The sequence below is a fragment of the Jaculus jaculus genome, chromosome 1 (assembly GCF_020740685.1).
Source record: "Jaculus jaculus isolate mJacJac1 chromosome 1, mJacJac1.mat.Y.cur, whole genome shotgun sequence".
NCBI classification, from domain to species: domain Eukaryota; kingdom Metazoa; phylum Chordata; class Mammalia; order Rodentia; family Dipodidae; genus Jaculus; species Jaculus jaculus.
Genome location: NC_059102.1, coordinates 275,427,187 through 275,499,275, shown reverse-complemented (window position 1 = coordinate 275,499,275; position 72,089 = coordinate 275,427,187). Strand labels below are relative to the sequence as shown.

General features: G+C 37.8%; 1 protein-coding gene and 1 non-coding gene across 2 annotated transcripts; both read right to left on the bottom strand.

The window, feature by feature from the left end:
• Positions 1 to 40,152: 40,152 nt before the first annotated feature.
• LOC101602117 (plasminogen activator inhibitor 1 RNA-binding protein-like) lies at positions 40,153 to 63,693 on the bottom strand. Its single transcript, XM_045143403.1, has 4 exons — positions 63,502 to 63,693; positions 51,495 to 51,559; positions 41,018 to 41,104; positions 40,153 to 40,972 (listed from the first exon to the last, which is right to left on the bottom strand). The coding sequence occupies exons 1-4, from the start codon at positions 63,691 to 63,693 to the stop codon at positions 40,489 to 40,491; spliced, it is 828 nt and encodes a 275-aa protein (XP_044999338.1). The 3' UTR covers positions 40,153 to 40,488.
• LOC123458099 lies at positions 41,109 to 41,215 on the bottom strand. Its single transcript, XR_006635398.1, has one exon. It is a non-coding gene; the product is annotated as a U6 spliceosomal RNA (small nuclear RNA).
• Positions 63,694 to 72,089: the final 8,396 nt, after the last annotated feature.

Below are 72,089 nucleotides of genomic sequence, written 5' to 3'. Positions count from 1 at the left end.
GCTGTTAATCATATGCTGGTGCTCACTTTACACATAGGCTGTTTCAGCTGCTGTACTCACCCCATGGAACCTGTTGTTCATTGTTTGCAAATATTGCCTGAGGATCAAATCTTTTTCTGAAGATTTAGTCTACGAAACACAGCTTGTCCCTTCTTACTGTGTGTACATGGGAATTATCTGCCTTAAAGCTACAGCTTTCTTTTAGATCCTATAGGGAATGACACAGTTCCCTGTTTCAGTTTATAGAGAAAAACCTGACATCTCTGGTCATTCTTCAAAAACAATGACTTTGTCCTGATAACTAGTTTTTCCTAGGGACAAACAAGAAAGTACAGACTTTTAAAGTGCCAAATGGAAAAAACAAAAAAAGAAAATAATCTACAGTGTTCAGTTATGTATGGACTTTGGTTTACCCAGTTGTTAACAATTGGTTTTGAGAGCTCATAATAATAGCTCCTAGAATTACAGTTTAGTCTGTGCCTTTTATTTATACAGAAGCAAATTCATCTTTGTTATGTTGCATTGAAAACACTGAAGACACAAGAAATGGGTTTTCAAACCTACTAATTTACTGTCTTCCTTAGCACATCTCCTTTGGGAAAGATGGCAGAAGAGCTGGCTTTCAATCATGTTACTGATTTTGGGTTTATTTGGGGAAATTCACACACATGGATATTAGTGGCATTTTTGGTTTAGAAGTGTGAAAATTCAGAAACCAAGTCTTAGTAAATTCCCTTACTACATTGCAACAACTTCTAGCTATTTTATACAATAGATTTTTATCACATAAGACTATTGATAGAGATCTTTAGCATTAGAGTTTTGCTGTTTGAATCATAAAATAATTCCCCCTAAATCTCAGTCTTAGATTTTTAATTATGCTACAGTTTTTGCTGTTGTCAAATTTTTGCATTGATTAAATGGGCTTGATCATGTTTATCCATTAAAAATTGAATAAGACTACATAATAACATGCATAACAATATGTGATTGCCATGCAGAAGGTAGCCTAGTACTCAAAAGTGCTACTAGTGTGCCTTGTGCTCTCTGCTGTCAACTGAAAGACACTCTTTTGTTCCTATAATATATGATGAATACATTATCCATTTATTTATTTTATGGCTTTTCAAGGTAGGGTCTCACTCTAGCCCAAGCTGACCTGGAGTTCAATATGTCGTAGTCTCAGGGTGACCTCAAACTCACAGTGATCTTCCTACCTCTGCCTCCCAAGTGCTGGGATTAAGAGCATGTGCCACCACGTCTAGCCATTTATTTGTTTTGATACTTCCAATACATTACTGTTTTTTACTCTTGAAGTAACAATTTCTGAAACTTTGTTAAATGAAGTGATCCTATTTCATTTTAATTCCTTATATTTCACCTATGTTTACTACTTTCATCGTTTAAGAGATGCCCTAATACTATGGCTTGGTAAATCAGTTTTACCTGTGTAGTGCCTCCATTAGTCTTGGCTTCCCAAAGTGAGGAGTCCTAATTATTTCAAGTTTAGCACCCTATACACTGCTACCCTTGATTTCAGAGGCCTTTAATATAGCATTTTAAGGTTCCAGATCTGCACACAAATATCAGCCCTCACAGTTTCATCTAAACAGTTCTTTGTAAGCACCTTCTTTTATAGTATGTTCTTCATTGGTGCCAGTATTTTGCTTTTAATTATGATTTTGGCTGCCATACTTTTCAGGAAATAGCAACTGCAAGAGAAACATTCATCAATATAGATAATTTTACCTATATTTTTAAATTTATTTTTATTTTTTATTTTTGAGAGAGGGAGGGGGGGAAAGGCAGAAACAGAGAGAGAATGGGCACACCAAGATCTTTCAAACACTGTGTATGAACTCCAAATGTGTGCACCCTCTTGGGCACATGTGTAATATTGTGTCTCTTGCATCTGGCTATACATGGGACCTGGAGATTCGAACAAGTGTTCTTAGGTTTCGTAGGCAAGTGCCTTAGCCATTAAGCCATCTCATCAGCCCTTACATCTATTGTTAATCACCTTAATTAGTTAATGTCTTAGTTTTGTTTTGGGCATTCACTTTTTGTCTCTAGCTTATAGATTCATTTCTGACTTAAGTTAGCTTTGAATTTTTGCCTCTACTTTTTATTATTTCTTATTTTATTATTTCTTATTTATTAGTTTATTTATTTATTTGGGAAAAAGAAGGAGAGAGAGAGGGGATGGGTGTACCAGGGCCTCCAGCCACTACAAACAAACTCCAGATATGTGTGGGTCCTGGGGAATTGAACCTGGGTCCTTTGGCTTTGCAGGCCAAGTGCCTTAACCACTAAGCCATTTCTCTAGTCCTTTTTAAAATTTTTATTCTTCTGCGTGAGAAGGAAAATACTTAGTAGCAGAGGCCAGTAATTTAAAAAGGAGATATAAAATAAATAAAAATAAATTCTTATTTATTTATGAGGGAGAATGGGCACACCAGAGCCTCTAGCCACTGCAAACAAACTCCAGACACATGCACCACCTTGTGATCTGGCTTATGTGGGACCCAGAAAATTGAACCTGGGTCCTCAGGTTTTGCAGGCAAGTGCCTTAACCACTAAGCCATCTCTCCAGCCATTGCCTCTATTTTATCCAACCATTTCAACTAACTTGGTAGATAAGACATTTAAAACAATTTTAAAAACATTTACTCATCCATACTTAATACACACAAAGTAATGTCTATCTTAGGGAAATTTCAAACAGGAAAATTTTAGGAAATAGCAAGTTTTATTATTTTATGTAGTCATATGAATATTATTTGAAAATAAAGTTATTTGCATTGTTAATGAAACTGTTAATCAAATATTCAAGTAAAATACCAACTTTGTATCCACTCTATTCTTTATCTTATTCATTTTTGTTATATTGGCAGTGTTCAGTTTGAAGTGAACATATCTATCTTTCAGCATTGATGAGAATTAGGGTATGAGAAACCGTACACACCACAAAGTAGTTTGGTTATTGTTTCCCATGAAGATGCCTCTGAATCTTGCTCTATGGAAAGTGTGTAGGGATTGTGATTTCAGCAAGGTACAGAGGGAAGTTTCAGCTCTTCATTGTGGAAACTGACTTTCAAAACTACCCATGGAAAAGAATAACTGTGGAAACCATAGAGTGTAGCTGCAAAGTTCTAACACACTGATGAGGCAAACAGAAACTTGATGCACGGATGAGAGTAAGAAGACTTAATTACCCTCAACAGAGATACCAGTTTCTTCTATGGGGGAAACAAAACTTGCAAAATTCTGACCAAAGAGTGCCACTTCCATCTGACCCACTCAGAACAACAGCTTTTTCATGTCTGAATTAGCTGTTGGCAGCTAAGAGTAGAGAGAAGGGCAGGAACTCACAGCAGTAGTCAGGTACAAATCCAGGTAATCAGTTTGTGGACTTCACATAAAGTGTACTCATGATTGTTCCAAGGTTACTTGCCAAATAGCCTTTATGTGCTAGAGAACCCCATTAACATCTCCATGTAAATGACCTCTTGTGTATATCTAGTACACAGCCAGCGTAAACTCCCAGGGACAGCACATTGAAGTCAGTAAAGATCCATACTTAAGTAACCACAGCCAATGCAAGCTCCCATGAACAGCACACTGATATCAGTAGCAGGTACACATTTCAGTAACCAGCTTAAGTTTGCAAGAAAACACACAACCTCGAACACCAGGGTATTCCCATACAGGAAACCAATGGGAAGCTGTCAGCATTGGGTCTGTTTGTAAATTGGGAGAAGGCACACAACTCTTTTTCTTCAGCCCCAAAGTTAACAATAGGAGTGAGGCACGTCTATCCATAAAGATGGGAAACTTTTGCAGTCTCTGGTCAAGATCAGTGATTCAAGTTTCTTTCCCAACCCAAAGCAGTCAGTAGACAGGAGATGACTCCTTTCTCAGATGTGAAGACAACAGCACAAGTCCACAAGGAGTATGAAAATTCAAGAAAATGTGCTGCCACCAAAGGAATAAGCTAATGAGATCTAGAGAGCAGGCACTACCAAAGAATTCAAAATAACATTTATGAAAAACCTCAGTGAGTTACAAGAAAATATGTATAACTAATAAAAGCAGTCAAATGCATGAACACAAGAAGTTCAAGTTCAAAGAGAGAAACCATTTAAAAGCAGGAAATCTGAAGAATACAAGTTAGAGCTGACAAATTCAATATAAAGCTTCTACAAAAGATTCAATGAAGCAGAAGAATCAATGAACACAAAGACACATCTTTTGAAATTACCCAGCTAGGGGGAAAAAAATGAAAAATGTAAAGAAAGCCTAAAGTCTTACAGAACAATAAGTGAAATGATATGTATTATGGGGTTCTAAGAAGTAGAGGAAAAGAAAAGGGAAGAACATTATTAAAAGATATCATAGGCCGGGTGTGGTGGCACATGCCTTTAATCCCAGCACTTGGGAGGCAGAGGTAATAGGATTGCCATGAGTTCGAGGCCAGCCTGAGACTACATAGTGAATTCCAGGTCAGCCTGGACTAGAGAGAAACCCTACCTCAAAAAAAAAAAAAAAAAAAAGGTATCACAAGAAACGTATCATATCTACAGAGGAGAATAGACATTTAGATCCATGAAACCCAAAGAACTCCTACTCTGTTGAATATAAATAACTCTTGACTAAGATACATTTTAAAAACCATCAAAAGTTAAAGACAACAATAAATCATCGCATACAAAGAATTTTCGATAAGATTACCAATGGAATTTTCAGAATAAATCTTACAAACTTAAGAGAGAATGGGATTCATCATGCTAAAATAAAAATAATAAGGACTTTCAGACAAAAAGTATGGGGACGTGGCTGTGGCTGGAGAGATGGCTTAGTGGTTAAGGCACTTGCATGAAAAGCCAAAGGACCTAAGTTTGATTCCCCAGGACCCACATAAGCCAGATGCATAAGGGGGCACATGCCTTTGGAGTTCATTTGCAGTGGCTGGAGGCCCTGGCATGCTCTCTCTCTGTGTCTCTCCCCCTCTCCCTTTCCCTCTCCTTCTCCCTCCCTCCCCTCTCCCTATTTCTATATCTCTCTATCAAATAAATAAATAAATTATTGTTTTTAAGTATGGGAGTTCATTATCATGAGGCTTGCCTGACTAGAAATGCCAAAGTACTTTCCAAATTAAAATGAAAAGATATTTAGAGAAATGAAAATACTAAGATACAAAGCTCACTGATGAGGGAAAAAATATAGTCAAATTAAAATGTTATGTAATGGTAGTGTGTAAACAACTTCTATTCTCAGTATAAGATTAAAACACATATGTATATAAAAAACACTTCCTACAGGCATGATGTCTCAACCTGTGGCTCTTACAGTCCCCTCCTCTACAAAATTCCCTGAGCCTTGGTGGGGGAGTTTTAAGTCTACTTCAGTGATGAGCTCTTAGGAGCCTGTGGATCTCTACTTTGGTAGGTGTTGAGTATCTTCAGGGACTGTCAGATGTATTCTTAAACTCATTGATATATGAACATTAAATTCATCAACTTTGTACTAGTTAGTCGTACCTCTGTATTATATTTTTTAAGAAAAAGAAATCAGATTACATAGATTTTATGTGTTGTATACAAATTCAAACACTGCCAAGAACAGTGAGGTTACGGGCAAGGGCAACAGTGGTTTGACTTTAGCAATTTGGCACTTTCAGCAGCTGTATAGGTACAAAGAATTTATTTCATGATTTAATTTGGCTTTCAACATATGTCCAGTTTCCTAGAACAACTTCTGGCTCAGTTATAGAGAAGCCAAATGAGTGTTTTAAGTTTGACAACATGGAATTCTATTCCTTTCTAAGGGACAGAATTCCAAATTAGTGTATCCAGAACACAGAAAAGCTTATGACTTTCACAAGATCAAGGAAGGTGACATTCTCTTGCATCTCAGACTATGAACACCTTCACATCTTGATGAGTCACTTTCATAAAGGATGCAACTCATTTTCTTAAAGGATGCAGCTCATTTTCTCAGCTAGTTGGTGGGTGAAGAAAGCCTTCAGTTTCTTCCAAAAAGAGCCAGCATTTCATTAACAGCATCCTGTTATCACCAACTTTGAAGAGTTAGATTATACCGTGTTTCTCCTAGAAAGTATGTAAAGTTATATCTATTTAAAGCTATTTTCCTCATGAAACTATCATCTAAATATGTCTGAAATACAATTTTGTTGGTAAAGAAGCCCACAACTTCTAAAATACAGTATTATGATTTTAAAAAAAAGCACATAATTCTAGTTTTAAAAGGGAATGAGAAAAGGTGGTGCTAGGGAAAAGAAGATAGACCTAGTAGATAGGGGCTAGGTTTTCTCATCTTGATCATTAGCTAGCTATGTGAACTTGGATGAGTCACTTTATACCTGTAAATCTCAGTTGATTCTTTTCTGAACTCGGAGAATTAGTTCAGATATTCTGATCTTTCCCTTGATTGTGTAAAGAAGGGAAATATTTCTTTGTCCTCTATAGACTTATATAACAAAAAGAAGAAGTGAAATGAGTTATGTTATCTAGATTAATATGTATTCACTTGGAAAGAAGCAAGTAGAAAGCCCTTGTAGCCCTTTCCCAAAAGCACACTTTTGTTCACTGAAATCTTTCCACATGCACATCAGCCAGAGTCAGTGTGTCAGGGCTGGATGCTGTGTCCTTTTCAGCTAACCTGGACACTCACAGCTAACCTAGGAATCTTATAAAGCATTTGTACTCTCCATTCTTTAGCAGTCACTGACAGACTCATTGTTTTATAATGCACTTCTCAGCAAGCTGTTTGCTACTCGTCGCCTGCCTTACTTTATAGTCCATAAATATTTAATTCTTTAATAAACTGCTTATATGTAATATAAAATGACGGATGCTCTTCTCCCACCTCTCTCTTGATAGGGCTACTCTTTGCAAACAAGTCTTATTTTTTCTAAGTAGCAATATGTTTCATAAATGTTTGACTTTCCTTTTTCTAAGCAGCAATTTCTTCTGGGAGGTTCAGAGAATGAGAAGCAGGAAAACAGACCCTTGCTCTAGGGAGTACAATTTAACTCTTTCTTTGTCCTCACCCCTTCCAAACTGCAAATTTGTGGGGTAAAAAAGATGGACTGCAGACTAATGGCACTTCTTTTTCTACACACCTAAGATGTAAAACAGCCTTCAAATCTCTAGACTAAATGTATGTTTACCAAGAGCATATGTGATTCTCTTTTTGCTATGACATCCTTTGTCTAGAAGAATCATAAAAGATAGTCAGGGATAATATGCCAACACCTCAGTATTCTTTTTTTTTTTTTTATGGAGGAAGGGATTTATTGAAGCTTACAGATCCAGGGGAAGTTCCATAATGGCAGAAGAAGCTGGCCTGTCTTCATAGGTCCAAGCAGAGAGAAGCACAAGCCAAAAGTTAAAAGCTAAAAACCACACAGCATAGCACATTTCAACCTCAGTATTCTTGTCTTAACTTTGTATCTTAATATTGAATGTTGGCTGATTTGTTTTCTGTGACATGAAATGATTTTTCAATATTTAAAGATTCAGTTTTATACTTAGGTATGTTGGATGTTTACTAAGTGCTTATTGTATGCCCTGCTCAGTTGTTAGGATGTTTTCAAAGAAATTGCTATTACTTTTTTGTGTGATGATATAATTTGTGAAGCCCTACAAATAATGAACTCAGGAATGGGCAGGGAGATAAAGTGGAAATGCCAGAACAACCCTGCGCTACTTTTCTTTTGTTCAACATTCACAGCACAAATATCCTTCCACTTTATTCTTGCTAAGGCAAAATTGCCTTATCATAACTTTCTACACTGTTCAAGCATCTTGAATTTAAACTGATTTAAGTATAATCACAGGTTTTTCTGATGCTTCAATTTCCCTTGGTTGCACTGTCTAATTTGCTTCTAAAGCAAAGATCTGCCTCTCCCAGTTTCTCTTCTTGACTTGATCTGTGCCTTTGTACCAGTCATTGACTCATGTTTTTACTTTGTATATTAAGTTTTACTGAAATGTTAGAGTAAATTAAAAATAATTTTACTGATAATAATGTTATTAGTAATGTTATTGTTATTGAGTTTTTACTATATGCAAGATATTACTGTAATATAATAATTTTTTTATTTAATCTACTCCTGGGAGGCCAGAATTCCTATTTCTCAGAGAAGAAAAATGGAATATATCTAAGCTATGTAGCTTGCTCAAACTCCTATAGCTACCAAGTAAATAAAATTGAGATTCAGTATAGGTCATGCTCATTCCAAAGCCAGTGCTTTACCATATTGCCTTTTAAGAAGATTAGAAAAAAAAAGTAAATTGTTTTAAAATTATGAAATTATAGGCATGGTTTCTTTCTTTATTTAAGAAATACCATTATTGATAAGGAAAACAATTTAGTATCAGTTCGTAGTCTTGTGATGCCTTTCTTTGAAAAGAATAAGTGTTTGTGAAAGTACTTTGTATATCGTAAGTCCCAGACAGATGTAAATTATAATTATAATAACAGTAAGGAGTTTAAAGCACTTTTATTATAACCCTTAATAGTTGTGGTATGTTTATCCCAAATAAGGCACATCATGCTCTGCATAGTAAAAGGATTTATAAAAAAATTATTTTTTAGGGCTGAAGAGATGGCTCAGAGGTTGAGACACTTACCTGGAAAGCCTAACAATCTGGGCACAATTTCCTAGTACTCATGTATAATTAGATACACAAAGTGACACATGCATCTGGAATTCCTTTGCAGTGTCTGGAGGCCCTGGCATGCCTAGTATTTTTCCTTTACTCTTTATTTCTCTCTCTCCCTCTCTCTCTCTCTCCCTCCCTCCTTCTCTCTCTCTCCCTCCTTCCCTCCTTCCCTCCCTCCCTCCCTCTCCAAATAAAATTTTTAAAACTTCTTTAAAAATTATATTTTTAATTTGATAATACTATTTTAAATGTGCAAATGAATTACTAATTCTAAGTGAAGCCTATAACTAAGAAAAGTTTGTAATATGACTAATTCCCTAGTTACATGTTTTGACTCTATAGTTCTTTAGCATTTGAGTTTTCTTAAATGAGGATGTCCTTAAATGATGTTCACTGATACCTTTAATGTCTTAAAATATCACAAAAAGAAAAAAGAAAAGGTGCTAACTTATTTTTGAGGTCAGGAACCATCCTAATTAGACTTATACACTACAAAGTGCCTCAGTGTTAATTCAAAACCGAAAGCATTTTCCCTGTGTACTGATGTCCAATTCATATGGGCAACTAAATATGTCATTAGAAAAAAATGTCTATCTATAATTCTTTTCATCTATTCATTAAACACACCTATTGTACAGTACTCAAATTTGAAAGCAATCAGAAAAGATCACATAAAACCCTCAATTATATCCTCATTCTTTTCAGATCAGATAGCATCTGATTCCATTTTAAAAGTATTTTTTACACAAACTAATGTAAATATCTATATTTTCTTTGGTAATTCTTTTATTTTTTTATTTTTATTCATTTATTTTTTTATTTGGAGAGAGAGAGAGAGAGAGAGAGAGAGAGAGAGAGAGAGAGAGAATGGGTGCACCAGGGCTTATAGCCACTGTAAACAAACTCCAGATACATGTGCCATCTTGTGCATCTGGCTTATGTGGGTACTGGCAAATTATACAAAGTTCTTTGGCTTTGCAGGTAAGCACCTTAACCACTAAACTATCTCTCCAACCCCTTTGTTTGGTAATTCTTAATATTAGATATTCTTCAGTTTATATGCATGTTAAGCTTACTAACCCATTTTAACTATTATTGCTGCATGTCAAGTTATTAAATACATTGTGTATATATCTGTAAACATACAAAGTTCATATAAGCATATGGCAATTAAAATCATGTATTAATCCCTAAGTCGTCTATTTGGTTGCAGTCTCATCTGTGAGATTGCATTCTTGACTATAAACCTAGCACTCATGTAGTGAGTATATAGTGTCAATAAGGGGCAGAATTTGAGTGTACATGTGGAGAACATCTGAGTAAGTATTAAAATTGGGATCACAAGCAATTGTCTACAGTAGTTCTATAATTTGCTTGAGCAAAAATAAAATGCAGTTATTCTTCCATATTATAGATTCTGTATCCATGTATTTAACCAACTGCAAGTCAAAAATGTTCAGAAAATAATGTGCCTAGACTGAACATGACAAGGGTCAAAACCATAGGTTGTCTTTTAATCTCCACATATGTACTGTGGCATACATACATATGCACACACACACCCAAAAACAAAACAAAACAAAACGTAGTAGCCTGTCTATATACCAGTGAGAGACAAGACCCTGTCTCAATAAGTAAGGTATAGAGCAATCAAAGATCTATACCACTCATACATGGGAAAAAAATAACTGACAAATAGAACTGCATCAAATTAAAAGCCTCTATGTAGCAAAGAAAATAATCAGGGTGGAAAGTTTGCCTACAGAACATGAACTATTGTGACCTATTCATCCAATATACCAAATACATATAAAGAGCTCAAAAAGAAAACACCAAATAATTATGTAATCAATAAATAGAAAAATTAACTAAAAAGACAATACTCCGCACAGATACAAATGGCCAATAAGTACATGAAAAACTGTCAACATTTATAGCCATCATGAAAAAGAAAATCAAAAGGATACTGAGATTCTATCTCCTTCCAGACAGAATTGCCTCATCAAGAAAACATGCTGGCAAGGACTAGAGGGTGGTAGGAATTCTTCTCAGTATTGATTGAAATATAAATTTGTCTAGTCACTTTGGAAGTCAGTATAAAAGGTCTTTCCCCCCCCCTCAAAAAAAACTACAAATAGAACTACCAAATGACCCAGCTATATATCTTCTTAGTAATGCCCAAAGAAATCAAAGTTGGCATACAATTCAAGTACTTATATACTCATGCTCATCAACAGATGAAGAAAACATGGAAAAGGAATATGTAGGTAGGTAGGTAGGTAGATAGATAGATATAGATATAGATATAGATATAGATATAGATATAGATATAGATATAGATACACATACCCACAGAAGAATGAAATGTGAATGAATTAATATGAAGGAAAACAAATGGAGCTGGGAATCATCATGTTAAGCAAAAATAGCCAGATTCACAAGACAAGCATCACAGCATTACATTTTTTCTCTCATATATGGAATTTAAACCAAAATGGAGATGTGTAGATGGGTGACTGTTAAGGAAGAAGAGGATAAGTATGTGCGAGGGAAGAGGTGAGGGTAGTGGAAAGTGTCCATGATCAAAATACACTATACACATGACAGTGTCATAATGAATCCTATTGTTTTGTACAACTAACATACATGAAAGAAAAGAGGCAAGAGGGATAAAAAGAGAAGGAAGAAGTAAAAGGAAGGGAAGAAAAGGGTAGGAGACCAAAAAGAGGAAGCAGACCCACAGTTAAGTAGATATTAGAGTTACCAGATAAATTTCTTTAAGGGACTAATGTTAATAATACTTTGAGAAACACAGGAGGAATGTAGCAGAGAGGGAGAGAGAGAATATGAAGAGGAAAAAAAGAATAAATATGAGTATGTGGATTAAGTAGATATTCTGAGACTGGAAAACACAGTAACCTAAATTTAATCACTTGAAAAAGATGAAGAGAGGATTGTTGAACTGTTGTTACATCAGTGAAATAAATTACTCAGGAGCTGGAAAGATTGCTCAGTGGTCAAATGCATTTGCTTGCAAAGCTTGATGGTCTGCATTCGATTCCCCAGTGCTCATATAAAGCCAATGTACAATGTAGTTCATGCATCTGGAGTTTATTTGCAGTAGTAAGAGGCCTTGGTGTGCCTATACATTCTTTTAGTCTCCCCCCCCTTCCCCATTCAAATAAATAAATAATTTTGCAAAATTACTCAAACCCAAGCATGAATAATTAAAGACTAGATGACAAGCAGCATAAAATATGTAAGATACATACTGGGAAATACCTAACATAATGTGTAACTGGAATATTTTAAGGAAAAGATAAAATGAAGTAGACATTGTATGTAAATTGATAATGGTCAATAATTGACAAAATGGAGGAAAGATATGTCTGTAATTCTAGGTATGATCAATGAAAAGAAATGCACAACTAGACACATCAGTAAAACTACTGAAGATGGATCAATAGAAAATATTAAGGCAGGGGGTGGAGAGATGGCTTAGCAGTTATGGCAGTTGCCTGTGAAGCCTAAGGACCCATGTTCAACTCTCCAGATTTCACATAAGCCATCCACTCTAGGGTGAGGCAAGCACAAGGACACACATGCCCACTAGGTAGCACAAGCATCTGGAGTTCAATTACAGTGGTTGGAGCCCTGGTGCACCAATTCTCCCTCTCTCTCTCTCTCTCTCTCTCTCTCTCTCTCTCTCTCTCTCTAATAAAAAAAAAAAATATTAAGACCAAAAAGAGGTATTACTTCAAAGAGGCAACAGTAGGACTTTCAGCTGACTTCTAAGCTGAAATTATGGATCCTAAAAGACAATGGAATAACATATCTTAAAATGCCCAAATAATTACCAGTATAGAATTCTGTACTTGAAAATATCCTTCCAAACTAAACATGAAATAACTTTATAAGTAAACAAAAATTAAATTACCTTATCAAAGCAGACATAACTTAAAAGATATACTAATGAAGTTGTTCAGAAAAAAAAAATCTCAGAAAGAAACATGAAGATGGAAAAGAGCAGTGGACTTACTGTGTATTCAGTGAGTCTCAATGAATCCTGAATATATGATAGAAAGCTAGCATTAGCTTGTGAACTTCAACATATATGTACAAAGGGTTGGAGAGATGGCTTAGTTGGAAAGCATTTGCCATGCAAGTATGGGGACCTGAATTTAGATCTTCAGCACCCATACACGTCCCAAATGGGCATGACAACTGACCTATAGTCCTAGCACTTGGGAGGAAGAGACAGAGGATCCCTGCAGAAAGCTGACTGACTAGACAAGCAGTCCATAAATAAGTTGGAGAGCAATCAAGGAAGACAACAGTATCTACCTCTGGCCTCCACGTGCACACATGCAAACTTAAACACACTCACATAATAAAATGATTGTCAAGAAAAACCCAAAAGCAAGCACTGTATCATTTTGCCACACCTCTAGTCCATGTGGAAACTTTTGATCAATCCTAAACATTAAAAAATGTACATAAGTATGGTAGAACAAATAGAAAAATTAATAAAGTTATACGTATTAAATATAAATTGACCTAGTATACCAATTAAAATACAGAATTGTCTGGATGAAAGATAAAATCCAATTCAGAAGGGGCTAGAGAGATGGTTCAGTGGTTAAGGCACTTTCCTGCAATGCCTAGCAATGTGAGTTCGATTCCCCAGTAACCATGTTAAAAAAAAAAAAAAAAAGATCCCATTCAGAAACAAGCCATGGAAAAGTTGGAAAATACAGGTGAAATTAACAATGTAGTTATCAAACATAACAGTGTACCTAACAATCACAGGATGCATTTTTTTTCAGTGAATATTTACTACATTAACTGTAAAACAGGATGCAAAAACAATAACCAGATTGGAAACATTAGGGTTCACTATGACCATAAAGATTTGGGAAGTAATTTTTAAATGCTAGAAGTCAATAAGTAGACCAATGAGGAAATTATGATGTAAATTATATATATATATATATATATATATATATATATATATATATATATATATATATATATATATATATATATATATATATATATATATTGGTTTTTCAAGGTAGGGTCTCGCTCTAGCCCAGGCTGACCTGGAATTCACTATGTAGTCTCAGGGTGGCCTCAAACTCATGGCAATCCTCCTACTCTGCTTCCGTACTCAGAAGACTGAGACTATGGCAGATGAAAATCTGGAGTTTGTATTTAAACTTGTACTTAGAAGGAAATTTATTGTTTTCATATGTGTATGTACATACATGTAATAGAAAAATGGGCTGAAAAAAATCAATAAGTACCTTCTAGATAATTAGAAATAGAGTTAAAAAATGAAACCTAAAGAACATACAAGGAAGAAAACAATAACAGAGTTTAACTACATAAAAATTTAGTGTGGGCTGAAGAGATGGCTTAGCGGTTAAGCGCTTGCCTGTGAAGCCTAAGGACCCCGGTTCGAGGCTCGGTTCCCCAGGTCCCACGTTAGCCAGATGCACAAGGGGGCGCACGCGTCTGGAGTTCGTTTGCAGGGGCTGGAAGCCCTGGCGCGCCCATTCTCTCTCTCTCCCTCTATCTGTCCTTCTGTCTGTGTCTGTCGCTCTCAAATAAATAAATAAATAAATAAATAAATAAATAAATAAAATTAAAAAATTTAGTGTAACAGAGGAATCTATGTAACAAAGACAACCAACAGCAGAGCAGAAATGCATTCTCAAAGCCACATGGAATTTTAAAGATAGAAAATATGCTGAAACATAAAATAAGTCTTGAGTTGATTACACAGGTTATATTCCTTGAACACAATAGTATTAAATAGGGAATTCATGAAAAACAACCTGGGGCTAGGGAAATGGCTCAGTCAATAAAGTACTTGCCACATATAGTAGTCACCTCATTGCCAGGACAAAACACTTGACCAGAAGCTGCCTATGGGAGGAGAGTTTAATTCTAGCTTACTTTTTTTTTTGTTTGTTTGTTTGTTTTGTTTTTTGATGTAGGGTCTCACTCTAGCCCAGGCTGACCTGGACTTCACTATGGAGTCTCAGGGTGGCCTCGAACTCATGGCAGTCCTCCTGCCTCCCGAGTGCTGGGATTAAAGGCGTGTGCCACCACGCCCAGCTACCAGCTTACATTTTTGAAGTGAAGTTTCATCTTGGTGAGGAAAGCATGACAGGCAACTGAACATCACATCTTGTTACAGCAGCTAAGCAGAAGCAGCAAGAGTGAGCTAGCTACCTTTGAACACCCAGTGGGCTGGACTGAAAACTCAAAAGTCTGCCCCCAGTTACATACCTCTTCCAGCAAGGCTCCACAACTCTCAAATAGCCACCAGTTGGAGACCAAGTATTCAAACCACATGAGGTTATAAGAGATATTTCCTTCAAACCACCACACTGCATAAGCATGAGGATCTGACCTGCGTTTTGTTCCCCAGAACCTATGTAAAAGCCAAGGACAATGTTGTGCACCTGTCATCCCAATGCTGGGAAGGTGAAGACACAAAGGATCCCTGGACTAGCTTTTATGACCAAATTATTTAAATCCAGGTTCAATGAGAGACACAATCTCAAAAAATAGGATAGAGATTGAAGAAGAAACCTGACAGTGACCTGTGGACTGCACACCCGTATGCACACATAGGTATGCTTACACACATACACACTATACACACACAAAATTAATAAAAATAATCAAACATTAGGAAATCCCAATGATTCTTCTAAATAGCATGTCAAAGAAAAAAAAATAACAAGGTTTTTTTGAAAATCTCAACTAAGCTAAGCAGTCCTTAGAGGGACAAGTTTGGCTTTACACATCTGTACTAGAAAAGTATGGAATCAATTGACCTTCATTTTTGAAAGTTGAATTTGTAATAGAAAAATTGTCCAGGCTTTATGGATGAAGTGTACCCAACATTTAAGGGCAAAATAATAATGATATTGCAGATTTTTTTAATATAGTCAAGGGGATACTCTCCATTTCATTTTATAAGGCCAGCAAGACCCTGGTAACAATATCAAAACCATTACAATTAAAGAAACTTATAGGCCAATATATCTCATACACATTAACTTTAAAATCCTTAACAAAATGTTATCAAGTCAAATATCATAAGATATAAAATTATTAATACATCATAGCCAAAGTACGGCTTGTCCTAGGATTTCAAGGCAAGTTTAACGCAGGAGAATCAGTCATTATAATTCATGATGCAATGCCAAAACTTTATTTAAGCAGTTATTTCTTTCCTTAAAGGCAAAAAGAGCACCTTACAATGTTTAGCAGCCTTGCATGATTTGTAAAATGTCTTAGTGACTAGAAATAGAAAGAAACCTTTTTTACACATTAAGAACATTTGTTAGAAGAGAAAAACTATCATCATTCTCATTTAAGGTCTTTGCAAAGGCAATGATGTGAGCGGGGTAAGGATTTCCCTCTCACCATTCACTTCTCCTCTTGAGGATTGAAGTAGATGTCCTCATCAATGCAATAAAGCAAGTTCAAGAGAAAGAAGTGATCTACATGGTTCCTGGTAATGAGACAGTCAGCTAGCCAGATGTGAATTGTTTGTAGAAAATTATAAGGAATCTGTTAAAGACTATAGTTTATATTAAAACAAGTGAAAAACTAGAGAGAGAGAGAGAGATAGATAGATAGATAGATAGATAGATAGATAGATAGACAGACAGACAGACAGACAGACAGACAGACAGATAGACAGATAGACAGGTAAATCTGGGCAATGATATTTTAACTATCTGGCAGGATGAACAAGAAAAGTAGCAATCATCACATATTTAGGCTCAAAAACTTTCAGCAAGAAGAAAGGAAGGACACATGTTTCCTCTCTACATTAAATTACTGATATTTGAGCATTGTTAGTTTACTGCCTATTTTGAAAAAAAAATTAAGACTAAATTGAGCAGTGCCTCATTAATGTGGTTAAATTATGAGCACTTTGGATTTCTGGTAACTCTTCCCACAAACTATGATAGAACTATCTTATCAGACCATAAGTATCATAAAGCATGATCATCACTTCAGAATATATTTATTTGAAAGCAATGGTATAAATAATCCATGAATGATCTATAATGAGAAATCAGGCCACAGCTCATATGAATGCATAGTAGTCCGTATTTATTATGAATGAATAGTTAATGCTTTCTCGCTAAATTTTGTGCTTTCATGGCTATTTCATAGTAACAGTAAATACTGAGTATTTCCACCTCTTTCTCTCAAATACTAAACAATACTCTAAAATAGTAATAGCAATAATAAAACCTAACATTTAATTCTTGTTATTTGCTGATCTTTTGCTAAATTTTTTGTATGTGTTATTTCAAAATGCAACAGCCATAATTCTGGCAAAAGAGGTAGAAAGGATAAGAAGTTAGAGCCCAGAATGATTAAGATTAAGTAAATATTCTCCAAATAACCATCAATTTTTCACACTCTATAGTTTGATATACTGTCAGAACATTTGAAGAACCTTGAGTGTGCCTGGGTATGTTTGTGTGTGCCTATGTGTGAAGAGATTCAGACTCACAAATGGCAGTTTTGGAGGCTTATAGGAAAAAGCAACAAAATTGAGAACATACTTATAAGTTCCCCAGTTCTTGGCCAACCTTAAGCCATCAAGTAGGAAGCTTTATAGACAGGCACACTGGGTTAAAACTAGCCAGGTAATCTAAACTAAAGTATAAACTTTTGACCTGAATTATGGAAGGAATTTGAACTGATCAAAGACATTAACAAAAATCTCTGGCTGCCATGTCTTGTTTTGCCTTCCATTTGCTAATCCTTTAAAACTATGAGTCATAGAACAAATATTTTATCAGTTCTGAATCCACCCAATAGACTCATTCAATATTTGTCTATCTCTGTTCACTGTAAACATGCACTAATCCATACTCATAATTTCAACATTCTGAAAATATTTGACAACCATAGTAATCATTATCCTGACAATTAACCGGCATAACGATTATCAGGCCTCCATAAGCACCCAAATGATTCCATCTGTCCTTTAGCAATACACTGTGATCGCACCAAGAATTCCCTCTTTCACAAATACCTGGACCAGGAGGCACTCTACTTGCATCCCAAAATTAGGAGTAGCTGTGTTTTGGCTTCTGAGCTGTAGACAGCTGAGGGGTAGGGACAGGTACCAAGTTGCTGTTGCTTTCCTCAGCTCAGACCCAGGAGGGCCTATTGCAGTGCCCATCTTGGAGAACCCTGATAGCTCTCTGCATGAGAAGCCCACATCTTGGACTAATGAAGCAAAGATGGCTTCTGGAAGCCTCCTGTACTACAAAATGTCATGCAGTGGCCGCATGTACTCCTCTTCATTTATTCTCTTTTCTCCCCTCCCTTCCATATCCATGCCCTTGTTTAGTTCCACTTTCCATTAGAGATGCTACTTGGGCAGCAAATTTCTCAGCCTGGATCCATCTAAATGCTGCCATGCAAAGAAAACACATCTGTCTGGTTCTTCATTTAAAACAAGAGAACACTTGAAATAGCAAAATGCTGTAGTTGCTTTGAGCGGTCTTGTAATGAACCTGTTTGTCCCATGAGCTGTAGTGAGGAGCTTCTCCTGTGTGAGAGAATTCTTTGTGCATATTAATATTATGCATGTTCTCCATGTGACTCCTCACTTGCACATACCCCATCCTTTGAATTCATTTAAATAAAAATAATTTATGTGGACATTCCTTCAGTCAGAATTTTTCTCTTTCCCTTTCTTAAAGACATCCATAATATTTTGTTGATGCCTTGCATCCAGAGCAAGTCGTTATGCTTTTGCATATCATTAAGGCTTTATAAAGAACAACAGCGACATCTGCATGTGCCGCAGCGCCAAGGAGATAGGAAAAATACCGAAAACAAATCTCAGCACTGGCTTACAGGCTGCCTGGTTCTTTCTCCCCAGCTATGCCCGCCACCGTGGATAGGAGTAATTGTACAGTGTAATCACATCATGTCTCATCTGAATATTCATAGCAGAGACAAAGCTTTGGAGGATAAGGGAGGAGTGGGGATAATTTAAATATAAAACAGCATCTCATTTCCAAATCAAGTTGTGCCAGTTACACTGTGCACCAGGATTTAATATTAAACCAACACTGTTTCTCTGTTAGCATGTTGGAAGTGAAGAAGGTGATGAAAGAGAAAAAGACTCAATAAAGAAGGGTGGCATCATATTCTCATTCTTGACTGAGTAAAAACAAATCAACAGCAACAAAATAAAAATAGTTAAAGTGATATTTGAAGAGTCACCAACAGTGGCTAACCAGCTGCTGTTTTACCAAGAATGAAATAGCCTATTGAGGGAGCTTTAAAAGCCCCCAATTAATATGTTGTGCATGTATAAGATCTACAAAGAACTCACTGTATTCCTTCTCCCCCCAGATTATCCCAATACTCACATAGTCCCTAACCACCACCTTCCTCTCCTGTCAGGTGCAGGGGGAAAAGATCAGAGCTACATAATAATTGACTAATCGTTTCAAAAGTGACAACATCCTTCTTCACAATTAAAGGACAAAAACAAACACATACAAAAAGGTGACTGCTCATTAATGAAGGGATAAATTACCGATGGCTTCTTCATTCTCTTTAGTTCATTACCCCCTAAAAGAAATAAATGTAATCCACATGTTAATATTTCTTGTCTTCTTTCTCTTTGTTTTTAATATGATGATCTTTATTATTTTTTTAAGTGTTGGTATTTGTAGAAGCCTTTGCCACTGCATTCCCCAAAGAGCTACTAGTTTCAACCCACTGGAGTTTATATTCCTTTAATTGTCTAGTGCAGGAACATTTCTGCTGTTTTTAAAAAAATACCGCTCTGCAGGAATTAGAAGAATCCAAGGTTGTATCCAACTTCAAAGGTTTCCAAGTCATAATGATTTTAGCAAAAGTAGAAGACAGATCATGGAACAAGTCCCTGTTTGAAGATAAGCATCATAGGGACCTTTTTTTCTTCCCTCTCTCCCCAACTTTGTACTTCTCCTGGCTCTGAATGCCCCCTCGCTAACATGGTTTAATGATATGCAAATGAAATATGCATAAAACCATTCTACTGTATGATGATTAAACACTGGAGACATTAACAGCGGAGGCTTCACTCTTTGTAATAATCCTTCCCGACCATCCACTTTGATTGCAGAGTTATGGAAACCCATAGCAGTTGGCAGAGTAAAAGAGAGAGAAGGAAGGAAAGATGCAGGGGCACATCACCCATCTTGGTGCTTCTCCCACTCCAGGAGAGGTTCCCCCCCTTTGTACTGCATTCCTACTGCTGTCTTTTGTAATCCATCCATGCAGTCGCACCAGAGCGATTAACAGAAAAAAAAAAAAACCCTTTTCTCTTAATGTTTCAAAGCTCATTAGCCAAACGATTATTCCTCATTAACAGCGAAAGCTCATTCATTAAAAGGAAGAATATGCCCAAAAGATGCCAGCGCGGTTAATCCTGAGTCCTGTAACTGGACTGTAAATCCCATACTACTTGTATATTCCATGCGAAAGGGGCACGCGCCAATCCACAATTTAAAAAAAAAAAGGAAAGAAAGAAAAGAAAAAGAAAACAGTTTATGTGTGTTGTAAAATCCACGAGCAGCAATTAATATTCCCATTGAATGACTTTATTTTTTTTTTTGTCTCCCTTTTGTTTCCAGTGCCTGCCCTGGCTCAGCGCCCGGTGCCAACAGAACACCTTTCAGGATTCACAGCAACGCAGACAACGTAAGTACCAGCCGTTCCCTGAGACCCTTTTGCAGTTTTTTTTTTTTTAAGCAACCACCTAAAACAGAAAGAGAGAGAGAGAGAGAGAGACAGACAAGCCTGTTCCCCCTTCTTCTCCCCTGCATGATGCCACCAGGGTTTCCTCAGTAGCCCATTCCAAATCCCTCTGCCTTCAAGTTTGTGCATGTCTGTGTGGCATCCCTCCTCCTCCTTGACTCCCATAGTGTAAAAGGGCTTCAGATCGGCCCCATTCATCTCCCTGGTGATAGCAGTGAATGTAGATAAATCTCTGGCTGCCTGCTTGCTGCTCAAGTATGATTTTTATTTTGTCTTCTGTGTATACCTGGGTCAAAAAGTGGCATGTCCACAGACACATGCATGCACATACACAACGGTTCCTTCTGTGTCCTCTGCTTTCTCCTTTTTCTCACACATGCATACATCCCACATGTGTATATGCAAAACATATACACCTATATACGTACCCATACCTATAACACAAAAATATATACATATCTAAGCATTTAATCTTCCTGGAAATATGTGTATTTGTATACACATACAGCCTTGCACATGTATCTATATTCAATCGATAGGTGCCTATCTTCATTTATACCCATCTATAGCTCCATTTAAATGTTCCCTCTTTTCTCCCAGCAGTGGCTGTGTGCACTTGGAATCCAGGATTGTAAAAGCAGTTTTCTTTCCTTATGATTTTTATTTGTAGATCTTTATGCTCCCTTTTCTGTCTTCTTCGAAGCTGTAAAATTGGCATGTTTCCCCGAGGTTTCCAAATGGCAAGTGGCCCCGGCTGTGGCATGCATTCATGCCGCTTCCTGTGGCATTTCTCTTCCGATGTCTGTTTTTTTCTCTTTGTTTGTTGTTGACTAGGCTGAAGGGTGTTTGGTGTTTTTTAATTAATTATAAACGAAGTTGAGTAGCAAACAAATCAGTATCTTGCCCTCAGTTTTTTTTAAATGAATGAAAAAAATAGCCCCACACAAGCGCCTTCTGCTGCAACAGATGCCCACATCACCCCTTGGCATGGGCAAATGGGCAAACGGTTTTGGTGGTTGATAATTTTTTCTGGTTGTTGCTGTATCTGTTGCTTGTTTTCCATGTTTCTTTTGGATTTTTCAAGGAGTCCAGGATCCCGGCCTCTGCTTGGAACAGAACAGTGTCATGGCGGAGACAACGGCCTTTGTCTTGCTGGGTGTGAAAACATCCGCTGTGCTGGCTCCACTGCGGCAGAATCAAGTTTAAATGAACAAAAAGTGATTAAAGTCAGCTTTGTGCTTCTTTGGTGTGGAAGAACCCCAAACCCCAAGTAGCCGACTCCCGGGGTCCAAGGAAGAGCTCCTGGTTGGAGCAGCCCAGGCTGTAATCCTGGCACTTGCGCCTTGCGTTCTCTTGCAGTCCGCTCCTGGGGGTCTGGATACTCTCCCCGGGCTTTACCGCACTGCCTGGCCCGCACACAGGCCCGGGAACATATACCCGCTGCTGCTATCACGAAACTGTGGCGTTGCCCCTGAATGGATGGCACCGTGCCAACTCTTCTGCCATCCGCCCTTGCAGCTTTTTTCTTTCCTCCCGCCCTCCCCTTCTTCTCCTCCTCCCGTCGACTTGACGTTAATTAACACACGGGTTAATTGATTTTAAAAGCCGAAGAATTACAGTTAACTTTTCCCACAGGGTACAGACGCCAGCCGCCTGGCACACACTGCCTTTCGCACTGGTGCAGGGGGGCAGGGAAAGCCCTCAGCAAAACCAGCAACTGCTGAGGGAACGTTGCCTGCTTATTGGAGTAGAGCCGATAGAAGTCGACGTGGCACTGCCTCATCCTGTACAATATGTGTAGCCATTGCAGAGACTTTGTCACATAATCAAAAGACAGCTGTCTTCTCCTCCTTTCCTCCCTCAAAATAAGAAAGCCCTTCAGATATCCATCTGTAAGGAGAAACCCTCCTCAGGACTTTTTCTGGTCTTTAAAATGCTCTCTTGTACTAGCAAAAAGATAACTGATGCTGCTAATATTTTTTTTTAATCTTTCTTTTTCAGTTTCAAAAAAGGAATTAAATCCCTTCCCTACATATCGCAGTCATGGAAGATGTTAAAAAGAAGTTTCTAAAGTTTTTCTCTATATCTCAGTGTTGTTTCATCTTGTTTCTATTACTCTTGGCCCATATTGGTTATTTTTAGTGAAGGGTTTCAGTGAGAAAGATTTTTTTATAGGAACAAAAATTTTACCTAGCTTTTTGGGTTTTTGTTTGTATATGTGTATACTTTTGCTTTCTGTCCCCTTTCCCCTGATCCTGTACATAAAATGAAAGTAATAGGTATTATAGTTAGAAAGGAGACAGGCTGGAAACTTGATGCTTTCACCTTTTCATGCTTTCACTTTATTTCATTTTGTTTTTTAAAAGCACACAGCAAGTGAAGCGACAAGAGGAATCCATTATGCAAATCATGTCACTTTGCATAATGTCTCATGACTGGAATATGCAAATGAGCTGTATAATTTATGAGTGCCAGTGTCTGTCTAAAAGTGTTTCACATAATTTACAAAGTAAACCTAAGAGACAGGGTGAAAGCAGCTCTTCTGACTCCATTGCCAGGAATGCTGTGTATATTTTCCTACAAATATCCCCTCATAATATTGTCAAGTGCTATTTAAAAGAAATTAAGGTTTCAGATGTTCATGAAAGACAAAGATTTTTCCTTTGACTCCTTTCACCCACTGATTCTCTGAATCAAAGTTTGCAGGAAACCCAAGAGTCCAAGGCCTTAATTTTTAAATACCATTCAGGAAAGGAATTATTAAAGCCAATTATACTATTTAGGTATCCATTTTCTGTTATGAATCTAGGAATATATTTTTTGTTATTATTCATTTATTGATTTATTTGAGAGCAACAGAGAAAGTGGGAGAGAGAGAGAGAGAATGGGCACGCCAGGGCCTCCAGCCACTGCAAATGAACTCCAGATGCATACGCCCCCTTGTGCATCTGGCCAACGTGGGTCCTGGGGAATTGAGCCTCGAACTGGGGTCCTTAGGCTTCACAGGCAAGTTCTTAACCACTAAGCCATCTCTGTAGCCCAAATCTAGTAATATATTAAGAGAAGTAGACTCCTAATCTATGTGTCTGGACATATGAAGGCAGAGCTCTATTTTGGTTGAATTTTTTTATGTACCTTGCTCTGGACAACATTTTATAAGTTATCGTCTCTTGTATATTAGACACCATTATAGAAGGCTCATAAGTCAATAATTTTCTAATGGTATAAATCTACTTCCAGAATTGTCCTAAAAAGAGAAATGCTATATAGTAAAAACTAGAATTTAGTTGAGTCACTTTAGTTGACCACTCTACTGCTCTCTCTCTCTCTCTCTACATACATACATACATACATACATACATACACACACACACACACACACACGCACACACACACATATATATTACTCTTGAGATCATTCTGAACCTTTAAAACATAACAGATTTGATAATCAGATATAATCTGGCCTTATATTTCCCATTCTCATTATAAAGTCTATGACAGGATATATCAAAGAACCTGATCCTTGAAGGCATGTGGAATGTCTTCCTGATGAAAAGAATTAAGGTCAACTCTGAAAGTGAGATCAGACAAATAGAATGAGAGAGTATTTGCCACATAGAGAATATGTTCAGTAAATTTTAATGTAGGTAAAGATCATGGCTCCTTAGAAGAATGGAAATAAGTCCAGTGTGACTGGAATACACAAAATGGGTTATTGGATCATAATGGGAACAAGTTACAAAGTAAGTATATTAGGATGAAACTTTCATTATCTGTATTCATTTACCAGTACTAGTCTCTTATTGTGTGTATCTGTGGCATATATCATTAACTTCATAATGAAAACTACTTACCATTAACTTCCTTCCTATATAAAATATTTGGTCTTTCCAAATCACAATGAATGGTCAAAATTCTGAATCCAGCCTTACGAGACATACTTCTCTTTCTTGTGAAGTTTTGTTTTCTAGTAATAGTCATTTAAGAAAATAAAAATAAGAGACCCCAAACAAGAACAGAATACAAATTCATTTCTGAACTATTAAGATGTATTATCTTGTGATCCATAAAAAATAAAAATATTAACAAATTTAAAAATTACAAATATTTAAGTCATACAGTATATTCTCTGATGATAAAATTAACAAGAAATCAATGAAAGTGATATCAGAAATATCTTACATTTTTAGAAATCAAACATTTCTAGGGCTAGAGAGATGGCTTGGCAGTTAAGGTATTTGCCTGCAAAGCCAAAGGACCCAGGTTTGATTCTCCAGGACCCACCTAAGCCAAAGGTATAAGATGGTGCATGTGTCTGGAGTTTGTGTACAGTACCTGAAGACCCTGATGTGCCCATGCTCCCTCGCTCTCTCTCTCTCTCTCTCTCTCTCTCTGTGTCTATCTATCATCTATCTATCTATCTATCTGCCTCTTTCTCTCCCTCTCTCTCTCTCAAATCAATAAAACTAAAATTAAAAAAAGAAATTAAACATTTCTAAATGGTGTAGATTGAAGAATCAATGGATAATTAGAAATATTTTAATGGAATGCAAATAAAAACACAGTAGAATATTCTAAGATGCAGCTTAGATATGGTTAGAGGGAAAAGACCTTTAGTGATTTAGTTTATAAATATGGAAGGTTTTGAATCAAGTTGTATTATAAAAGTTTAGGCCCAAAACAAACTTGAGAAGAAAAAAAACAGGTAAACTGAACGTCAGCAAAACTAAAACCATTTGCTATTTGGATGAGAGATGCTGTCTCAAGTGGATGAGGGATAGAAAAAGATATGGAACTTTCCCTTCTGGCCTCTGTAGGTTTATGCATGGGGCATACACATCTACACAGACACATATACTACACACCATACCACACATACTGCATACACACAGAAAAAGAAAAAAAACATATATATATTAATACATGTACATATTTATACAAAGAAAGCTAAAATTTTTTCAAGTTGTTGAAAGCTGTAAAACAGTATCTCAATAAATCTCAGCACAAGAAACCTGAAGAAAATTGCATTGCAATATCATACTCAAATGCTTAAAGTCAAATGGAACATTTTTTTTTAATTTTTTTGTTCATTTTTATTTATTTATTTGAGAGTGACAGAGAGAGAGGGAGAGAAAGAGACAGAATGGGCACGCCAGGGCTTCCAGCCACTGCAAACGAACTCCAGATGTATGCGCCTCCTTGTACATCTGGCTAATGTGGGTCCTGGGGAATCAAGCCTTGAACTGGGGTTCTTGGGCTTCACAGGCAAGTGCTTAACCGCTAAGCCATCTCTCCAGCCCAAATGGAACATTTTTTTTAAGCAGCTAGAGGAAAGAAATATGTTCAGCCAAGCAAAGAAAAGGATGGCAATTAATTTCTCTTTAGAATAAGCAAAAAAAAAAGTGGAGAAGCATTTTTAAACTTTGGAAAGAAAAAAAATTAAAATTATATATATATATAGTAATAAATATCTCTCAAAAGCAAGGAGAAATATAGATTTTAAGAGTATGCAGAAGCAGAAAGAAGTCATGATTAGAAGACCTACACTATAAAAAATGATAAAGCATGTTCTTCAAACTGATGAAAATAAAAAGCCATGGAAATGTAATTAGCATTGCCAGTATTTTAAACTTCTTTCTTATTACATAAATGAGTTTAAATATAATTAATAGTCTACAGCAAAATTAATAATGTATTGTTTTATAACATATAAAACCTGTGACAATAGTACAAAAGCTATTGAAGAAAATAGAAATGGATGAATTCTGTTATAAAGTTCTTCTGCTATATATGAAGTAGTATAATATCAATATAACTTGAATAAGTTAAATTTGTTTATCCTAAAAACATAAGCTAAAATTAGTCATGGTTAATAAATGAAAAACAAGAAAATTAAAAAACAAGGAACATTTACCAAAAGACATCTATTTGATCTCATACAAATAACAAGATAATAGATTTATAATCTTCATTAATTACATTAAATATAAATGGCTTATATATTCTAAATGACAAAAGGTGTTAAATTGCATAGACAACCAATATGACCCCAATACATGTACTCTTATATTATACTTTTTGCCAGTTCTGCAGATTCTAGGCAGTAGATGTCATATTCTGTCTGTCATCAACTCTGTCTCACCTGTTGATGGGTCCAAGATTTGACAGTATTTATTACTCTGGTGGCAATCAGGTAAAGTGAGTTCCAGTTCTGCCTCATTTGAAACATTTGCAATGGCGAGCAATATGGGAGAGTCCTTGTTTCCTAAGTAGAAGGCATTATCATAGGTGAGAGGATTCCAGGTAAAATCTTTCAGAGTTTCAACTAACAAAGACTGGACTGTAATAAAAACTGAGCCTTCTCTTTATTTCTTCTACTCTTCTAATTAACATTCCTAATCTTAAACTATGTTCATTATTTGATTTTAAGCCTTTACTAAAGTTAGTGTTTAATTGACCTAACTCATCATCTTTCTGCATTGGTGCTCAGCAACAACCAGTTGCTACCATGTTCCTAATACTTTATTTATTCATTTATTGTTCTGGTATGCTAGAAAGATTGCACAGGCCAATTCCTTCTTCCCACCCTTGTCATATCCATATTTACCACAGGCTAAAGTCTTAGAATTTGGGAGATATTTGAGACACTATGAAAATACCAAATTTATGAATTATAAGCATAAAAGAAAGAGAATATCAGGCCAAAGGCAAAGAGAATATTTTTAGTAAAATTATGAAAGAAAAAATTCCCTAATCTAGGGAAAAATGCCTAGGTACAAGAGGCATATAGAACACCAAATAAGCAGGATTAGAGAAGAAACACCCCATACACAGGGCAGAGAAAGAGTACTGAATACTGAGAGAGAAGCATCAAGTCACATATAAAGGTAAGGCCATCAGAATAACAGCTAATTTTTCATTGGAAACTAAAATCTGGAGTGGTTTAGAATGATGCATTTCAAGTACTGAAAGACCACAATTTCCAACCCAAGCTACTATATTCAATGGAACTATCTCTCATAATAGACGGAGAAAGAAAAACTTCTCATGATGGATACAGGCTAAAGGAATTGATGACCACCAGCTCAATTCTATAGTGAATACTTGGAGGAATACTTCAAACTGAAAAGAATTAACATAACATACAGGCCATAGGAAAAAATAATGCTAGAACAGTTAGTAATTACTGTGAGACAGCTACCAGGGAGAGCTACTGATTCAGGATATCATTTTTCTCGGGGCTGTCGTCAGCCCAGGTGGAAGATAGGAATTTGAATCCCAGAGGTTTTGTCACTGGTTACAGATGTTGGACAGATGTTACAGAGCTACATGATTTGATGTTTGTTTGCTTTAGATCTTGCATTAGTTCAATCATGCCTTGCAATACCATCTTTTGCAGTGTGAACACTTACTCTGAGCCATTATGTTTTTGGGTTTGCAGGCTCGCAGTTAAGAGAATTTAACTATGGGATATTTGAACAGTGTTGGGATTGTTAAAAACTATATATTTTTCAATGTTGACTGAATGCATTGTATTTTACACCATAGATGATTGTGAATTTGTAGGGGCCAAGGGTGGAATGTGGTGGTTTGAATCAGATGTCTCCCATAATTCATGTGTGTTGAGTGCTTGGTCCCCAGGCAATATCAGTTTAGAAGGTGGATGCTTGCTGGAGGAGGTGTGTTTAGAGGGGCAGACTGAAGAATGTTATCACCAGTTCCCCCTTGACAGAACTCGGCTCACTCTCCTCATGCTGTTGTCCACCTGATGTTTGCAAGGACATGATCTACAGCCTCTGTTCTAGCATCTTTTCCCTACTATCACAAAGCTTCCCCTCAAGACAATAAGCCAAAATAAATCTTTCTACACATCACGTGCTTTTGGTCAGGTGCCTTGTCCAGCAACTAGAAGTTAACTAGAACAACCACTTTAGCAAAGTGATAGGATTCAAAAATCAGTAGCCTTCCTATGTATCAGTGATAAACATGCTGAGATGAAATCGAGGAAAAAGGCCCATTCACAATAGTCACACACAAAAAAATAATAAAATACCTTGGAATAAACCTAACCAAGAAAATGAAAGATCTCCATAATGAAAACATTAAAGCACTGAAGAAAGAAATCATGGAAGACATTAGAAGATGGAAAGACTCCCATGCTTATGGATTGGAGAATATCACCATCAAAATGGCTGGCCAACCAACCAAATATAATCTACATATTCTTTGCAATCCCAGTGAAAATTATAACACCTTTCTTCACAGAAATAGAAAAAAAAAATCTTAAAATTCATATGTAAGCACAAAAGATCTCAGATAGCCAAAGCAATCCTGAGTAAAAAATAAAATAAAAAATACTGCCAGAGATGCTACCATACCTGTTTTCAAGTAAAACCACAGAGCCATTGTACTAAAAACAGCATGGCAGTAGCATAAGAGCAGACACATAGATCAACGGAGTAGAATAACAGATACAAGAATATGTGAGTCCACATGAGTACAGCCACTTAATTTTTTATAAAGACGCCAAAAGTACACTTGGAGAAAAGACAATATTAGCAAAAAATGGTGCTAAGGAAATTGCATATCTTCAGGTAGAAGATTGAAACTAGATAGAGTCTTATCTCTCACCCTGCACCAAAAAAAAAGAAAAAAACCTAAGACCTGAAATAGAGGGAAAAAAGTAGAGAGCACACATCAAGATATAGGCATAGCGATGGAATTTCTGAATAGGGCCCTAATTACCTAGGAAATAAGGCAGATAACAACTCGTGAAACTAAAAGGTAGAGTACAACAAGGAAACTATCAGCAGCCAAATGAAAAGCCAACCTGCCTAATAGAAAAATCATGCAACTAAGAGAGGGTTAATATCTAGAACATACAAAGAACTCAAAAACAATTGCTAAGATGAATAACCTAAAAGTAGGCTATTGAACTTAATACAGTTCTCAAAAAAAGAAATACAAATTGAAAATCCTTTAAAATGTGCTCAACATCCTTAGTCATAATGGAAATGCAAATGAAAAGTACTTTGAGATTCCATCTCGCCCCAATCCCAATGCAATCACCAAGAAGACAAATGACAACTTTTGCAGTCAGGTTCACACTTCTGGCAGAAAATACCTAGCCAGAAGCAGCTTGCAGAGAAAAAGGATTTATTTTGGCTTACAAAATTGAGGGGAAGTTCCATGATGGCAGGGGAAAATGATGACATGAGCAGAGGGTGGATATCACCTCCTGGCCAATATTAGATGGACAACAGTAACAGGAGAATGTGCCAAACACTAGCAAGGGTAAGCTGGCTATAACACCCATAAGCCCACCCCCAACAGTTACACTGCCTCCAGGAAGCTTTCATTCCCAAACTGCCATCAGCTGGGGACCTAACATTCAGAACACTTTAAGTTTATGGGAGACACCTGAATCAAACTACCATATTCCACCCCTGGACCCCATAAATTGAACCATCCATAATATAAAATGCAATGCTTCCAGCCCAACTTTAAAAGTCCCCATAGATTTTATCAATCCTGATGATGTTCAAACATCCCCATGGTCCAAGGTCTTTTAAATGAGCCATGATACCATAAATCTTCAAGTGTGAGAATTCTAACTAGTGTCAAGTCTCTGCACTTCTAGTTCTACCCCTCCAGCTAGGCTACTCAAAGTCCCAGAAAACTTCATCCAGGGCTGGCAGCTGTCTTTGGCAGCCATACCATAGTTCTGGAATCTCCGTTGGGTCTGCACTGCAACCCACAGTTCATCATAATTGCTCCACAGAGGTAATCCAACAAGCCTGCTTCACAATGCCCATGGCCAGTTCCAAAATAAAATACCATGTTGCAAATTCAATGACCCTCTCTTTCCTGCATTTCTTATACTCCATAATGCCAGGGGAAATAAAACAGACAGTGAAAAACAGGATACTCCTTCAGCATTCAGGCACCTTCAAAGGCTTCATTATTCTTATTGTTCCAATGCTGATCAGCTGGTCCAATCTGAAAGGATATAATCTCATAATTGCAGCTGAACAGACAGAAGTTTCACCTAAAGATTTTATTTTTGTGCTATATCCCACTAGTCACACCAGTCCATTTCTACACAACACAACCCTGCACATGTTCTCAGAACACAGCCATAACAGCAAGCTTCTCACACAAATGGCTTCTAGCCCTCATAAACCAAACCTCACAGTTTGTAATTTTTACTGTATTCAGGTCTTTCAACTTCAGACCAGAATAGTCCATCAGGTTGTATTGACAGTACTGCAAGGCACCTCTTAGGCCAAGATTGCAAATCCTTCCACAGTCTTCTCAAAATTCAACTCCAAAGGCCAAAAGTCACACAGTCAGGTTTCTGGCAGCAATGACCCCACTTCTGGTACCAATTTTACTGTTGCAGTCAGGTTTGCATTGCTGGGGGGGGGGGGCGGGGAACATCCAACCAAGAGCATTTTGTGGGGAGGGGAAAAGGTGTGTTTTGGCCTACAGACTTGAAGGAAAAGCTTCATGATGGCAGGGGAAAACAATGGCATGAGCAGAGGGTGGACATAACCTCCTGGCCAACATCAGATGAGCAACAGGAGAGTGTGGCAAACACTGACAAGCGTAACCTGGCTAAAACACCCATAAGCTCATCCCCAGCAATACGCTGTCTCCAGGAGGCTTTAATTCTCAAATTACCATCAGCTGAGGACCTAGCATTCAGAACACCTACGTTAATTGGGAACACCTAAATCAAACTACCAGAACTAAGGCTAGTGACAGATGTGTGGAAAGGGGGACCCTTTTCCACTGCAGATAAGCATGTAAACTGGTACATCCACTAAGGAAATCAGTGTGGAGGTTTCTCAAAAAGTTAAAAATAGAACTACTATATGACCCACCAATACTATTCCTGAGCTTATACCCAAAGAACTCTATAGCCTACTCAGAGATCCTTGCAGATCCATGTTCATTGCTACTCTATTCACGATTATCTAGGAAATGGAAACAGTAAAATGTCCATCAATTGATGAATAGGTAATATTTTATTCCATTGTAATGAAAAGAGTTGTTAAATACTCAAGAAAATGGATGAGACAAAAATATGTTAAGTGAGGTAACTAAGGCTCATTAAAAACAAACACTGGCTCTTGCAATCTTTCCACTCCCTCTTCCACAAAATGGGGAATATCCAGAGGCATTGTTTACCCCCACAGTGACTGACTTCTGCTCTTACAACTCATAACCCACAACCCCATGATGAATATCAGCATTCCCACTGAGTAGGGCCCTCAGTAGAATGAGGGCAGGGAGGAGGGAAATGATGATGCCAACACATAATACGTCCATACTAATTTTCTACTTAATTTAAAAAAAAAAAAAAACACTAGCGAGGCATGGTGGTGCATGTCTTTAATCCCAGCACTTAGGAGGCAGAGGTAGGAAGATCATGAGTACTGTGAGCAGGAGGCCACAAGGAGGTATCTTATACACTTGGTACTGATATTACTGTTTGATGACCTATGGCTATTAGGAACACATCCATCTATGTAGGATTCATAGATGTCGTGTCTCCCTATCTCTTTTGGGGTGTGTGAGTGTGCGTATGTATGTAAACTAAAAAAAAAAAAATTTTAAAGCAATATTTTAAAATATTTATTTACATGAGTGAGCATGGGCATGCCAGGGCCTTCTGCCACCCCAGACACATGCATCACTTTGTGTGTCTTGATTTACATAGGTACTAGGGAAACAAACTATTTTAAACTTCATGTGAATAGACTATATACTAAGAGGAATGGGTTAAAACCCATAACATTAACTAAATATCCATCAGTAACTAAGTTGAGTCAAAAGGATAACTTCTCTATAGTAAAATTCCAGTAAGTAAAAATGGGAAGAAAGAAAATCAGCATTTGATAAAGATCAAAGAGAGGATTATTATAGGCAGTAGTTGACAATGGATAGGAAGACGGGTGAATGAGACTATTTTCAAAGCTTCCCCCTGCACTATCTGTTAATTTCAGAGGAAAAAATAGTAACCATATAACCAAAACATATGGCAGACATCTTTTATTTATTTATACATCTTAAATTTGTTATAAGAGTTATATTACCTGGAATTGCGACAGTGGACACTTACAGATATTTTGCATTCTCACTTTCATCTTGAGCTTAACCCCTTTGGCAAAAATGCAGACGCCCATTCCAACCAAGAGAACATATTAAGACAACTCTGAACAGAGACAGTCTAGAAAACAGGAACTGCCTGTATCTTTGGAAATGTCAGGGTCTTTATTCCCTTCAGTTATTCATCCTATCATGTTATTTGAAGTTCCTGTGGCTTAATCTTTAAACTCTTGAAATTTAGCTAGGAATCTTTATGTTCTCACACATCGCTGATATTTTTAGCACATGCTCTTCAGTAAGATTTAAAAATGGATGGAAACCTAGCATTTGAAGCCTCTAATGTTCAAGGACTTAAGTGAAATAATCAAGATCAACAGAGAAGGAACCCTTTTATATAATGTAATTTGAACTTATAATTGGTCAGTTAACTTTAAAACTTGGTTATAGCTTAGTGCTGGGGCTGGAGAGATGACTCAGTGGTTAAAGGTAATTGTTTACAAAGCCTGACAGCCCACTTCCCCAGTACCGACGTAAAGCCAGATGCAGAAAGTGGAGCATGTGTCTGGTATTTGTATGCAGTGGCAAGAGGCCCTGGTGTGTGCTGTCTCTCTCTCTCTCTCTCTCTCTCTCTCTCTCTCTCTCTCTATATATATATATATATATATATATATATATATATATATATATATATATATATGTATATATGTATATATATCCCTTGTAAATAAATGAATAAAAATATTTTTAAAAAAACAAAATGTTAAGCCAGGCGTGGTGGCACACTCCTTTAATCCCAGCACTTGGAAAGCAGAAATAGGAGGATTGCTGTGAGTTTGAGGCCACCCTGAGAATACATAGTGAGTTCTAGGTCAGCTTAGACTAGAGTGAGACCCTACCTCAAAAAAAAAAAAAAAAAAAAAACAAGTTAATACTTAAATTATTTTTTGAAGCAGAAAACTGCATTTATCCAGCAATCTTGAGGTATAATGTTGCCAGGATCTTTTCTTTGAGCATAGAATGTTAAATGGTGTTCTGAAAATGCTCACAGTCTATGGCCATATCACCTTGCATGTGTCTGATCTCATCTGAAGATACTTATAAAAACATCACCTTTAATGTGTGATGTATGATTTTCCATTTTGGTTTCTTTGAATAAAAGTAAAGTAAAAGTATTTTGAATATAGACTGATTTAGTTATTTTCAGTTGTTTCCCTAATCTTTTCCAATGTTTCATGTACATCTAATTCAAGTTGTTTTTAAGGGCATCTTTATTGACTTTTTAGAACATCCAGCTTATTTTGTTATTGTTTTTATAAGTTACAGTCTTCTTCTTGCACTCATATTTGGCTAAGAAATATAACAGTTATAAATCATATTGGAGATAAACACATTCTATCTTTAGTATGTTTTTGCTTACCTGAAAGAAGTATCTGATTGTAAAAAAGAATAGCATACTAGCAATGAACTTTCCACAAGATGGATATCACTTGTATTTTTATAGAGAGAATGAAGAGTGTGGGGCAATAGATTGAATGATTGAAGTTAATTTCTGTGGCATGTCATCATTAAAGGAGATTGGTAAAACACAATGGAAGAACTAGGTGACAAGTCAAGCCAAGAGAAAGTTTATGAGACCTTGTTTGCTTTGGCCTTAACACCTGTGTTACTTTCAGGTGTGTATTTCACATTTAACACATTTTTATTGTTATTACAATATTGGAAAGAAAATCCATTTTCTCTATCCATATCCATTTTCACTGTTGGAACATAATTTGCTTAAGACTGAATGTAGTCATGAAAAATTACTTTTATGCATGAGTACTCATGATTTATAACTTCTAAAATTAAGTAGTATTTTATCCTCCCTTTAAACAATAAATACACCTTACCTAAAACAGATCTTAAATCTGCTTGTGTTTCCAAAGTGTTTTTGAAAATTCCACTTGGCAGCAAAAGTTAAACCATGAAATAAATTTACACTGCGTTTTCTTAATATAGTAAAACCAGTTTCAACCTCTTTCAATGGTTATGGGATAATGCAGTAAAATGCTGAAAACATTTCACTAGGTTCCCCAAATACCCAGCTTTCTGGCCAGAACATTGCCTAAGGGTTCAATAAATAGGTTAATTCTTCCTTCAAGGTTGGCCTGAGGGTTAAAGTTCCTGATGAGCCCAGGGTGGATAAAGTGGACGTGAATGATTGGGAGTGCATGCCCCTGCAGCTGAGATCATACAGTGATTCTTCATTCTGCTTCATACCACCTACTTCTATGTTTGTGATGATGTGTGGGGCTTGTTTACATCACTGTGATAGCCACACTCTTCAACATCTGACCAGTGGGTATTACAAAAGCATCTTCTACTATTATCATCCATTCATTTGGTGAAAGTTTTACAGTCTATTCCTTTGTGCTTTTTCTTTTATTCTAAACCTGTGTCCTCTTCAGCCTTTTTTATTTTAGAGAAAGAGAGAAAGGAGAGAGAGAGAAATGGCACGCCAAGGTCTTAGCCACTTCAATCAAGCTCCAGATGTTTGTGCCACCTAGTGAGTATGAGCTACTTTGGGCTTGCCTCCCCTTTGTGCATCTGACTAACAAGGGATCTGGAGAGTACAGCATGGGTCCTTAGGCTTCACAGGCAAGCATCTTAACTGCTAAGCCATCTCTCCAGCTCCTCTTCAGCCTTTTAATAAACAAGATGAAATAAGGAAGAGAAAAATCATGATAAAAATTAAAAGGCTTCATCTAGTGCTGGAAGGTAACCAACTGCTCTTGGATTGGCTAACAGATCTGCTCAGTGGGAAGAAAACCATATCTGGAACTGGGAAACAAGTCAGAATCATATCCAGATAATAATTCTACTTTCTATTGTCAAGCTCCTTCTATAAAAGTGTCTAAACCCTTATAATTCTCTCTAAATTAATAATGGTTATTCCATTTAACTGGTGCTGACTTCACTTTCCCTTGGAGAATCTGCTTCTTTTTTTCAGGTGGGAACTGGGCTTAAAGGAGATAAAGGATCCTGCACACTCCACCCCAGCCCCAGCTGAAACACAGAGAAACTGGGGAAATGAGCAAGAATGCCACTCTCAGTTAAGCTAATATCAGCACAAGGGTGATGGAGAAAGACACTGAGGACACTCAATACCTACCAAACCAGACCTCTAGATGCTCCTAAGTGCCCATCACTGAAGTAGACTTAAAATGCTCCCAGCATGGCTTAGGGAATTTTGCAGAGGAGGGGACAGAAAGATTGTTAGAGCCATAAGTTGGGACATTTTGCACAGGGGCAGTACCTCTCTGCCATAACTGCCCACATAATGCATGACCCACAATCCCAATGGGGTTGACTTGCATGGCCAGTGAGGAAGATCGCTTCAGAAAAAGGGCAGGGAGGAGGGAAAGAATGGTACCAACATGTGATGTTTACAAATAAAATATGTCCATATCTAATAATTTTAAAAGGAAAAGGAAAAAAGATATTCTTTTACTAATTGTCATGAGAAACCCAGTTGAATATTGATATATTTTTCAAAAATGTCTCTATGTTCACCTCAGCAGTGATAAGGTCCCAGTTTTCTTTTGCTGTGTGATTCTATATTACTATTTTTACTGTATTCATCTACATTAAAATAAGAGCCTGATTTCAAAAAAAAAAAAAAAATTTAAGGCTTATTTTTACTGATTAAATGGATTTTTCTGTGACATCTGCAGCAGTAATGATGATGATCTTCATGTTCCGGGTTTTTATATAATGTGCATATTAATGACTGTCCCTATTTAAAGTATTTTACATTTTCCTACAGGGGGAAAAAAAGTAGGCTCCCTGAATTTAAGTAACCTAACCAATGTCATGCTGGTATAAAATAAATTAATTAATTTAAAAAAGACTCAAACTTAAGTTTCTTCAGCAACTAAGCCATTTGTGTTTTTCAGTCTTGGGATCCTAAAAGGTTGGAAGACTTACAGTTGTCATCTTAGGACAAATCTCTTAATTCTTTCGAAATATGTTTACTGAGTGCTTAGTATGTATTAGGTACTGTTCTAAGCACCCAAAATGTAGTGTTAAAAATATAAGATGTTGGACTGAGATGGCTCAGTGGTTAAAGGTACTTGCTTGCAAAGCCTGATAGTATGGGTTTGATTCCCCAGTACCCACATAAAGCCAGATGCACAAAATAGCATGTGTCTGGAGTTTGTTTGTAGTGGCTAGAGACCCTAGCCTGCCTGTTCTCTCTCTCTCTCTCCCCTTGCAAACAATAAATAAAATATTTAAAAATAAATAAAGTAGAAAATGTTGCTACTCTAGTGAACTTAACATTAGTGTGGGAATGGAAGAGACAGACAATGAATTAACAAAGAAGTAAATTATGTCATATGTTGGAAAGTAATACTTAGGAGGTGGAAGCAGGTGGATCACAAATTCAGTTATCCTCAGCTACATAAGCAAATTTGAGGCCAGCCTGGAATAAATGAAACACTGTCTGAAAAAAAAGTTATGAGTGTTACAGGAACCCATTGACAGTTTTGTGTTTTCATCTTTCTGATTATACAATTTGCGTAATGATATTGAGAATTACCTTAGTGACCTAGAAAAAACTACAGACTTACAACTTCAGAACAGTTACTTACCATGTTTAGATGTTCTTTCACATTCATGGCTAAAGGCTGCAAATAATATGGTGCTATGTAAACCTGAAAATGCCATAATGATGCAGAAAAGATTAACTCAAAACAGAGCACATAGTAATAAAAGTACCATGGGATTCAACCAGTTGTTAAATTTGAAAGTCATTGTATCACAGAGTCATCTCTGTATGTATCTATGTACCTCTTTGAAATAATTGTGTTGTTAAGTACCCTACTCCAAAGTCTATCAATAAGCTTATTTAATACAGATTTAAATAAAAGGAATATTCAAATTTATCTTAAAATGATGATTCTACAGTGTTACCAATAGTACCTGATTAAGATAAGGTATTCAGGTCAGGCAAGGTGGCTTATACCTGTAATTTGAAAACTCAAGAGACTGTGGCAAGGAGGATAAGGAGTTCAAGGCTAGCCTACAAACACTATCTAAACAAAGATTATTTCTGAGGAAGACTTTATTAAGCATAAATCTGAGATACGATGCTATTGAAGAAAGCCTTTAAACTGTGGAAACAGGCTAGGGACATGACTCAGTGGTTAAGGCACTTGCTTGCAAAAGCTACAGCCCTGGTACAATTCCCTAGTACCCATGTACAACCAGGTGCACAGGGTGGCATATGCATTATGGAGCTTCTTTGAAGTGTCAGGAGGCTCTGGCATGTCCATGCACATGTGCTCTCTCTCCTTGCAAATTAATAAAAATATTTAAATAAATAAATTGTGGTAAGTATTTTTTAATTTAATTTGCTAGAGTATGGAAATCTTCAGTGTGCACAATGGAGAATGTGATGCTTTCAACTTGATGAAAAGAAATGTGCCATTTCCTTGAGAGGGACTGAAATTCAGTGTCCTAATTCTATAAACTGATAGCTTGATACTTTCATTTGAAAGGCATTATATGATATAATAACACCTCTCAATAAACAAATCTTTAGTGTACAACTTGGTAAATGTTATTTTATGTTGTACAGCATACTTATATAAAGAAGTGTCCACATTAGTAAAGTTAGCATTTAAAATGTGGAAACATTCAAATACAGAAGTCAATCTGAAAAAACATTATCCAACATTAAACACGTGAGCAATTTATTCAAATGAAATAATTCAACTTGATAAATTATGTTCATTCATATTTATCCATATTACTGTGGAATTGAAATTATACTTATTTCTCTTTAGAGTTTTTGTATTTCTAATATTTCAGAAACACTACACTAAGTAGAAAATGTTTGATGGACAATGAGTTTATTTGAGCACCATTAATGCAACAGCTATAACTTTCCCTGTTTTATGTTTAAGTTACCATATTACATAATGTTTATTGTTTACTTCCAGCCCCATTTATATAATGCTGCCAACAAGTAGTGGGTGTTTGAGTTGATAATTAGATCCCACCTGTGTTGGAATTTTTAAAATTCTGTTTTGGTTGGGAAATTTTTATGCATATTAATTTTCCTACTACTGGTCCTGATTACAGAAAGTCTAATCTTTCTATCCTCTGGTCTGTTTTTATTTTAATATAGTTAGATTTCCAAATTTCTGAAATTGTAACTATATAGTAAGAGACCTGGTTGAAGCAAACTTACTTTGTAATTATAACTTATATTCAATGACTGATCCATATGTATAGCCCAACTCGCAGGAAGATTTAGGGAGGCGAACTGGGGGACATGTTTACATTGTGGCATTTTAAACAATTTCTAATTCACTATTAGCCAACTCTTTTTTTCAAATGTCTTAGACTACTCAACTGTGAATATATTTTAAACTATTGAATATTTGCTTTAGATGGCTAAATTGTATAGCATGTGTATTATATCTACATGAGCCATTTTCAACTTTTTATTGGCTACTTCCATAAGTATAGAAAAGAAACTATGATAATTCCCTCCAACCATCCCCATTGTCTCCCTGACAAATCCACCCTCCTTTGAATCACTTTCTCTATCCAATTTGTCTATGTTCTGTTTTGGTATCACATTTTCCCCTCCTATTATGAAGGTCTTGTGTAGATCGTGTCAGGGACTATAAGGTCATGAATACCAAAGCAATTTTATATCTGCAAGACACCATTGTAGGCAGTTCTACCCTTCCCTTGGCTGTTACATCCTGTCTGCCACCTCTTCTGCAATGGACCTTGAACCTTGGAGGGTGTAATAGTGATATCTCACTCAGTGCTGAACACTCCACTGTCACTTCTCAGCACCATGGTGACTTTTGAGTCACCTCAGTGGTCACTGGCATCTGAAAAGCTTCTCTAGCCAAAAGTGAGAGTAGCATTAATATATGGCCATAAACATAAGTGTTCAAAGGGCAGCTTGGTGAACATAATATATCCTTTTAGTCAGAAAGCAGTAGTCACTAATTCCCTAAGGCTTATGACCTCCCCAGTCTTAGGCTTTTGACTAGGTTTTCAGTACCAAGCATGTATTCCCTCCTGTGGAGCAGAGCTCCAGTGCAATCAGAGCAGTTGGTTTTCCCCATAACATTCCTCCAGTTGGCACATTTGGTTTAGCTGGCCAGCCTTAAGGCTTGCAGGGTCCACTATTGGTTAATATTGTAGGTGACTTCTTTCTCTCCAAAGGCTGCATGCTACATAGCTCTTTTCAGCATTCTGACAGCTGGTCAACAGGGAGAAGGCTTTCATCGTACCTCCAGCTTGATTTCTCAGTGATTTGCAGCCAAGCATGTGAAATCTTCAGCAATAGGGTCTTACCCTCTAGTTCTGGGATGCAAGCAAGAGTCTTGGCAATGGCCTGTAATGTTTAGAGGCATCAGGGGCCTCCCTACCAACAGGTCACTGGAAGGTATTCCACCCCTGATAGTACATTTTTTTCTAATAACAATCTGTGGCTTTCAGGTGCACTATTTTTTTTTTGAACTGGTACACACTGTTCACACCTGTATTTCAAGTTTGGAAATGCATATTTGCAAGCAGCAATACAAAAGTATTCATGGAGAATGCATAATCTCTGAAAATTATGAAAACATCCCTGCTACCAATACATTTCTAAATACAAAACTGACTAACATATTTGTTACTTCTGTGTAGCGAGAGAAGTTCATTTTCAAAACAGATAAAATTCAGTCTTTAGGTGTGAATGGTATGAATGACAGTCTTTTTTTTTTAATTTCTTAGTCGTTTGGGATCCTTAAGCATGCAAAAGCTTTGAACAGGAAAGTCCACAAAGGGACCATGGTTGTATTGTGGCATCCAGTTAGGCTAGAGCTGGGAATGCCTCTGGGTCATCCATATCAGGAGCTGAAGCACTTGACTTATCAGTCCTGCTGCCACGATTTGGATGTCCACCTCGGCCACGTCCACCTCGTCCTCCTCTACCACCCCTTCCAGGGCGCCCTAGGTCTCCAAAGTTGATCTCCAGCTGAGACGTTATATCATTTGATGGCTTCCGGAAATGATGGTCCATAACCGAATCTTCAGCATGAGCCTCTTCACTTTTTGATTTATGAAGAACAAATCCCTTCTTCCATTGCCCATCAGCACCTTCATTTGGTTTCCGGATATTAAACTCTACTTTTGCTCGGTCTTTATTTTGAATAGCCTTCCACTCATCCAAAGTCATCTCTTTTGGACCCTCTTCCTTAACCTCTTCAACTTCGTTCTCCTTGTTTTCAGTGTTGGCTACTGGATGTTCTTCACCTTCAGGTGTTTCCTCAGTCACATTTGATTGATCCAAATCACTGCAATTATAAGATATTTGTTTCTGAATGTATTTGGGGGACTCTGTTAATTCATCTTTGACAGTTCCCCAGTTGTGAGATCCACTACCTCCACGCTTGTCTTCATGCTTCAGGCCAGATCTATCACTTCCACTATAAAAATATGGAACGCTTCACGAATTTGCGTGTCATCCTTGCACAGGGGCCATGCTAATCTTCTCTGTATCGTTCCAATTTTAGTATATGTGCTGCCGAAGCGAGCACTCAGGTGCACTATTATCCACCTTTATAGGATACTTCTGCCCGAAACTCTATCTCTTTTTAACACCTATATTATTAGCTAACAAATAAGTAGATTTTCATATAGAAGCCATTTTTTAATTAAGAACATACTTTTTATGTATCATGCCACATTGCTGAAGGAATTAATCACCTTTAGAAGTTTTGAGGTGGAGATTTTCAGATCACTTATTTATAGGATCATGTCATCTGCACATAAAGCTAATTTGACTATTCCTTTCCAATTTGTATGCCTTTTATTTCTTGTGTTTAGTGCATATAGATTTGTGATTGTCATGTCCTCATGCTGTGTCATTGTCTTGATGAGTTAAGAAGTGGTCTTTGTCCTTTTTGGTTACTTTTGGTTTGATGTCTATTTTATGAAATATTAATATAACAACACCTACTTGTTTATTATTTTCATTTGTTTGGAATATTATTTTCCATCACTTTTACCCTGAGGAGGTGTCTGTCTTAAGTAGTAAGTTAGGTTTCTTAAAGACAGCAGATAAAAGGGTCCATTTCTCAGATCCTTTTGATGGATTAAGACCATTAATACTGAATGTTCTAACTGTGAGGTTCAATTTAATCCCTGCTATGATGGGGTGCTTTATGGGGTTTGGTGCTTTCTTGGGCTTTATACTTTTTTTGAGCCTGGTATATTTTTAGTTATTGTGATCTTCTTGTCTCTTGAGATTGATTGTTTGACTTTTCTGTGTAGATTTTTCCCTGAAGTAATCTCTGTAGGTTTGGCTTTGTGTTCATGTAATCATAGAGCTGACTTTTTTGATGGAAAGTTTTCCTTTCACCATCTGTTATAAGAAATACTTTTTCTGGGTACAGTAGTTTGGGTTGGAAGCCATAGTTTTTTTAGATTTTGAAGTGTTGCATTTCAGGCCCTTCTGGCTTTCAGAGTTTCCATGGAAAAATCTGAGGTAATTCTGATGGGATTTCCTTTGTACATAGTGTGTTTCTCTCTTGCTGATTTTAGCACTCTCTTTGTTTTCATTGTTAAAAGTTTTAACCATGATATGCCTTGGAGAATATCTTCTTTGTTTCTGTCTGTTTGTTCTGTGAGATTCTTTTTTTTTTTTTAATATTTTTATTTATTTAAGAGTGACAGAGAGAGAGAGAGAGAGAATGGGCGCGCCAGGGCCTCCAGCCACTGCAAACGAACTCCAGACGTGTGCGCCCCCTTGTGCATCTGGCTAACATGGGTCCTAGGGAATTGAGCCTCGAACCGGGGTCCTTAGGCTTCTCAGGCAAGCGCTTAACCGCTAAGCCATCTCTCCAGCCCCTGTTCTGTGAGATTCTTGTATCTGAATGGGCCTCTCTTTTTGCAAGTTTGAGAAATTTTTCTTCAGTAATTTTATTCTCTATACCCTTTGTTTGGATTTCTTTCCCATCTGGTATACCCATGATCCAGATGTTGGGTCATTTTAGGGCACTCACAGTTCCCTCATATTCTGTTCACATGATTTTTTGAACTCAGCAAAGTTTTTGGACTCCTGATCAATTTCTTCTGGCTTATCTTCCACCGTAAAGATTCTGTATTTCACATGTAAAAATTGTTCTGTCTTCCTGTTAGTGAAGGGTTCTAGAGAGATTTCTAAAAGCTCTATTTGATTTTTGTTTTCTGTTTGGTTGTTTGGTTGTTTTGCATCATATCTATCTCTCTTTTTTAATTTTTAAATTTTTTTAGAAACAGGCCAGAGGCCCATGAGTTGATGAATGGATAATGAAGATGTGGTACATATACACAGTGGAATTCTATTCAGTGATAGAAAAATGAAATAATGAAGTTTTCAGGAAAATGAGTAGACTTGGAAGAAAATCATACTGTGAGGTCACATGATCTCAGAAAGACAAAAGATGGCCTGTTCTCTCTCATCTACAGTTCCTAACATGGAATAGCTTGATTTGTTGAAAATTTACAGTAAACATCATCAGTACTATTAAAGTAACAGCATTTTCCAGCACTATGAGGGCTAGCCTTCTTGGAGCTACCTTTCTTTTCAGTTTCAGCCTGATTTTTTATTATCCACAGGTTGTAGCCTGTGGTGTCTTCAGCAATAGGGTCTTACCAATTATCTATGGTGAGTACCAAAGTGCTTTGGCAATAGCCTGCATCGTTTTGGGGACCTCATGGGCTTCCCAGACCAACAGCTCTCTATGAGTGGGGGCGGGGGAATAATCCAGTTCTGGCACTGGGATTTGCCAGCCAGAGCACATGTTTTTAGGGTTAAGTTTTCTCTACCCCCTACAGGATACTTCTACCTGGCATTTTCCCTTACCTTCTTAATAGTTATATCTTAATTAGCTAACCAGAAGGAAGGTTTCTATGGTTCTGATTCATGCTGTCATGAGTTTTATGTAATTCCACCCCAACTCTCTCTTACCTCTGTCCCCCCTTGACCTTTCTACTCTCTGTATCTCCACTTAACTGTCAAGTATTTTCTCCTCTCATGCCTCTCTGCTACCACTGTTTCCTAGCCTCTCTCCCCCTTGCAAGTAAATAAATACAGGTGTTGGGTTTTTTTTAAAGATATTAGACCAACAACACTTGCTTCTTTCCTAGGCCCAATTTCTTGAAATATAACATTTATTCTTTTACCCTAACATGTGTCTCTATTTTATGGAAAGGTGAGTTTCCTAGCAGCAACAAACAGAAGCATCCTGTATTTTAGTCCAGTCTATAAGTCTTTGTCTCTTGGTTGGGGCATTGAGACCACTGATATTAAGAGTTATTATTGAAAGGTTTGTTTTTATTCCTATCATTCTTAATTTTGTCGTGTTTGCTGTTTTTGCATGACTGTCTTGCATTAACTATTTTTTGAGCATGGTTTATTCTTTCTTATGGTCTCATGTATGTGCTTTTCCATGTGTTCAGTCTGTAGGATCCCTTCAACTATTTTCTATAGAGTGGTCAGATATTCCTTTAGCCTGTTTTTATCATGTAAAGTTATTATTTCTCCTTCAATTATGACAGATAGCTTTGCTAGTTAGAGTAGTCTGGGCTAGTAGGTATTGTCTTTCTGAACTTGGAATACATCATCCCAAGATCTTCTGATTTTCAAAGTTTATTTTGAGTATTCTATTGTTATCCTTATGGACTTGCCTTTATAAGTCACTAGATGTTTCTTTCTTACTGCTGTTAATATATTTTACTTGGTCTCTGTATTTAGTAATTTAATTATAATGTGGCAAGGAGAGGTTCTTGTCTGTTTGCTGTTCTAAATGCCCCCTGTATCTGTATTAGCATCACTTTTCCTATTTTAGGGAGATTTTATCCTATGATATTGTTGAAAATACTTACTGTACCTTTTGATTAAAATTCGTTTTTTGTGGCTGGGTGTCATGGCACACATCTTTAATCCCCACACACAGGGGCTGAGGTAGGAGGATCGCCATGAATTCAAGTTCACCCTGAGACTACATAGTGAATTACAGGTCAGTCTGAGCTAGAGCAAGACCCTACCTCAATAAAACAAAACAAAACATCTTCTATACCCTGAATTCTTGTTTGTTCTCGTCATAGTGTCCCAAATATCTTTAAAATCCCACTTATACTTTTTTTTTTTGCTTTTTTTGACTTTTTTTAAAATTTAATTTATTAGTTTTCTTTTCAGCAAATATAGGCAGTTTGTTACCATTGTTTAGGCTCATCTATGATCTACCCCCTCCCATTGGACCGTCCTTGTTGATATAAATGGGTCGTGCATTGTGGAGTTAGCCCACAATTATTGGTATGATTAATGTCTCTGCAAATCATGACCCAACATGTGACTCTGACATTCTTTCCGCCCCCTCTTCTGCAAAATTTCCCTGAGCCAAGTTGGGTTCATTTTTGGTCTGCTTCAGTGCTGAGGTGGTGGGGGCCTCTGAGGCTCTGGCTCTCTGATTTGGTAGGAGTTGATTTTTCTCTGTGTTGGTCTCCTTCCCCTTTGTGTTGTTATCCGGTTCACAGGAAAACATCACCCTTACTTGTTTCGCCAATTGTCCTTAGTTTCAGTTGGGCCCCTTTTGAGGTATGTTGGGGCAGCTCTCTCCTTAGGATCTGCATCTATCTGAAAAAGAAAAGCAGATACTCCAACGGAGAGTAAGTTAGCACCCAGAAAATTGAGATAACACTTACTTTTTTGATAGAGAGTTTGAGTGTAGGCCCTCTTGTACCCCATGATTGATGGTAGATTGATACTGGAGAGTGGGCTTGTGTTTGGGTATGGTTCTGACTTGTTTCCTAGCTCCAGCTATGGGTCTGGTACCACTGAGGGGATCAGTTAGCCAAAGCAAGAGCAGTTGGTTCCCCACCATGGCTGTGTGCCACTATTGCACTTGTGTGGGCATTGCAACAGGTTATTTGTTGCTAATTAGGTTAGACAATGAGTTGCTTGGACAGATATTGGTCATTTCCCCCAGTCGCCCATGTAGCACCTTCTGGCACTAGACACGCTGACTGTCTGGGGACTGACTCTCTCCTGGCTTCCAGCCATTCCATTCCATTTTACGTGTCAGCTGCGTATGGAGTCTTCAGCAATAGGGTCTTACCACTGGCCTTTGGTGGGTCATCAAGTACTCTGACAGAAGTCTGTCATTGTTTTGGGAATCCTTTTAGGTTTCTCTGATCAAAAGCTCATTGTGGATGGTAGCCCCAAGCTGGAAGTGGGGGTTACAGGTCAGTGCCCGCTAAGAAATTGAAGAAAAACATAACTAATATACAACAGTTAGAGAGGAGAGAAATAGAGGGGAGGGGAGTGAGGGAGGGAGGGAAGATGTAGAAGATTTAGGTTAGTCTTGATCCTACCCTCTCCAGTGTCTTGTGGTTCAGGTGTTTCCTGCAAGGGTCTAGTGAAGGTTCAGCCATTTGGTCTGTCTTTTAGGAAGTAGAATTTTATGGTACCATCGCCGTTTGGGTCCAGATTACTGTTTTCCACCCTTCGTTGCCCTCTCCGCCCTCCCCATCCATCCTATTGTCTAGTCCATGAGGTGCTTGCTGGGTATGTAAGGTATCATACTTTCTTATTAGTCTTTATCTTTGTTGGAATATTCCAGATCTACCTTGTCTTCATGCTCAGATATTCTGTCCTCTCCTTGACCCATTTTTTGGTGAGATTTTCCTGAAGATTTTTTTTTTAAGTTTTATTTACTGGAGAAAGAGAGAGAAAGAAAGAAAGTGAGAACAGACATACCAGGGCCTCTTGCCACTGAAGATGAACTCCAAACATATGTGCCACCTTGTGCATCTAGCATTAAGTGAGTCCTAGGGAATCAAATTAATGCCTTCAGGCTTTACAATCAAGCACACTTAACCACTCAACCATCTCTCCAGCCTTAGAGCTTTTTAAAAAAAATTGACTTATGTTTTTCATTTCTAGTATTTCAGATCGGTATTACTACAATATTTCTATTTCCTTACTCATATCTTGTGTCTACCTCCTTGTCTGACTAACGTAATTTTCTGTATTCTGCTACAGTTGTTTGCTCTCTTCGAGCATATATATATAATCATTCTTTTGAATTTTCTGTCTGGCATTTCATCTAATCCAATCTCACTAGAGGTCATTACTGTTGCACTTATAAATTTTGGAGGAATTATGCTGTCTTGATATTTTGTGTGGCACTGAGATTTTTGCATCTCAAGTTATTTTCAGTTCTTGGGTTTCCTAGTTGTTGCAGTCATGTTTGCATTGCTGGCAGAAATCACCCAACCAAGAGCAGCTTTGGGGGAAAAAAAGGTTTTATTTTGGCTTACAGACACAAGGGGAAATTCCACAATGGCAGGGGAAAATGATGGCATTAACAGAGGGTGGGCATCATTCCCTGGGCAACATAAGTTGGACAACAGCAATAGGAGAGTGTACCAAACACTAGCAAGGGGGAGCTGTCTATAATGCCCATAAAGCCTGCCCCAAACAATACAATGCCTCCAGAAAGCATTAATTCCCAAATCTCCATCAGCTGGGAACCTAGCATCCAGAACACCTAAGTTTATGGGGGAACACCTGAATCAAACCACCACATTCTGCCCCTGGCCTCCATAAACTGATAACCATACATGATGTAAAATGTAATGCATTCAGTTCAACTTTAAAAGTTCCCATTTTTTTAAATCAATCCTAATGATGTTCATATATTCCCATAGTCCAAGATCTTTTAACTGAGCCATAATAACAAAAATTCCCCCCCAAAGCCCATAATGGCACAGAATAAACATTCACACTACAAAAGAGGGCATTGAGCATAGCAAAGAAATAGCCAATACAAGATTTAAAACAACCAGGGCAAACATCAAACTCTGTAGCTTCAAGTTCAACAACTCTAGCCAGTGACAAATCTCCAAGTCTGATAACTCTAACCAGCAACAATTCTCTACAGTTCCAATTCTACCCCTCCAGTTAGGCTACTCAGAGTCCTGAAAACTTCATCTGGGGCCCCCAGCTCTCCTTAGCAGATATTTCGTGGTCCCGGCATCTCCACTGAGTCTCCACTGCAACCCACTGTTCATTCTCACGGCTCCATCTTATCTCCATGCAGGCATTCTGCAAACCTGCTTCACACGGCCCATGGCCCTTTCCAAACCACAAGACTGCATTGCAAACTCAATGAACCTCTCTTTCCTGCATTTCTTATACTCCACAATACCAGGTAGGGTGACAATTTGATAATCCAGGGGGCTAATAAAGCAGACTTTGAAGAACAGGACACTCCTTGAGAACTCAGGCTCTTTCAAAAGAGTCTACATTCTTCCTGTTGCCCCAGTGCAGGTCACCTGGCCTAATCTCAAAGGTTATAATCTCTCATACAATTAGAGCTGAATGAGAAGAAGTTTTAGCCGAGAGACTTCAATTCTGTGCCATATCCCTCTGCTGACACCAGTCCATTTCCACGCAAAGCAACCCTGCACAAGTTCTCAGGACACGTGCCCAATAGCAAGCCTTTCACACAAACTGCCTCTAGCCCAGTCCAGGCAAAGCTATATCACCCTCACAAATCAAACTTCACAGTCCATAGTTCCTACTGCATTCAGATATTTCAACTCTGACCAAAATAGTCCATCAAGCTGTACTTGCAGCACTGCAAGCCATCCCCAAGGCCAAGGTTTCAAATCCTTCCACATTCCTCTTGAAAATTCAAAAGGCCAAAGCCACACAGTCAAGTGTCTAGCAGCAAATGACACCACTCTTCACTACCAACATTACTGTTGCAGTCAGTTTCATATTGCTGGCAGAAATCACCCAGTCAAGAACAGATTTTAGGGGAAAAAGGGGGGGGGGTTATTTTGGCTTATAGACTTGAGGGGAAGCTTCACAATGGCAGGGTAAAGTGATGGCATGAGCAGAGGGTAAACATCATCTCCTGGCCAACATAAGATGGGCAATAGCAACAGGAGAGTGTGCCAAACACTTACAATGGGGAGCTGGCTATAACACCCATAAGCTCTCCCCCAGTAATGCACTGCCTCCAGAAGGTGTTAATCCCACATCTCCATCAGCTGGGAACCTAGCATTCAGAACACCTAAGTTTATGAGGAACACCTGAATGAAACCACCACACTAGTTATTAGTTGTATTCTTGGATGGGTAGGAGCTCAAGGCGCTAGATATGACTTCTATATTACTTACCAAGTAACAGCAAGAATAACCCAAGCTGGTGGCTATGCCTGCTGTGCAAATGTCCTAGTAGCAAATTAACAATAATGTTCCTTTTAACATTAGTATTTAGAAGTGTGTTACTTCAGAAGTGGGAGCAGTGTAGGGTGTGTTAGTGTGAGGACTAGCATTAACATTTAAAAAAGATGAATGTTGATCTGGAGACATGGCCCAGTGGTTGAAGGTACTTGCTTACAAAATCTGCTGATCTGGATTTGATTCCCCAGTACCTGCAAAGGTCCAGATGCACAGTAGCACATATATCTGGAGTTCATTTGCAATGGCAAGAGGTCCAGGTGCACCTATTCTCCTCTCTCTCTCTCTCTCTCTCTCTCTCTCTCTCTCTATCTCTATCTCTATCTCTAACTCTCTCAAATAAATAAATACAGAAAAGAAAAACTGGATGCAGCACAGAGAGAGAAGTTGGAGTGCTGTAGGTTTCCTCAAATTTTGTAGGTTATTGAGACTATGAAAGGTTGTAGCTATGGAAAATGAAAAGGAGGGGACAAGGAGTAAAGAATATGGAAAGAGATTGGCAAGAGAGGGAAAATAAATGAGTTGTATATAGGAAGAGTAGTAGACAGATCCCAAGAGTAGGCTGGATGGAGAAAAATACAGAACAAACCTAAAATCTAAGCAAAATACAAACACAAGCAAAACTAAAAGGAAGTATTTATACATGCGTGATGAGTAAAACAAACAGGCACACTAACAACACCAAAGGCCTTAAATTGAGAGGGTGTGGTTGTTCACATCCTTAATCTGGTCAATTGGGAGGTGGAGGTTCCTGGGTTGCAATGGGTTCCAGGGTAGCCTGAGCCAAAGTAAGACCCTGCCCCACCCAAAAAAGTGAATAAAGGCACTATAAATTAAGACATATTAAAAGTGGCAAAAGTTAACCCTAACGCATGACTTATTTAAGAATGTCAAAGTAAACTAAACATACATGAGATCTAACTAATCAGTATTTTTCCTTATTGGATTAGATTTTGAATTCTTTCCCTCCCTGGGATTCTTTTCTATAGTAACCTGATCAGATATAGAAGGTACAATAGGTGCTTCAGTGCAAGATAATATATCCCCAGTGTAAAACAGCCCAGTGACCTTTGGGAGTTATTTTCTATCTCATCTCTGGTGAATGTGAAGCTGGGTCCCTCTTCTGTGTACTATGGGCTCAGTTTAGCTGGTTAGGTTGGTCAGCTCTTCAGAACAGCCATGCTAGATGCTGTGTGGAGAGGTGGCTCCAATCCTTTGGTGTCTTGAGATTTCCAGTGCTGACAGATGAAGGAAAGAGGTTGTGGAAAGCTGACTGATGTTGCTCTTGATCTGCTAAGCTGATTGTCTTCTGCATCAGGTATTTTTGACTTTGCAAGGCTGGTATTAGTAGGAGAATCCCTTCCCCATAGTTCTGCTCTTCCTGCTCAAAGCAGGGCCTGGTAAGGAGAAACATTTCCTAATAGCCACAGGCTACTATTTTGTAGGTTATTGACACTATGAAAGGTTGTAGCTATGGAAAATGAAAAGGAGGGGACATGGAGTAAAGAACAGATTTTAGGGGGAAAAAAAGCCTGATCATCACTGATTGTATACTTACTGGAATTTCCTAGTACCCTTCTGCTTCTCTGCTGGGGTCTCTCCCAAGTTAATAATTCCCTACATACCTTCACTTTTGGTAGAAGTGTTTATTGTATGTTATCTTTCTTCTTTTTACACCAGGTTTCTTTGGCAAAGCTTTTATTCTGCCATCTTAATCAGATGTCTCTCTAGTTCCATTTCTATAATTTGAAGGTTAGTTTTGTGGTTTAAAGTTCACAAAAAGTCTTCTCTTGTTATTTTTAAATACTGCTTTTTATTTTCCCCCACTTTCCCCCAGCATGTGTCCACACAGGATTAGTCAGAACTAATAAGAAGCTACGAATGAATATATTTTGGGTGTTTTTTTTTTCAGCCTGTTTAGTGAACATGGGCAAAGGCTATTGAGTTTAGGAACCCGATCAACCAAACAACATTGTTTCAGCATAGTAAACCATGGTGAGTTTGGATAGAAGAGAAATGAAGTATTGTGTTGGGTTGCTTAACACAAAACAGAATATAGGAGTAGTTTATATTTGGGGCAAGTGGGGGGGATCAAGAAGGACATTTTTCCTTTGGTGCAGATATGCATAAACCAAGAGAAGAGAAAGAATGAAATTAGTCACTGTAAGTAGGCCCAGAAATCACTCCAGACTTTACTGACTTGATATTACAAGCAACCTTGGAGAAAATATTAGTAGGTGTTTACCACTACTCAAAGGCCTGAGCCCTGCAGGCTATTCATAATATGCAATAGAAGTGATTACTGCTGAGCTCCTTCCCTGACTTGGAGGCACTCATGGGCTCATATCTGAATAAGAATGCCATGAGTAGGGTAGCCCAGTTTTCATAAAAGAGTCATGCTCAAATTTTTATGGCTTATCCAGTAGCAAACAAGATATATGCCACAGTATTTCAGTGGTGACAGCAGACTGCCAAGAGTGCTAGATTGTCTGTGTTTCAATAAATTTATATTATGCAGTGCCATCAGTAATAGCTGAGAAGACTTTAAGTCCTTGTTTAACAGGTCACAGGATGGTTACTAGAGCTGACTTAAGTCTGAATAAGTATCACTGGAAGGCTTGGAGTTATCAATAGAGTAAGTATCCTGGAAAGAAAAGAAGAGGCATTTAATTTGAAAATTTAAAAGAATGTGCTGTTATTTTGTGATGATGGATTTATACATATACACATGACAATCATTATGTGTATTATGAAAGTATTAATGAATCAACAACTCCACACCTAAAACTTCTAAATAAAGTACACAGACACTAATTAGAGGTTGTATCTTATCCATGTGCAGTCAGTCTTGGAAAGATCCTTGAAGTTAAATGCACAGTGGGACTTCAAGAGGGTGGAGACTGTCTCTAAAAGTTAAAAGAAGACAGTGGCATATAGTTAAGTTTAGGCCATCAAACCAAAACAACTACAAAAACTCTTAAATTTCCTCTTCTTAAAAAAAAATACTACAAAGTTAAGGCACTTGCCTACAAAGCCAAAGGACTTACATTCAATTCCCCAGGACCCACATAAAGCCAGATGTACAAGGCGGTGCATGTGTCTGGAATTTGTTGGCAGTGGCTACTGGCCCTGATACATCCATTCTCTTTCTCTCTCTCTCTCTCTCTGTCTCTCAAGAAAATAAATAAATATAAAAATATTTAAAAAAAAAAAACAAACTAGAGAACAAATAACCATCAGCAAGCAGTACCCTGTTCCCTGCCTGCCTTGTTTTTGTTTTTGTTTTTGTTTTGCAAGGTAGGGTCTCACTGTAGCCCAGGCTGACCTGGAACTCACTATGTAGTCTCAGAGTGGCCTCAAACCCACGGTGATCCTTTTACCTCTGCCTCCCAAGTGCTGGGATTAAAGGCGTGCGCCACCACGCCCGGCTCTGCCTTTTTTTTTTAATCGATCTGGTCACAGAACAGTAATGAAGGTGTTTTTCAGTCAATGCTACACCTACGACACACCTAAGAGAGACTGCAAGCTTGAGGACAGCATACAATATAGAACAGCTGAAATAGAAAATCTTTATGGAAATTCAACTGTTGCTAATATAATACCCATTCCAATGATGGAGTGCTTCGAGTGCTGGACTTATTTAGAAGCAGACACTGGATACTTGAGCTGAAGAATAATTAATGTACAAATATTCTCAAAATTTGGTTGGTGTTGGAGAAATCAAATCATAAATCCTAGGAAGCCATTGCAATCATTTGTACATGAGATCATTAAGGGCAGAGGGCTAGGATGTGGAAGACTTAAGAATGGAGTTAGTGATATTGGTGAGACCATAGTATTGATGAAAAAGTGAATAAAAATTATTTCAAATAAAGACTTAGTAATATGTTTTTAAAAGCAGGAGAAATGGTACCAAGGTTATGAACCTAGAAATGCTCAAGGTGTTATGGACAGTTAAGGGAAATATAATGGAGATTATCTCTGTGGTATAGTGGACTCATTTTTCAATCTGACATTTTAGGAGTCGTGGTATTTGAATCAAAATGTTTTATGGATGATGGTCAGTATGGGACTAGACAGAGGGTAAGAAGCGTAATTGCAGGTTGGAGAGGGTCACTCAACCTGGATCACATCTGAAAACAAAATGTACCTAGAACTTTTAGAAGAGATGTGTCAAAGGAGTGAAAGTTTTGTAACAACTCTTTGACAGGGCTGGATTTATAAGAAGTGAGTCAGTGACATACACATCAGAGCTGGTAGGAATTAATTAATCTTCAAATTTCTGTGTTTTCTACAGTGCCATAGATTTTAACCATCTACAAAAGCAGACCGCTCGTCTGCCGTTAGGAAGCTGAAGAGGAATTGTATTTCATTTGAATCAGACGACAACTTCCGTGGTTTACTTTGTAGGGCATTGCTGGATGCCACAGGACTTCCCTGAGCACTTCTACACGACTCAGGAAGATGATTGGTACTCTCTCCTTTGCACAGATATAGAACTAAGAAGATACGAAATTTAAATAAAATACTTTTTTTTTAAAGGGGGCTGGAGTGATGGCTTAGTGGTTAAGGCACACGCCTGTGAAGCCTAAGGACTCAGGTATAATTCCCCAGTACCCTCATAAAGCCAGATGCACAAGGTGGCACATGCATCTGGAGTTCATTTGCAGTGGCTAGAGGCCCTGGTACATCCACTTTCTCTCTATCTGCCTCATTCTCCATCAAATAAAATATTTTTTGAAACAGAACTTTTGCCGGGTATTGTAGCACACACCTTTAATCCCAGCATTCAGGAGGCAGAGGTAGGAGGATTGTGAGTTCGAGGCCACCCGGAGACTGCATAGTGAATTCCAGATCAGCCTGGGCTAGAGTGAGGCCCTACCTCAAAAAAAAAAAAAAAAAAAAAAAAAAAAAGAACTTTTGTCCTCTTACTCCTTCGTGATACCAGAAAACTTAAGTTTGTCATATAATATAATATCATATAATGCAAAACAGTAATAAACTAAGGTACCTGCTATGTTCAAATTATGGCATGTTTATTACCAAAATGTACAAGTTAGTGATGAATAGATTATCTTGATATTCAATTCAAAGTAGGCATATATGTGTAGCTAGAGCTGTTTTGTTTTGTTATGAGTTTACTCCTCTGCCAGTTATTCATGACAACCAATTCTGTCTGAGCTCATTTATATTTAGATTAGGGACCATTTGTAGAGAATATCAGGAGAAAAATAAATTTATAAAAATAGCAAAAAAAATTATCTTCACTTTATATTTTAAAAAGCTTATAATTTGGGTCTAAGAGGTAGGTTAGCACTTAAGGCACTTGCCAGCAAAGCCAAAGGGCTCAGGTTTGATTCCCAAGTACCACGGAAGCCAGATGCACAAGGTGACATGTATGTCTGGAGTTCATTTGCAGTGGCTAGAGGGCCTGGCATGCCCATTCTCTCTGTCTCTGTCTCTCTTTCTCAAATAAATAATAAAAAAGCTTTATAATTTGTTGCTCTTCCTCCTCCTTTTTCTAAACCTTTTAACATTTTCTTAATTTCATACTTCTTCCCTTCTTTTTTTTTAAATTTTTTGTCCATTTTTTATTTATTTGTTTGAGAGTGACAGACACAGAGTAAAAGACAGATAGAGGGAGAGAGAGAGAATGGGCGCGCCAGGGCTTCTGGCCACTGCAAGCAAACTCCAGACGCGTGCGCCCCCTTGTGCATCTGGCTAACGTGGGGAACCGAGCCTCGAACCAGGGTCCTTAGGCTTCACAGGCAAGCGCTTAACCGCTAAGCCATCTCTCCAGCCCACTTCTTCCCTTCTTAACAGCTCCCTCTCTCTTTCCCTCCCTCCTCCTTCATCTCTTCTTCCTTCTTTCCCCCTTCTCATTCTTCCCCACAATCACTTTCAAGTTTATTTCAACCTTCCTAGGAAGGGTTTTCTTTCTTAGTTGGTCCTCTCCAGTATTTAGCCAACACAAGCAGCTCCCAAAGTGGGAAGATGACCTGCCGATTGGATGATGCTTATTTTCTAAGCTGAATGTCTTTTTCAGACCTAGCAGTTTAAAAATAAGTATATGATGTGTGTGTATAAGTATGTATAAGTTGTTTTGTAGGATTGTTAATCTGAACTTAATAATTTTTTTTTAAATTTATTTATTTATTTATTTATTTGAGAGCGACAGACACAGAGAGAAAGACAGATAGAGGGAGAAAGAGAGAATGGGTGCGCCAGGGCTTCAGGCCTCTGCAAACGAATTCCAGACGCGTGCACCCCCTTGTGCATCTGGCTAACATGGGACCTGGGGGACCGAGCCTCGAACTGGGGTCCTTAGGCTTCACAGGCAAGCACTTAACCGCTAAGCCATCTCTCCAGCCCTGAACTTAATAATTTATTGATTGACTGCTAGACATATTCACTACTAGCCCCCAAATTACATAATGTAGTTGTAATCTTTGTAAATATTTTTAATGTTCATTTTTATTAATTTCATATATTTCTCATTGGTTAAATGACTCAAACCATTTCTACACATTAAGATGGTGCAGTACTCACACACTGCCATTAACCATACTTTATATTAGTTTCACTTTCTATGTCCAAAGGGTGGTTGTTCTACAGATGCCAACTGTGCACCCCTGAGCCCTGCAGCCCACTCATAGGGGCACTGCAGGCTATTTTAAATTTCTGAGAGAAACACAGCGCCATCTGTTGGGAGGACCTGAATTACCACGTCTACTAACTTGGAACTTGTAACCTAGAGCTATAATAAAAAAAAAAAAAAAAAGCTAAAGGGGCAGGGAAAGTGGGGGAGGGGAGGGAAATATCATGGTTTATTGTCTGAAAGTATAGAAATGGTCTATATAAATATGAAAAAGAACTAGGACACTCAGGGTGCCAAGAACGGAAAATCATGGAGTCTCTGCTACAGACATTAAAGTTTCTTTTGCATCAGTCTAATTATACATTTTTGCACAATTAATCAGAGCAATTAAAATACATTACCCAAATTTTGATAAGGAATCATTTTTAAATATATCTGTATCAAAAACACATCTATATTAGATACATAGGACTGTTTTCCAGTTCACATAACTATAAATTTTACTGACTGAACCAATTTTATTTCCTCAGCTTTGTATTTGGAGGGGATTTTTAGTTAGCTTACTTGGTTTTTGGCTTTGCTTGGTTGGTTGGTTGGTTGGTTAGTTGGTTAAGTTTTGGTTTTGGTTTGTCAAGATAGGATCTCGCTCTAGCCCAGGCTGACCAGGAGTTTACTATGTAGTCTCATGCTGGTTTCAACTCAAAGTGGACCCAATGCCCCCGGCTGTTTTTTTTGTTGTTGTTTGTTTGTTTGTTTTAAGATGAGTTTTCACTGTATAGACCAAGCTATCCTGGGATAACCTCTTGTAGCTCAAATTGATCATGAATTCATGATCATCCTGCCTCAGCTTCCAAATACTAAGGTTTTAGATGTGTGCCACCTCACAGTGTATGCCCACGTGTGTGTGTTTGTGTGTGTGTGTGTGTAGAGAGACATACATATTTGCTGTTGTGATTCTTAAGATAACTTGTTGGCAAAATATGAAAATAGAAAAAAGTTCTTTCATCAATATTGTCCTTCCTTGAACTCTATAACAAATACTTCTAAGCAAAGAGTTAGAAAACAACTTTCTTGTAGGATTTATTATCTAAAACCATCCCAATCAGTAGCTATTAGCCACATGTGGTTATTTAAATTTAACTGAATGAAACTCAAATGCAGTATAAAATTCAGTTCCTTAGTGGCACTAACCATGTTTAGCTAGTTGTTATTGTGTTGAGCTGTGCAGGCCAAGAACATCATTGCCGTACGTTCTATAGCATAGTGCTGGGCTGTACACTAGTCATCTTGATGGATTTCCATTTTTGGTTCCCCAGAGATTTTTTTGCCTAGAGTAAATACAGCATGGTAAGACTTTTTTCATATAATATGGACATGTTATCATAAGTGATTTATATTTTTGGCATTTGCTTAACTAATTCGTAGAGATTTTGTTCATTTTGGTATTGATTAGTTTTTCATTTTATTTATATAGTTTTATCACTTCTCACAGATAGAATAATTTTTTCAGTTTTTTGTTAAATGTTGATTTTGTTCTATTAAGCTAGTATTGCTCTGAAATTCTTGTTATTGTCTCCCAAGGCCTATGTACAAATTGCTGTAGGATAGAGACCTAACCGTGGGATTTCTAAGCCATAGAATAATTCCATGTTCAACTTTACTGGACAATGTCAAATTGTGTTTAAAAGTGTCTAGGTCAGTCTACACCCAAATCAGCAATATTTAAGTATCTGAGTTCTTCATGTATTTTTAAATTTTTTATTTATTTATTTAATTTGAGAGAGAGAAAGGGAGAAAGGGAGGGAAAGAAACAGGCAAAGAATGGCACACCAGGACCATTAGCCACTGCAAACAAACTCTAAGACACATGTGTCACCTTGTGCATTTGGCTTACTGGGGAATCAAACCTGGGTCCTCAGACTTCACAGACAAGAACCTTAACCAGTAAGCAATCTCTCCAGCCCCCTTCATATATTATTTTAAATTGTCTATGAGCCTCAGAAACATATTGTTAGGGTTCAAGTCTCAGTGTTTTATTGCTCCATCACTCTCAGTGGGTGGTTCCCACCTAATAGAATATGGAGGCTGCTTGATTTCTGGCTATCACATCTGCATTGCGCCCCTAAAAAGAAAGAAGAGGGAAGCAAGGTTATACCACTTCTCCCTGACAATCATAATAACAACAATAGTTGTTTCCTGGAACTTGAATAATCTACATATGCCTCTAAACTCTGTTATCCAGAACTTAATCGAATGGTCACAACCTGCAAGAGTAGATCTAAAGTAGTTATGTATCCATGCAAAAATCAGTTGTTTTTGAATAAAGAGGAATAGTAAGGAGTAATTAGTGGTTTTTTTCCTAATTTGTCTATAGTTTGTATTTTCATACTTAAAGGATATTTAGCTTAACTATCCCTTCTTCTCTCTCTCTTCCTCTCTCACTCTCTCTCTCTCTCTCTCTCTCTCACTCTCTGTGTGTGTGTATATGATATATATATATATGTATGTATGTATGTATATATATATATATATATATATATATATATATATATATATATATATATATATATATATAATTTTTATTGACAACTTCCATGGTTATAAACAATATCCCATGGTAATGCCCTCCCTGCCCCCACTTTCCCCTTTGAAATTCCACTCTTCATCATATACCCTCCCCCTCTCAATCAGTCTTTCTTCTATTTTGATGTCATGATCTTTTCTTCCTATTATGATTGTCTTGTGTAGGTAGGCTCAGGCACAATGAGGTCATGGATATCCAGGCCATTTTGTGTCTGGAGGAGTACATTGTAAAGAGGCCTACCCCTCCTTTGGCTCTTACATTCTTTCCGTCACCTCTTCCGCAATGGACCCTGGGTCTTGGAAGGTGTGATAGAAATATTTCAGTGCTGAGAACTCTGTTACTTCTTCTCAGCACCATGGTGCTTTCTGAGTCATATCAAGGTCACTGCCATCTTAAGAGAGAAGGTTCTCTAAGAAAAGGTGGGAGTAGCATTAATATACTGGTATGAACATTAAGAGAAGTGCTTACTGGGAGTTTGATAAGCATAGTATATACATTTAGCCAGACACCAGCAGACATTACACCTCTAGGGCCCATGACTACCCCTGTTGTAGATTTTCAGTATCAGGGATATATTCCCTCCCATGGAGTAAGCCTCCAGTCAAAATAGAGGGCAATTGGTTTCTCCCATAATAGATGTGCCACTATTGCACCTGTTAGCTCATTTGGCCTGGCTGGCCAAATACAAGACTTGCAGTGTCCACTGTTGAGTATCCTCACTAGGTATTTCTCTGTCTTCCATTGAACTGCATACAGCATGGCTTCTTCCAGTTTTCTGTCAGCTGGTCTACATGGAGGAAGACTTCAGCTCAGTTCCAGCAGGACTTCTCAGTGACCTTGCAGCCCAAGTATGTGGAGTCTTCAGCAATAGGATCTTACCATCTATTCCTGGTGGGAAACCAAGGGCCTTGGCAATGGCCTGTAATGTTTTGAGGGCATCAGGGACCTCCCTGGGCAACAACTCACTGAAAGGTATCACATCTCTGGCACTGAAAATTTTCTACTAACAATCTATGGCTCCTGAGTGTACCATTCTCCAAAAAAGTAGGTTTCCATATGATTTATTTATTTCATCTTAGATTTTGATTAGCCCTCCCTTCACCTTTCCTTAATCTCTTCCCCTGACCTCACTTAGGCCTTTTCACCCCATTAATCTGTTCTTCTACTTACATATATGTAACACCATCCTATTAAGTACCCTCTCCCTCCCTTTCTATTCCCTTTATATCTCCTTTATAGCTAACTGGCCTCTGTTACTGACTTTTCTTCCTACTCACACAGAAGTCCAATCACCTGTAGCTGGGATCCACATATGAGAGAGAACATATGACATTTGGCTTTCTGGGCCTACGTTACCTCACTTAGTATAATTCTTTCCAGATCCATCCATTTTCCTGCAAATTTCAAACCTTCATTTTTCTTTACTGCTGAGTAGAACTCCATTGTGTAAATGTGCCACATCTAAATTATCCATTCATCAGTGGAGGGACATCTAGGCTGATTCCATTTCCTAGATTTTATGATAGAGCAGTAGGTAGTGAGATGAGTCCTTAGGATATATACCTAGGAATGCTATAGCTGGGTCATATGGTAGATCTCCTTTTAGCTGTCTCTGGAACCTCCACACTGATTTCCACAATTGCTGGACCAGATTGCATTCCCACCAACAGTGTACAAAGGCTCCTCTTTTTCTGCATCCTTGCCAGCATTTATGGTCATTTGTTTTCATAATGGTAGCCAATCTGACAGGAGTGAAATGGAATCTCAACATAATTTTAATCTGCATTTCCCTGATGACAAGGGTGTCCACTGTCCCCACTTTTGTTTAATTTAGTGCTGGAAGTCTTAGCCGCAGCAATAAGGCAAGAGAAAGACATAAAAGGGACACAAATTGGAAAGGAAGAGATCAAGTTATCATTATTTGCAGATGACATGGTTCTATACATACCAGCAAACTGTTATAGCTGATAAACATCTATAGCCATGTAGCAGGATACAAAATAAACACACAGAAATCAGTAGCCTTCCTATTTGCCCACAACAAACACACAGAGGATGAAATTAGAGAATCATTCCCATTCACAATTGCATCAAAAATAAATAAATAAATAAATAAATAAATAAATAAATAAATAAATAAAGTGCCCTGGAATAAACCTAACTAAGGAAGTGAAGGATTTCTACAATGCAAACTTTAAAACACTCAAGCAAGAAATTGCAAAAGACACTAGGAAATGGAAAGACATCCCTTGTTCTTGGATCAGAAGAATCAATATTATGAAAATGGCAATCTTACCAAAAGCAATCTACACATTTAATGCAATCCCATCAAAATTCCAATGGTATTCTTCATGGAAATAGAAAAAACAATCCAAAAATTCATTTGGATGCACAAAAAAACCTCAAATATCTAAAAACAATTTTAAGCAACAAAAATAAGGCTGGTTTATCACCATACCTGGTTTTAACCCTTACTACAGAACCATAGTAATAAAAACAGCATGGTACTGGCACAAAAACAGACATGTAGATCAATGGAACATAATAGAGGACCCACATGTAAGTCCGGATAGCTATAGCCACCTTATATTTGACAAAAATACTGAAAATACTCATTGGAGAAAAGGCAGCCTCTTCAGCAATTGGTACCGGGAAACTGGATATTTATCTGTAGAAGGATGAAAATAGATAGTTACCTCTCTCCATGCACAAGAATTAAGTCCAAGTGGATCAAAGACCCTAATATCAGACCTGAACCTCTGAAACTTCTAGAGAAAAAAGTAAGGGAAACCCTTCAACATATCGGTCTTGGCAAAAACTTTCTGAATATAACCCCAATTGCTCGGGCAATAAAACCACAGATTAACCACTGGAACCTCATGAAATTACAGAGCTTTTGTACAGCAAAGGACACTGTAAATAGAGTAAAGAGGCTATACCTCCTAAAGATGCCATAACCTTCCAAAACAGCACCACCACGTGAGGACCAAGTGTTAAAACATGTGAGCCTATGGTGGACATTTCACACTCAAACCATAGTAGTAGTTAATGCCATTGGGACAGTTAGACATGGGCATAAACTTTCAAACAAAATAGCTTTTGCCCCCTTGGATTCAAGACTTTATTGTAATGGGGGAGGAAGAGAATTAGGACAAGGAAAGAGGGAAGGAAGGAGTGAGCTAGAAAGAGATAGCAAGATACATGCAGAACATTTTTTTAGATGTTTATATGCCATATGTATTTCTTCTTTTGAGAACTCTATTTAGTTCCATAGCCCATTTTTTAAATTGGGTTGTTTGATTTCTTATTATTTAAATTTTTGAGTTCTTTGTATATCCTAGATATTAATCCTCTCTCAGATGGATAGCTGGCAAAGATTTTCCACCATTCTGTAGGTTGCCTCTTTTTTAAGTTTGCAAGTCATTTGATCTCATAATACTATGAAACAACTATTTGTTTCTTTTGTTCATTGTCTTCTATTGTTTTATTTTTAAGTTTTAAGAATTCCTTATATATCCCAAAATATTCTATCTATCTTTCTGTGACCTTCTATTTTAGGCATTATAACCATCATGTAACAATTTTTTAACCTATTGTCTGAAAGCATCTTTTATTGAATGAACTTACTATATTTATTGTGATTACAAATATATATTTTATCTACTCTTATACTTGATACTTTTTCTGATTTTTAATATTTATTTATTTTGAATTACTTCTCATTCTGTTTTAGAATAATTTGGCTCAATTTCTTCTACCTGTTTTCTACTTTATAGTATTTTAGCTCTGCCTTTTCTTTTGTTTTTGTTATTATTGTTCTTAAGACACAGCTACCCTCAAACTCATGATACTTTTGCCTCAACCTTCCTAGTTGGAGTCACAGGCATGTCCTACCAGACTGAACATAGGTCTTGTTTTTAATCACACTTATGTTCCTTATTGAACTGGAAAAATAATCAAATAATTCATATGAAAACAAAAAAGACCATGAATAGCCAAAGCAATCCTAACTAGAAATAACACTCATATAGGTGTGATACCTGATTTCAAGTTATACTGCAGAACAATAGTGGCAAAGACAGCATTGTACTGGCACAAAAAAGATACATACATACATTTGTACATATATACATACATACCAATGGAATAGAATAGAGAAGTCAAAAATAAACCCACACAGCTTTGGCCACCTTATGCTTTACTAATGAGCCAAATTTCACTGGGAAAATAAAAAGACAGTGTATTCAACAAATGATACTGGCAAAACTGGATATCCTAGGGGCAGGAGAAACAGATTTGTGGTTAAGGCACTTGCCTACAAAGCCAAAGGACCCAGGTTCAATTCCCTGGGACCCACATAAGCCAGATGCACAAAATGGTGCATGCATCTGAAGTTCATTTGCAGCAACTGGAGGCCCTAGTGTAACCATTCTTTGTCTGTCTCTGTATCTTTCTTCTTCTTCTCTCTCTCCATCTTTTTTTCAGATAATCTTTTCTCTTTCAAAGGACATCTCAGTAATATTTATTGTATTTTAAACCTTATTGACAACCTGCATATATATATATATATATATATATATATATATATATATATATATATATTATACATATATATATAGACAATATATCATAATCATCATCCCTGCCCATTACCCTTTATTTTCTCCCCCACCCCAAAGTTCCCCTTCAACTGAATACCTTATTTCCAAAAAATCTGTCTTCTATTTTGATGTCATCATTTTTTTCCTTCCTATTATGCAGGTCTTGTGTGTAGGTAGCATCAGCCACTGTGGGGTCATGAATACCACAGCCACTCTGTGTCTGGAAGACAGTATTGTACACCTTCCCTTCCTTTGGCTCTTACATCCACCACTTCTTCTATAATGGTCCCTGAGCCTTAAAAGGTGTAACAAAGATGACTCACTTAGTCCTGAACACTCCATTTTTTCTTCTTCAAAGCACTTTGATGAATTTTGAGTCATCCCAGTGTTACTGTCATCTAAGAAGAGAAGCTTCTCTAAACAAAAATTTAAAAAATATTTTATTGATTCATAAGCAGAGAGAGAGAGAATGGGTATACCAAGTCTTCTAGCCACTGCAAACTCCAGACACATGCAACATCTTGTGCAATTAGCTTTACATGGGCACTGGGGAATCAAACTGCAGTCCTTAATCTGTGCAGGCAAACACCTTAACCACTGAGCAATCTGTTCAGATCATGAAACCACGGTTTTTGACATTATTCTCAGTACCAGGTATGAATTCCCTTCCACTGAATGGGGCCTGTTAGCCAATCAGCGAGCAGTTGATTACACCTATAACTTATGTACCACTACTACACTGATTGGTACTTCTTGGCTGGCTGGTTGATTTGTAACTTGATAGATCCATTGCTTGTTCATACTTTAGATGACTTTTCTGCCCCAGCAGTGTAAATAGTGCTTTCATGTTCTATGGCAACTGCCCAGCGGGGCTTCCATTTCAGATCCAGCTTGATTTCTTGGTGTCTTGTGACTGTAGCATGTAATGTCTTCTGCAATAAGGTCTTAACATCTTGCTCTGGTTGGTAACCAAGTACTTTGGCAGTGGCCTGCATTGTTTTGGAGGCCTCATGGACTTCCCTTAGCAACAGCTCACTCTGTTGGTAGGAGTCAGAGAGTGACCCATCCTTGGAATTGAAATTCACCTGCAACAACCCATGGCTTTAGTGTAAAGCTTTCATCAGTCCAACAGGGTATTTCTACCCAGGCCATTTCTCTTCTCATCTCCTCTCTTCTCTTTCTCTATCTCTCACAAATCAGTTAATAAAGTGAGCTTTGTATGTCACTTCTTGCCTTTCCCCTGTATCCCCTTAGACCTTCCCGCCCCTGTATTCTGTCCCATAACTTGCCTGTCTATTATCCCCTCCTCTCCTCCCTTCCCACTTCTCTCTCCAAGTCTTATTATGGGTTCCTGACCACTAGTACTGACACTTACTACAACATACAAACAAATCGATTCCAAGTTAGGATCTGCATATGAGAGAGAATATGTGGCCTTTTTCTTTCTGATCCTGAACTATATCACTTAATATAATGTTTCCAGGCCCATATATTTTTTTGCAAATTTCACAATTTAATTTTCCTTACAGCTAAATAGAGCTCTATTGTGCATATGTACCACATCTTCATTATCCATTTATCAGTTGATGGTCATATGGGCTGATTCCATGTTCCAGCAGGATTTCTCAGTGGCTTTGCAGCCGGAGTATGTGGAGTCTTCAGTTTCCTGGTGGGAAACCAAAGCTTCTTGTATCTTGATGGGCCTTTCTTTTGAGAGAGTGGGGAATTTTTCTTTGATTATTTTGTTAAATTAGTTCTCCATGCCTTTGGTCTGAATTTTTTCTCCTTCTGGTATTCCAATGATCCAGATATTAGGACATTTAAGGGTATCCCACAATTCCCTCATGTTCTATTCACAGAAATTTTTGAACTTATTGAAACTTTTGAATTCTTGAACTGTTTCTTCCATCTTGTCTTCCACATCAGAGTTTCTATCCTCCACATGGCTGACTCTATTCTTGAGAGCTTCTAGAGAGTTTTGGACATGTTCAGTTAGGTTTGCATTTTCTTACTACTTTTCTATGTATAGTTTCCATCCCTCTGTCAAGCTCCCTTTTCACATCATTTTCTGATTTTCTTGGTGCTTCTTGGAATTCATCCTTGCATTTCTTTGTCTTCATTTAGCATCTCCAGCTGATTTTTGAGGTCCTCTTTTTTTTTCACTCTCCTTCATATCTCTTAACTGTCTTTGAAATCCTTCTATTATCTATTGGGTCTAGTCTAGTGATGGCAGAATCCACATAATTATTGGTCCTTTGTTGCTTTTCTACAAGTTCTACCAGTAGCTTGGTAGGGTTGCATTGCATATAGCTTTGTTTTGGTGTTCTGATCCTAATGTCTCTTCTATGTTTTAATTAGAGATGTTCATTGTAGGATGGGGTGATCTAACTGGATTTACTTGCATTTAATTTTTCATGTTATTCCTTTTGTGCTGTGATCTTCCCATCACAGTGTATGGGCAGGGAGAGTAGGACTGTGTTCTCAAAAGGCAGAGGAAGTGGTGCCTCTTGGGGAGCTGGCCTGGGCTAGCTGGCAGGCAAGCAGATGGGCTGACTGGTCTTGAGCTAATCTGGGTGTGTGGGTCAGCCTGAGCTCAAACACAATAGGAAGCTGAAGCAGCCTGAGGCCAGATTCTGAAGCAGCCTGAGCTCTCATTTGCAGAATGCCAAAGCAGCCTGAGCTCCTGCATGTCAGGGGTGCCAATGTTGCCTGAGCTTTCATGCGGTGATGCACCAAAGCTGCCTGTGCTCGCACTCAGATGGATGTTGAAGCACCAAGCACCAAAGCAGCCTAAACTTGCATGTGGTGGAACACTGGGACACATAAAGTCTGAGCTTACCCACAAAAGGGCAGTGGTGGTCAGCTGACATGGCAGACAGGCAGGGGCTTGTACCTGAGCTGGTGCAGGTGGACATGCAGAGTGAGCCTGAGCTCATGTAGGCAGGTGGAATGGGCCTAAGCTCGCACATTAATGGGCAGTGGCTGGAGCAGTAAGTGGGCAAATGGAAAGAGCAGGTTAAGCTTGCACAAAAGGGATCAGTGATGCATATGTGTTGGAAAAATGGACTGCTTGTGCCTGAGCTCCAGCAGGCCAGGGGGCAGAGCCTGGCCAAGGTCACGCGTGGACAGGAGTAGCAGGGCAATCGCCCCTGTGCAGTGGGGCAAGTGGAACCATGTTGGCCTGTGTCCCCTTGCCTAGACTAAGTGCAGTGGTATCCTGAAGCTGGGACTGTGGATACGACAGGTGCTTGGGGGGCTGGGGACTGGTGGGCCACCCGTGATTGAGGGAATCAGCGGCTCCCGTTTTTCCCCTCTGTGCCCTCCCACTGGCAACATATTAGAGAATGCTCTTCCTGAAAAGTCCCAGTGAACCCTTAATGCCTTGCTTTTCTTTCCTGGGGATGTGTCACAGTTAGGCAGTCACCATCTTAGCCAGAAGTCTTATATTTCTTTTGTACCTCAGTAATTTAAGTATATTTTATTTGCTATTTCTAGTTGCCATTGTAACCATCGAGATGTCAGATATCAGTGTTGGTTTCTTTGGTTTGATGTCTAAAGACTTGACTTTTGGTCAAAATGGCATCTTCCTAACCCACTTCAACTCCTAGAGTAATATCAGGCAAGTATGTAGGGCTCCAGTGTGAGTAGGTTTTAGCAGACATCTAGTATGTGGGCGTGGAGGGGCACAGTTTGGAATCTGCTGATTCCCAAGCTCTTGAGTAGCCCACTATAACACTGGGTCCCCCCAACCACTTGCCCCAGCTGCCACTCCATAACGAGGTTCTCTGCTGTACATGCTGACTGTGGCCCTCACACCTTCCCAGTCTCTCAGAGCACCCCTTCCCACTACATCTGTTGGTGACCATGTGTCTTCCCTCCTGCCCTCCCACCCCCACTGCATCTGTCTGTGACCACATGCCTTCCCTCTCTCAGCCCCAGAGCCATAAGGAGACACAGATGAGAGCAGGAGAAAGGGATCCCAGCCTCCAATCCCACCTTTGTTATTAAGCACCAGCCCAGAGCAGCTGGTGCACTTGCCATGTTCACAACCTGCACTTCTCAAAATACAAAGCTATCATTAGCTTATCCTGTTAAACGTAAGACAGAATACTCACTGAAGACACGATAAAAGAAAACTCTTGCTTCTTCCTTAATTAAAAAGGTTTCCCACACTATGATGGACAGACCACAACACAAAATAAACAACATGAAACATCAAATGGAGGGAGCTCCAACAAGTTTTCCTAGTCCCCCAATGGAAGTCTCCAGTAAAAACATAGAGGAAACAACAGGAATAGAACCCCAAAATGAAGACACAATATATGTGACCCTGACCAAGCAAGTGGCAGAACAGGCAGCAAATCAACAAAACAAAACAAACAAACAAACAACAAAAAACCCCAACAATCACATAAATTAAATCCATACAGCTGTGTTCACCAGGATTGATCTAATAGACAAAACTCAGAGAGACCTCAAAGGAAAGCTAAGTGAACTGAAGGTGAGCTAAAAAAAAAAAAATAGGGGATTTCAATAACCAACTGAATAAGCTTAATGAAGACATAAGTAAATGCAAGAATGAATTCCAAGAAGCATTAAGAAAATCAAAACATGACCTAAAGTTGGAACTTGACAAAGGGATGGATACTATACAGAAAAAGGCAACATAAAATACAAACCATATTGAACTAGTGAACATCTCTCTAGAAATCCTCAAGAGCAGAGTTAATCATGTGGAGAAAGAACTGCAAAGCTGGAAGACAAGACAGAAGAAACAGTTTGGGAGTCCAAAAACTTTAATAACTTAAAAAAAATCTTGTGAACAGAACATGAGGGAACTGTGGAACACCCTAAAATGACCTAACATTTGGGTCATGGGTATAACAAAAGGAGAAGAAATTCAGACCAAAAGCATAGAGAATTTATTCAACAAAATCATCTAGGAAAACTTTCCCACCTTCTCAAAAGAGCCTCACCAAGATACAAGAAGCTGGCAGAAGTCCAAACAGACTTGACCAAAGGAGGAACTCTCCAAGGCATATCACCATTTGTGGTGGTTTGAGTCTGTTGTCCCTTATAAACTTAGGTGTTCTGAATGCTAGGTTGCCAGCTGATGGCAATTTGGGAATTGAAGCCTTCTGGAGGCAGTGTAATGTTGGAGGCAGGCTTATGGGTTCTATAGCCAGCTTACTGTTGTCAATGTGTGGCACATTCTCCTCTGATGCTGTCCATCTGATCTTGGGCAAATGGTGATGTTCACTCTCTGCTTATGCCATCATTGTCCCCTACCCTTGAGGCTGTAAGCCAAAACAAACCTTTTATCCCCACAAGCTGCTCTTAGTTGGGTGTTTTCTGCCAGCAGTGCAAGCCTGATTGCAACATCGTTAAAACTCTAAACAATAAAAAGAGAAAGTGCTAAAAACAGCAAGAGAGAAACAACACATTATATAAAAAGGCCACTCCATCAAAATTAGCTCAGATTTCTCAATGAAAACTCTGACAGCCAGAAGGGCCTGGAATAGAGCACTATAAAATCTAAAACAATAATAATAATAACTATGGCTTCCAACCCAAACTACTGTTCCCACTGAAAATATCCCTCATAATAGATGGTGACAGGAAAAATTTCCATATGATTACATGAGCACAGAGCCAAACCTATAGAGAATACTTCAGGAAATTCTCCACAGAGAAGAGTCAAACAACCAATCTCAAGAGCCTACAAGAAGATCACAATAACCAAATCTAGAGCAGGCTCAAAAAAGTACAAAGTTCAAGAAAACACCAAACACACTAAAACACCTCAACATGGTAGGAATTAAATCAAATCTCACAGATATAACCTTAAATATGAATGGTCTTAACTCATCAACAGACACAACAGGGTGGATCAGAAAAAAATGGACCCTTTGATTTGCTGCCTTCAAGAAACACATCTCACCACTAAAGACAGATACCTCCTCAGGGTGAAAGTGATGGAAAATAATGGGAAGCTTGGCAAATGATATTACAACCAAATGGAAATAAGAAGAAAGCAGGTGTTACTATATTAATATGTGATAAAATAGACTTCAAACCAAAAGTAATCAAAAAGGACAAAGAAGGCCATTTCTTCCTCATCAAGGGAATGATACAACAAGAGGACATCACATTCATAAATCTATATGCGGCAAACAAGATGCACCATAGTTTATAAAACAAAACCTACTTGAGAATAAAACAGAAATAAAAACTGACACCATCATAGTTGGGGACTTCAGCACTCCACTATCATCAATAGATAAATCATCCAAGCAGAAAATTAATAGGTAAGTTAAAGAAGTCAACACCACCATAGATCAGCTAGACCTAATGGACATCTACAGAACATTCTACCCCAATTCTACAGAATATACATTCTTCTCAGCAGCATGTGGAACCTTCTCCAAAATTGATCATATATTGGGACATAGAGCATGCCTCCATACATTGAGGAACATTGAAGTAACTTTCTGTATCATATCAGATCACAATGCTGTGAAGCTAGAAATTAACAACTAGAGGTGTTTCAGAAATTCCACCAGCTCCTGAAGCCTGGATAACACACTTTAAAACAATAAATGGGGAGTGGAAGAAATGAAAAAAGAAATTGTAAAATTTCTAGAATTGAATGACAATGAGAACACAACTTACAAACTTATGGGACACAATGAAGGAAGTCCTGAGGGGGCATTAAATGCCTTCATAACAAAGACAAAGCGATCTCAAATTAATAACATAACCATCCATCAAAAGGCATTGGAAAAACAAGAAGAATCTAACCCAAAGAGCTCCAGATAGAAAGACATAATCAAGATCAGAAAAGAAATTAATGAATTAGAAACTAAGAAAATAATTAAGAACATTGATGAAATGAAGAGCTGCTTCTCTGAAAAAATAAAAGATTGATAAACCCATGGCCAGTTTGATAAAGTGAAAAAAAGAGAAGTCTCAAATTAACAAAATCAGAAATGAACAAGAAGAAGTCACAACAGACATAAATGAAATTGGAAGATCATCAGGACTTTTGTCCAAAACCTCTACTCCACAAAATTGGATTGCCTTGGAGAAATGGATGAATTCCTAGACATATACAACCTACCAAAACTAAACTCGGACCAGATTAACCTCCTAAACAAACCTATCACACCAATAAACATTGAACAAGTTATCAAAAACCTCTCCAAAAAGAAAAATCTATGGCTTCTCAGCCAAATTCTATCAAACCTTCATTGAAGAACTGAAACCAATTTTTCTCAAACTGTTTCACATAATCAGAGAACAGAGAATACCCCCCAATTCCTTCTATGAAGGTAGCATCATCCTAATACCAAAACCAGACAGAGATACAATAAGAAAAGAAAACCATAGATTTATATCTTTGATGAACTTAGATTCAAAGATCCTGAATAAAATCCTCATGAATCAAATTCAACAATACATTAAAAGCATTATCCACCTTGATCAAGTAGGCTTCATATCAAGGACATAGAAATGATTCGACATACAGAAATTGGTCAATGTAATACACCACATAAATAAACTTAATCACAAAAACCACATGATTTTTTCTATAGATGCAGAGAAGGTTTTTGACAAATTTCAACATCACATCATGATCAAAACACTGAAGACAATAAGCATGGATGGTTTCTATCACAACACAATAAAGGCTACATATAAAACACCTAAAGCCCAAATAATACTTAGTGGGGAAAGATTCAAGGAGTTCTCATTGGGAACAAGACAGGTAGCCCATTCTCACCACTACTCTTCAGCATAGTACTAGAAGTACTAGCCAAAGCAATAAGACAGGAGAAAGAAATAAAAAGGATACAAACTGGAAATGGAAGAAGTCAAGTTAGCCCTATTTGCAGATGACATGATCCTATAGATAGTGACCTGAAAGTCTCCATCTAAAAACTTCTGAAAGTTTTTCTTCAGAAAAGTGGCAGGATACAAAATCGACACACAAAAATCTGTAGCCTTTTTATATGCAGAGGACAAATATACAAAGAAAGAAATCAGTGAATCTGTCCCATTTTCAATACCCACAAAAAATTAAATGCCTTGGAATAACACTACTCAAGGATGTGAAAGACCTTTATAATGAAAGCATAAAAACACTCAAAAAAGAAATTGAGAAGGACTTAGTAAGATGGAAAAATCCCCAATGCTCCTTGATAGGTAGAATTAATATTGTGAAAATGGCAATTCTACCAAAAGCAATATACAGATTTAATGTAGTACCAATAAAAATTCCAGAGTCATTCTTCACAGAGATAGAAAAAGGATCTCAAAATTCATATGGAATAGCAGCAGACTTCGGATATCCAAACATATTCTCAGTAAAAGAAACACCTCTGGTGGGATCACCATACCTGATCTAAAGCTATATTACAAAGCCATAGTGACAAAAATAGTATGGTACTGGCATAAGACAGGAATGTAAACCAATGGAACAGAATTAAAGACCAGACTTTAGGTCAAGTAACCACACACACTAAAAAAAGGAGACAAAGATTATGCTCTCCACTGTCAGCCTCTCACTAGTCTTTGGCCAAAAGGGGACCTACATCCATCAAATTCTCCCTAAATTGATAACACTTACCTCATTTAACCTATGCTGGCTTCACTGTCTGTTGGAGAATCTGGTTTTCTTTTTCAGAAGTTAGGAAGACCTGTAAAGATAAATTATCCCTTGTACTTCAGCCAAGCCATAGCTGAAACCACAAAGGAATTGAGAAGATGAGCAAGAATGTAACTACCACGGTGAGCTTGACAATCAGTGCCAGGGTGAAGGAGACAGACACTGAGGATACTAAACACTTACCAAAGCAGAGATCCAGAGGCTCCTAAGAACTCATCACTGAAGTAGACTTAAAGTACACCAACCATGGCTCAAAGACTTTTGCCAAAGAGGGGGCAGAAAGATTGTAAGAGCCACAGGTTGGGACATCATGCCCAAACGCATTGCCTCCCCCAACAACTGACTTCTGTCCCCATAATGTGTAACCCATAATCCCATGGGGAATACCTGCAACCCCACTGAGGAGAACCTCCAGCAAAATGGGGATAGGGATGAGGGAAAGGATGGTGCCAATGCATGATGTATCCATACTAAATATACCCATAATAATGTTTTTAAAGTTTGATATTTAAAATTTGTCACCTTACTTTGTATCTCCCTGTCAAATTTGGATGGTGAAAAAAATAAAAGACTTTTCTCTAGTGAGATATGATGTATATGTGGATTTGCTTTTATTTATTTTGCTTCAAGTCATTATACTTCCTGATTCTAAGGGCTCATGTGCTCCAATATTTCTGGAAATTTTCCTGCAATTATCTCCTTGAATATTGCCTTTTATTTTCT

What these genes read in the sequence shown, in the direction of transcription:
- LOC101602117 (XM_045143403.1), bottom strand. Translation starts at nt 63,693, where the DNA reads ATGCAGGCCACTGCCAAAGTACTTGGTTACCAACCAGAGCAAGATGTT. An exon ending in TCAGACTTAAGTCAGCTCTA is followed by an intron (nt 41,105 to 51,494) that starts GTAACCATCCTG and finishes ATATTTTTATAG; the next exon opens with TGGAAGTGATAGATCTGGCC. An exon ending in ACTGTCAAAGATGAATTAAC is followed by an intron (nt 40,973 to 41,017) that starts AGAGTCCCCCAA and finishes TTATAATTGCAG; the next exon opens with TGATTTGGATCAATCAAATG.